The 65,202-nt window shown below is 44.4% G+C and overlaps 1 protein-coding gene across 1 annotated transcript; it reads left to right on the top strand.

Annotated features, from left to right (window-relative positions):
- Positions 1-28,648: 28,648 nt before the first annotated feature.
- Positions 28,649-54,742, top strand: TNFSF11 (TNF superfamily member 11; the record flags this gene model as incomplete). The annotated part of the gene is made up of 5 exons (XM_082234639.1): positions 28,649-28,864; positions 42,194-42,361; positions 50,434-50,482; positions 50,572-50,670; positions 52,427-54,742. 5 exons carry the CDS (start codon positions 28,649-28,651, stop codon positions 52,846-52,848), a joined length of 954 nt encoding a protein of 317 aa, XP_082090765.1. The 3' UTR covers positions 52,849-54,742.
- Positions 54,743-65,202: the final 10,460 nt, after the last annotated feature.

The raw sequence follows: 65,202 nt of genomic DNA, 5'->3' as shown, positions 1-65,202 counted from the left end.
AAAATACTCTTTGGAGGCGCAGCCTTTGTTACTGGTTGTCCTTAAGGCATAGGCTCCCAAATCTGTATTTGATCCAATGCCTCTGGAGAGATAATTTTCCTGTCCTAGGGGCAAAAGAGATCCATTCTAAAGTAGTGACCTATGGATTGTCTCCATCAGAATTATTGGAATTGGACCTAGCCACAGCAAAAAAAACCCTCACTCAAAAACTTGAGGAGATTGACCTACAACAAAACACCATTTTGGGTAGTGGCACTTGCTCACCATTAAATCTTGGCATAGTGCCCTCAAGGCAGATACCATCTTATTTGACCTCTTTGTCTGTAGCGGCCCACAGATATGCCTTTATTAAGGCAAGATTTAATGCCTTTCCTTCCAATGTCTTGAATAATAGATTTTCCAATGGTCGGATCTCAGCGGTGTGTGTATGCGATAATAGATCTATAGAATCTTTACAACATATACTATTCTGTTGTTCACTACATTCTGTTTCTCGGATCAGATTTTTGTCCCCTTTATTATTGGAAATCTCAAGTGACTCCTTGGAAACACAGCTAATTCATTTATTGCAAGATTCTGATCCGAGTAGGTCCCTTTCTGTTGCCAGATTTTTGATAACAGTATTAGCCTATAAAAGGAAAAATGGATTACTCTATGATTATTGATTTTGCCTAAATAATACTGATAATTTGATATTTTAAGCACTATACTGTTCTTATTTTAATGGAATTTAGAAACTTACAGTCTGAGATGTACTTGATTTAAACGTAATTTAATTAATTAATTTTATCTTGTTATACCTGTGTTGCTGTATGATGTATTGAATATGGGCCTATGGCCGTAATAAACTATCTATCTATCAGCCCCATAGGAAATGAAAAGTGGCTCCCCCAGGCGTGTTTGGGCGAAAGCTGAGTCTAAGCTTCGAAAGCTTTAAGAGAACTGATGCAGTTGAAAGGCAGTAATTCTGAGTTTTCTCCAAAACTTTCAAAAGTGGAACTTGGCTAACTTAGGGAGCACCTCAAACCAAATGCCATCTGCACTGCGGAGGAAGAGGAGTGCGGGGGTAGCACACCGCCCCTGGCAGCGTGATCCAGGTGGGGTGCCATCGTGGCTGCCCCCCGTCTGCGCTGGGTGTTACTGCCCCGCAGGCAGCACATCACGCCCCTGCAGGCGGCGCGCCATGACCCCAGAACGCACGCCATGCCCCTGAGGGTGGCGTGCCACGTCCCCGGGACACATGCCACATACCCCTAGGAATGTTGGGATCTCCGCTCGGCCAAGCTGATAAAGCTCATCTTCCTCTGGAATCACCCTCCCAACGAATAATTAACGACCTGAGCCTTTGATGAGGCTTTCAGGCATGTTCCGATTCAGCAGAGAATCAAAGCAGCACGCGGAAGTGATGAGATGTATGGCTACATCGTTATGCTTTATTTCTTATTACGCAGACAGAAAAATACACCCTCTCTCCGTGAGAGCAGAGAGCAACTGAAAGAAAGGAACAAAGGAAACAGGGAACCACTAACGTCACATCCCGTCTCCCGTCTCCCATGAGACTTCCAACAGTCTGGAAGGTCTCTGGAATGTAAACAGAGTCCAGTGACTCTAAGCAGCTGCTCAGTGGCAAACAGAAACTAACTAGGACATGCGCCAGCCACGCCCCCACCTGATGTCCGCCCCCCAGTGCCAGAGCATGAAGCTCCGCCACTGATCATCTGCTGGGATGAGCAGAGGATGAGCAGAGTTTGGAACACGCAAATTCTGGCGGAGCTACGGCAGGCTACAGCAGCCAAAATCCTCCCTCCTGGCTCTGCTGGGGCTCCCCACCAACCCATAAGAAAGGGAGATGGTTCCTGGTATTTTTAATGCAAAAAGAAAAAAACTAGCCCTTTTGCTGCAGCAGCATTAAAAACAAAAATTAAATTCGCCTTTGCGGGTACAGGAGGCAGGGGAGGTTAAAGGAAGGAAATGAATTAATTCAAGGGACTCCAAATCCCTGGTGGACTTGGAGTGATTCATTTTTCCTTTTTTTTTTTTTTTACTACGGTTTTGTGCAAACGTGGGATATTAGAAAACTTGTACTTCAGTTACAAAAAACAAACAAAAAAAAAACCACCCCTGTTTGCACACAGATAAACAATTTCTTTCAGGCATGCATGTAGCAGAACTCAGATTTGTGGCACTTATGGAACAACAGCAATGCAGCACAAATACATCCCACCGAACACTGCCCAATGGTGGGGAAACACTGAGGTAGATTTTGCAGGCATCAGACTGAAAGCAACATGTACATGGAAACAGCCAGTCATGAACACAGGTCCGCCTTAGTGTGGCTGCAGTTGTACTAGCCCCCATCATCATCATCATCATCATCATCATCATCTTTATTGCACTAGCCAAAGGCCATGGCATCATTCACAAAGGGAACAAAAAGAAAAGCAACAATAACCATAAAAACATCAGGCACTGCAAATACAATAAACCACGGTCACGTCTCCTAGAAATTATTTGTTGCATACGATAGAATAGCAGGAGGTTCTCAGGTAGAATGTGCCAGCTTAAATGTCCAAATCGCCTTTGCAATTGACCGCTATTTTATCTACGTAGTTCTTTTCTCCTGATCTTCTTAGCTGCCAACGCATATAGTGCTACCTCAGGCATGTCCAACAGGTAGATCATGATCTAGAGGTAGATTACTGGACGTCTGCGGTAGATCACTGGTAGATCATTGGCTCCCCCCAAAGAAGCTGAACAACTGTGGCTCCCCTAAAAAAAGCTCAACATTTTACCTGCTCCCTGAAAAAACCCAACAACTTTGACCCGAACCCCCCCAAAATGGGCCTTCCTCCTTCCTAAAAAAAGTTCAACAACTTTGACCTGAAGCCCCCAAAAGGGGTAGATCACTGCCAGTTTTTAACTCTGTGAGTAGATCACAGTCTCTTGGGAGTTGGCCACCCTTGCTACTTTATAAGTTAAGAAGTCATCAGTATCACTCAGCAGCCATCTCACCCTTTCCACCCTGTTCGAGTGTGTTCCATTCGTGAGCAGGGTTTTTTTTAATAAATCGGTTTCTTGGCTCTCTATATAGCAGGCAATGCAATAAATAGTGGTACAGGTCCTCTACGCAAGGTTGTCCACACAGACAGTCTCTCCTTTGCCGTACCGACCATCCACCACCTCCGAGGACATCGATTGGAATCGTAATTCTGTAAAATACTAGCCCCTATTCATACCAACAAGCTCCTAACTGGACTTGTATTTAATTGCACTGAAAACCTGAAGAAAAAAAAAAACAGATTTAATTTAATAATACTGTATACATTAATTATCATAAAAAAGAACCCGAGGGGGATATATGATTTACTTAAGATATATAAAACTAATTACATAATTAATTGTGCATGGAATTCTTTATATTGCAAGGTAATCAACAGTCGGGAGATTAAGTAATTGGAAATCTTATCAGCTCATTAGAAACCTGAATTGTGTGTTAAAAGTCTCCATTAAAAAATGTGCCCACAATTTCAAATTGACATAATTAATTGACTCTCCTGGCATTTCTGCAACCCATAGCAGATTTTTGGGTGGGCTTACATTGTTCAGTGTGTCTTCCTGTAATCCGCAGGACTTGCTGGGTCATTTCAGAGGTGTATGACAATGCATGCTGATCATGCGACTGGAATTACTTTGTTTTAAAATCCTGTTATATACAGGCGCCCCCTCGCCCAGCTTGTCCGGAGTTTTGGGCTGCGTTGCCATCAGTATGCCAATGACACCCAACTCTATCTGTTGATGGATGGCCATCCTGACTCGGCCCCAGACACACTGACCAGATGTCTGGAAACTGTGGCTGGATGGTTACGTGGGAGCCGGTTGAAGTTAAACCCTTCGAAGACAGAGGTCCTCTGGCTGGGGCGGGACAATATGGGATTGAGGGGGCAACTCCCATCTCTTGCGGGGGTGCAATTAGTGCCAGCATCGTCCGTGAAGAGTTTGGGTGTAATCTTCGATACCTCCCTCTCTATGGAGGCGCAGATTACAGCTATAACAAAGGCGGCGTTTTTTCATCTCCGCCAAGCTAAGCAGTTGGCTCCTTATCTCTCTCGCCCTGACCTAGCCACTGTGATCCATGCGACGGTCACCTCCAGACTGGATTATTGTAACTCGCTCTACGTGGGGCTGCCCTTGAGACTGACCCAGAAACTCCAGCGGGTGCAGAATGCCGCAGCGAGACTCCTTACGGGGTCTTCGCTGCGAGATCATATCCATCCGGTGCTGTACCAGCTGCACTGGCTCCCGGTGGAGTACAGGATCAGGTTTAAGGTGCTGGTTTTAACCTTTAAAGCCCTATACGGCCTAGGACCCTCGTACCTACGGGACCGCCTCTCCTGGTATGTCCCACAGAGAAATTTACGGTCTGTAAATAAAAACACACTAAAGATCCCAAGCCTCAGAGAGGTTAGGCTGGCCTCAACTAGAGCCAGGGCCTTCTCGGCCGCGGCTCCAATCTGGTGGAACGCTCTGTCACAAGAGACTAGGGCCCTGCAGGACCTGACATCCTTCCGCAGGGCCTGCAAGACAGAGCTGTTCCACCAGGCCTTTGGTCAGGGCGCAGCCTGACCACCTCCTCTGGCAATCTGCACAAAACTTTGCTTGATGGTTGCCATTAATTTGATTTTAATTTGATTTAATTAATTTTATAATGAATGTTTTACAATGTTGAACCATTTGATTGTTGTTAGCCGCCCTGAGCCCAGCTTCGGCTGGGGAGGGCGGGATATAAATAAAATTTATTATTATTATTATTATTATTCACATGCCTATTTTGACAAGGCGAGGATTGATACGTTCAGGTTGGCCCCTGCCAGTACAGGATGCTGCAGTAGAGCCTATCAATATTTCAGACTGCCCCTTTGCTTTCCTCCGGGCAAAGCTGAGCTGGAACAAATGTTTCTTCCGATTTATCACTCAAGAGCAGGTTTTGGGGGCAAAAGCGGCAGGACAAAGGCGAAACCATCTGGACTTTTGCCTAGAAAGCATGAAGAAAGTGGGAAAGGGCTCAGACCCCAGAAGTGTGTGCTTTTCTTTTGTCTTGTTCCTTGAGGTTTAGCCGTTGATGTTTTAACTTCCCCCCACTGTGGCTATTCTTAAAGGTAAAGGGACCCCTGACCACTAGGTCCAGTCGTGGCCGACTCTGGGGTTGCAGCGCTCATCTCGCTTTCAGGCCGAGGGAGCCGGCATACAGCTTCCAGGTCATGTGGCCAGCATGACTAAGCCGCTTCTGGCGAACCAGAGCAGTGCACAGAAATGCTGTTTACCTTCCTGCTGGAGCGGTACCTATTTATCTACTTGCACTTTGACGTGCTTTTGAACTGCTAGGTTGGCAGGAGCAGGGACCGAGCAACGGGAGCTCACCCCGTAGTGGGGATTCAAACCGCCGACCTTCTGATCGGCAAGTCCTAGGCTCTGTGGTTTAACCCACAGCGCCACCCGTGTCCCGTGGCTATTCTTAAGTTGTCACTTATGTACATTTAACGTTTAATGCTATTATTTTAGCACTGTGCTTTTTAATTGCTGTTCAGAACAGCCTTGACACTGTGAGGGTCATAAATAAATATAAGCATTGAATCAGTTCCAGCCCATCTAACCATCTTCCCCTCCACAATGCCCTGAGCCTGAAATCCTCCCACCGAGCCCCCCCTCCACATCTGTATTTAAAAACGTAGCCCCCGTAGGCATAGACATTAATCTTTCCATCAAAGTAATGAGATAATTACTTGGTCTGTCTTTTCAGACTTACAGAAGATGGATGGAAACTAATGTGTGGGCTGAGTCTTTAGTTTGCAGCTTGTTTTTCCCCACTGAGTCACCCAAAGTTTCCAGTGTCTACCACACCTTTGGTCTTAGCTCATCCAAATTCTCAGTCAGTTCTCTATTAGATCCTGTTTATTTGGGTTAGTGTTTGGTTGAATTTTGCGTAATTGTGTGCACAAAATTGCTTGAGGTATTCAGAATTATCTTATAACAGAGTTGGCTCCCTTTGCCTCTATATTTTGTTGTTTTTAGCAACTGGTGTGATTTATTAATATGTTTTGAAGGAAAGTCTAAATTATCATTGCATTGTGATGCCAAACTCATCCAGTTAGCCGGATTTTGTACACCAGGGCAATTGCCTTGATTTGACATCACATCCTAGGGAGATCTATGGATGTTCTGGCCCCTGAGTTGGTCTTTTTAGTTTATCCACTACAGATCTCCTAAATTGTAGGCTGGAGAACAGTGATAGACAGGGCAATATTCAGCTAAGTTTTACTTAAACTAAAGGTAAAGGTAAAGGTACCCCTGCCCGAACGGGCCAGTCTTGACAGACTGTGGGGTTTGTGCGCCCATCTCACATTTATTGGCCGGGGGCCAGCGCTGTCCGGGGACACTTCCGGGTCACGTGGCCAGCGTGACATCGCTGCTCTGGCGAGCCAGAGCTGCACACGGAACGCCGTTTACCTTCCCGCTGGTAAGCGGTACCTATTTATCTACTTGCACCCGGGGGTGCTTTCGAACTGCTAGGTGGGCAGGCGCTGGGACCGAACAGCGGGAGCGCACCCCGCCGCGGGGATTCGAACCGCCGACCTTTCGATCGGCAAGCCCTAGGCGTTGAGGCTTTAGCCCACAGCGCCACCCGCGTCCCTTACTTAAACTAGACCCGTTGAAATTATTGAGGGTGCCTAAGTTGGGTCCATTAATTTCATGAGGTCTACTTTGAGTAAGATATCACCAAACATTTGGAGAATTGTGGTCCAGGCAGGATGGAGAAGGATTTGGAGACAGCGTTTTCTCCCTCCCCTGCTTCCTGCACTTGCAAGGCCCAGACTTACTGTTTTTTTAATAGAGCTGTTTTGTGCAAGGGCAGCTCTGCACGAAACAGCTGGTGGGTTATTGTTGTTTTTTTAAAAAATAAATTCTGGGAATATGCCTTCAACAACAACCAGCAGAAAGAGGCACACTGCCTCCTTTTCTCATGGAAACAAAATGCCTCGGTTGTGCTCAGGCAATGAGCAAAGGGAAGTGGCGATAGATAGATAGCACCCACATGTGGTGGTGGTGGGGAAACCTGTCTACACAAGGTGCTTCAGTGCATCCACAGCTGGGTATGTTATTCTTGACCGCCCCCCCTCCTTACTGCATCATCTGTGGATCAGGAAAAGCCAAATGAGATGGGGGGGGGACATTGTGTGAACAATGTGAAAAACTTGCACACGTGAGAATTGTGGGAATGTTCAGGGTGGCAGGAGAGGATATATTGTTTATTAATATCTTTCCTAACTTGCACTAGCAAGTTCCTTTACTTAGCAGAGTTTACATTCCCCTTTTACACGCACAGCCGCTAGCTGGTTGCAGGCTCGTGTAAGCCTCTCACTATTAAACAGTTCAATCTGTCTAAGATTGAATTGTACGTTCCTAGTAAGTTCCTTTGAATCCCTCTTGAAAGAATAAACACACCACAATCTTATTCATAAGTCAGTAAAAGAAGTTTACTTACATCAGGCGGAGCACAGTGTGTTCCCTGAAGGCAGACTTAGTTACAAATATATACATGTGGATCTACCCCATAGCGAGGAATGATCTCAGTGCCTCTGCTATCAGGGCAGTCCTAGCTAGAAGCTGGTCGAATGAAGAAGGAAGTGAAAAAGAGAGAGAGTGATGCGAGACTCATCCTTTCGTTACCTGGACAGGTTAGGTCATGCCCACCTTCTATCACATGCAACAGGAAGGATGCTCCAGCCCAGGAGGAAATAGGAAGTTTTGACTGGCTGCACCAAACATCCCCTTGCATGTCCACTCTAGGAAAACAAGGAATGTTGTACTTGACTGCTCCCAGTGGGTTACATCCCACAAGAACGATGCACCAAATCCACTTTAAAATGCTCTGTGTGTGCACTTTCTCTTACCCGCTAGCAATCAGCACTTTTCATAATAGTTTCTGCTTTGCGTTCTTGAGCAGAAAGAAAGTATCAGGTGTGCCCTGTTTCCCAACAAAAAAGAAATAAGATGAGATCAAGGTCATAGTGGGAGAATGGGTGGCCACTTTAGCGAAAGATGTGCATTTAGAGATTCCTTATCTGAATGTGATGGCGGGTTTAGCTTGTTGGGGTGTGTGTATGTGTGTTGGGGTGTTGGGGTGTGTGTGTGTACTAGTTCCTGTAACAGATCCTCCATCAGTTGTAGCTGTGGCACAAATTTCGGGAACCAGACTGACCACTGCTGCTTAAGTGGTTTGACAAAGACCTCGGGGCAGCCAGTATTCTGAATAAGTTGAACAAACAAATGTGTGTGTGTGTATTTGTGCGTGTGTGTATACTTTACCCCACGGCAGGCTTGTCAGCTGGGCCTCCAGCAGCCGAGGGAGGACACTCTATTTAATGAAATGGTGTGGCAATGGCAGCTGTGCACTTCCTGCTAGACTCGATGCCTGAATCACATCATGTACGAATTTCCACAGGCTGAGAGGTGCAAGGAAAACAGTGTCTTGTCGGCTGTGGTCACTTCAGAAATTCCATGACTGCTGAAAGGAAGATGATGGGAACCTGGAGCAGAAAGAAGGTTGTGACTGAGGGTAAGAGCTAAATCGGAAGCTGGGAGGACAGGGAAGGGTGCGAAACACACCAAAGAAACACCTTCATGGCAGAGGGGAATTTTGCATGGCTTAAAAAACCGCCTGGGGAACAGCCAGGAAAAAAACATGCAACCTAACAAAGCAACTGCAGAGCAGCCTGTTTCATTACCGCTGAAATCAGCGGGAATACTCTTGACTTTTCTGTCTATTCAGCCCTTCCCTGTGATTTCATTGTGGTTGAGTCCCCACCTGGGCATTACCAATTCATCATAAACAATCATCTGAGCTTTCATAATTTGAAATTCTAATAATTTAGATACCGCGCTTTCTGTACCATCTGCTGATGTTCCCTCTTTCCATGCCAGCCCCATCTCACATTGCCTTGAGACATTTGTGTGGAAGGTGACTGTGGCGTTTGTACAGAGCCCCCAGTCGTTTCATGGACTACAGTGGATGCTCGGGTTGCGAACGTGATCCGTGTGGGATGCACGTTCACAACCCGCAGTGTTTGCAACCCGCGTCTGCGCATGCGTGGGTTGTGATTTGGCATTTCTGCGCATGCACAAAGCGTGATTTAGTGCTTCTGCGCATGTGTGACTGCCGAAACCCGGAAGTAATCCATTCCGGTACTTCTGGGTTTCGTCAGTCCACAACCCGAAAAATAAGCAGCTTGAAGCGTCTGTAACCTGAGATACGACTGTATTGACCTGTACACCACTACTTTATCCTTCCGCTGCCACCAATTTTGTGGAAAAAACCCCAGGGTTCCCCAGTGAAGTATTGAGTCTCAGTCAGGTAGAGTTAACAATGAAGATTACAGTTTATTTCAAACACAAACAAGTTTTAAAATATATTCGAAACGCTGTCACTCTATTCCCTCTCAGTCTTGTCCATGTCTCTAACTCACACAGACTCATCTATCTCCCCCCCCCAAAAGAACCAACCAAACTAACTAACTGTCAAAACCTCTGGGCGGAGCCTCAAAATCAGGTAGGCTCCGCCCCCGGGCTTTCTTATTGGTCAACCTATTAACCCTTTCTCTCTCCCAATACTAACCTATCCCCAAAGAATGGGCGAATGCCACAGTGACAGATAACTAAACAAATGGGGAAAAAACCACAGAATACCACAACATGTCGTTTCTGGTATCTTTTTTGGGGGTGGGGAAGGACCCTATTTTGGAAACTGCACCAGGGTCCCGCCCCCCCATGTACCTTAATCCAGTTTTGCTAATCAGAACCGCCAGCCAGATTCCCACCTGAGGTAACAACAAAAGGGCACCTCTGCTGTTGGGACATGGGCTCAGGAGGATGACAACCATTTGGTTATGCACTTCTTAAGAATATGACTCTCAAAATGCATATTCTTATTTGAAATTTTCAGCTAATTCATTCTGATGGTGAGCAAAATACCCGGGCTCCTATTGAATTTCTGTCTCTGTGCTACACACAGCTTTTGTGTCATAGAGTCTCGAATATTATTTTGGGAACTTCACATATGTAATGTATCCATCCCACTTCCTGGAGAATCTCCAGATGAAGAAAATGTGTGTGCAAGCAAAAATAATAGCAAAATGGAACAAGAGCCTGCAATGCAATCAGTTGCCATAATCCTGCCTTGTTTGTTTAATTATGGTTTCCCTGCATTGTGGTCTGTGTGATTTCCTTGCTGGACCGTCTCCAAGATAAAGAAATGCTTTCTACAATGCAGTCACTCCCACATCTGACTATTCTGTATGGAGGTTTTATACATCACCCGCAGTTAAGTCATCGCCGCAGCTTTACATAAATAAATAATAATTATTATGATCCAATATTGTAACTTTCCAGAAACCCCAGTATTTCATCAGATTGCTTTATCTAAACTGATGGGGTTACTGGGCCCATTTTCCTCTCCAAATATCACACTTTTCTATATAAAAGAATTGGAGGGCCATAGAAGAGAAGAAGAAGAGTTTGGATTTGATATCCTGCTTTATCACTCCCCTTCAGGAGTCTCAAAGCGGCTAACATTCTCCTTTTCCCTTCCTCCCCCACAACAAACACTCTGTGAGGTGAGTGGGGCTGAGAGACTTCAAAGAAGTGTGACTGGCCCAAGGTCACCCAGCAGCTGCATGTGGAGGAGCGGGGAATCGAACCCGGTTCACCAGATTACGAGTCCACCACTCTTAACCACTACACCACACTGGCTGTTTTCCTGCCATCAGGCAGAGTAAGGCCAGCTAAGGCAGCCACCCCAGGCGGCAGATCACTCTCAGGGGTAATAAATATTTGTTCTTCTGCCCTGTGTTGCCACCTGAACCTTCTTCTCCCATTGAAATAAATTGACACCTGGATGATGCAACAAACTGGTTTTCATCTGCAGCTGGAGTTGAACCATTGGCTTGAAGCTACAAAAAAGGAGATTCAGACAGACCAAACACCAGGAAAAACTTTCTGGCACTAAGAGCTGTTCAACAGTGGAACAGACAACCTTAGTCGGTGGTGGACTCTCCTTCCTTGGAGGTTTTCAAGCAGAGGTTGGGCGGTCATCTGTCATGGATGCTTTAGCTGAGATTCCTGCATTGCAGGGAATCGGACAAGGTGACACTCAGGATCCCTTCCAAGTCTGCGATTCTATGACTTAAAATCTCTACGTTTAGCAAGATTAGTAAAGTTAAAGGGACCCCTGACCATTAGGTCCAGTCGTAAAGTAAGACCCCGAGGTGGTTATCACCAGTGGAGGCTAAGGCCAGAAAAAACCCCAATATGGAGGCCGGTTGGCTGAAATATGGGGAAATAGTAGAAAAAATTGGAGATAATTGGAGGTTACAGAGCTACGAAAGACTAAAGAATAAGGTGCAAGATTGGTTTCATTATGCTCAAATTCAGGAGGTTTTTAAGTTGGATAAAAAAACAGGATTCCAGGTGGAAAAATTGAAACTAGAGACAGAACTGTTAGAGCCAAAGACCAAGCTATTATCAAGAATGTATAACTTGCTGCTTAAATGGAACACCCAGGATGAGACAGTTAAATCGGCCATGATAAAATGGGCTCAAGACATTGGGTACAACATTATGTTTGAAGAATGGGAAAAGTTATGGACCACCGGTATGAAATTTACGGCATGTAATGCCTTGAAAGAAAATATTATGAAAATGATATACAGGTGGTACATGACCCCAGTCAAGCTTGCTAAGATATATCACTTGTCTGACAATAAATGTTGGAAATGTAAGGAGGCTGAAGGGACATTCTTTCACCTATGGTGGACTTGTCCTAAAGTGAAGGCCTTCTGGGAAATGATTTATAATGAGTTAAAAAAGGTGTTTAAGTACACCTTCCCTAAGAAACCAGAGGCCTTCCTTTTGGGCATAGTCGGCCAAAAGGTGTTAAAGAAGGATAGAACGTTTTTTATGTATGCCACTACAGCAGCAAGAATTCTCATCGCAAAACATTGGAAGACTCAAGATTTGCCCACACTGGAAGAGTGGCAAACGCAATTGATGGACTATATGGAATTGGCCGAGATGACTGCCAGGATCCGAGATTTGGGAGAAGAAGCAATGGAGGAGGACTGGAAAAAATTTAAGGACTATTTGCAAAAACTTTATAAGTTATATGAATTATAAGAATTCGCAGGATTTGGAAAGGTTAGCTCCAGCAATGAGAGTGGATGATATATGAAACTAAGTAATACCAATGAAAGGACTAATGTTTAAATGTTTAAAATGATATTATATTTGTTCTTAGAGTAAATTGATAATAAGTAATTTAAACTTAAAATGCAATGATCTGAAAGTACAAAAGAAACGTACGAAACAAGGGTATAATTTGCTGATAACTTTATTGTTAAGAATGCATTGTGTGGGAGATGTGGGGAAGTCCGGTAGAAGACTGAAATTAGCTCTGAAATGATCCATCTCTTTTTTTCTTCTTTTCTTGTTGTTTTTGTTTCTTTGTATATCTGACTCTATATCTTTATCTGGAAAAAATGCAATAAAATATTATTAAAAAAAGACCATTAGGTCCAGTCGTGGACAACTCTGGGGATGTGGCACTCATCTTGCTTTACTGGCCGAGGGAGCCGGCGTACAGCTTCCGGGTCATGTGGCCAGCATGACTAAGCCACTTCTGGCGAACCAGAGCAGCGCATGGAAACACTGTTTACCTTCCCGCTGGAGCGGTACCTATTTATCTACTTGCACTGGCATGCTTTCAAACTGCTAGGTTGGCAGGAGCAGGGACCAAGCAATGGGAGCTCACCCCGTCGCGGGGATTTGAACCTTCTGATCGGCAAGTCCTAGGCACTGTGGTTTAACTAGCAAGATTAGTAGGCGTTCACAAGTAAGAATATATCTGAATCACTAAATGAACTTTTACTAAAATATAAGTATGCAGAATTTAGCATTATTTTTTAACATGACTGCATAGTCTGTTACATGAGCAGTTACTGATCTTTGGAACATTTTACAAATTGCAATAATCACACCTTAAAATGCAAATTCACATTTCAGATTAAAAAGACGATTTAAGGTTTCGTATTGGATCTTCAGTTCTCCCTGTCTCTACCTCACAACATATTAGGCCATGTATTAGAAGTGGTCAGGGAACATCTGTCTACTTCCCTCATCCATTTTTTCCCCTTTATCCTGCATTAACAATATATAAAAATGCTGTTTGGTGGTGTTGAATTTTTTCTTATCACTAGATCTACATCATCTTGTTTCCACCAATACAGTCAAGTCATTTACAATTTAGATTAATGGCTTAACAAGGGCCAGATGTGGCTGATAGCATAGAAAAAGATAGAAGAATTGGGGGGGGGGGAGAGATTCAATACGTTCTTACATAATATTATAAACACCCTTGAAGCAAACAGCCTTGAAAACTAAGCCCACCTCAAATAAAGCATTAACGAAAGGAGCGAAATTCTCCTAGGTTTCAGAGGTGTGCAAAAACCTTTCTAGATCTCCTCTTAGTTGCTTGACACGCAGTCTGCAAAGTAATAATGTTATTATCTATATAGACATCTATGTTGACTTGTTTCAGTACAGTTTCTCACAGTTCTAAAGAAAACAGAAAAATAGTGGAGGCATCCTGAGTTTTTCCACCTACAGACAAGCCTGAGAAGATGCTATTTCTCAGACTTGTTCATTTTTGAGTCTGGGAACGTTTTGATTCCCTTGGAAGATAAACTATATGAAACAGTCTTGAACAACTTTTTTTTTAAAAAATGAAAACAAATCTTGATTTCCCCTTGCTAGAAATGTTTTATCTCGGCAGCAAGATACTCTCTCTCTCTCTCTCTCTCTCTCTCTCTCTCTCTCTCTCACACACACACACACACACACACACACACACACTTTTAGTAAATCAAATAATGGTTATTTTACCTTCACAAGGGAGTGAAAACCAACTGCATTCAATAGCTGAGCAGAAGGAGTGGGGGGGGGTATTCCTTAAAAGCAAATGTTCAAGAATTTTCCTTTTTAACAGTGCAATAATATTTATTAATTCTTGCAACAACAATAGCCTCCTCTGAGTTGCACACAGTATGGTGGAGGGGGCACAGAATATTTTGTGTTCTGCCCTGCACGTTGCTGCCCTTCATTTCAGAATACATGGCCTGAGAAGTCACAATCCTGTGGGAAGTTTTCCCGTGCAATCCTCATGGAAATGAGAAGTGCTCTTGCACAGGAGAACTTCCAGGTGGGTTATGACCATGGCCATTTGATTCATGGCTTGCAACTCTACCTCTTTTTTCTCACTATTGCTTGGAGTTGTGCTGTTCAGCTGCAGCAACACAGCCCACTGAAAAGCAATTTTCTTTCCCTCTTCAAGCCCCCTGGGCTAACTTTGAGGGCTGGCAAACATAGTCTCACTCAGACTCTAAAACCCACATCCTCTTCTTCGCGGTGAAACTTTGAGTCATGCAGAATTATGTAAAAGAAAATAGAACTAGCTCTTTAACTTCTATAGAGACTAGAAGTGACAGAAGAAGACAAATCTTTTTGGAAATCTTGTGTGTCTCTTTCAGTAATATATCCGAAGTTGTCCCAATCATACTGGGAAGGAGTGTGTAGAGAGAGGTCATTTCACATGTAGCGTTTTTTCTTCTCTGGTTTTCGTCCAAGACCTTTTACCATGTTTCTTGCTGGGACAGCCTGGGCTATCTGACCACTTCCCCTTTGCAATTAAGGAGTGAAACCACTTGCTTACGCACAATGAGACCATCATACCTCTAACCCCAAAGCAGGACAGAAAATCCAAGAACACTGTTATTCCTAGTCCAGGACAGAAGGAACGCAAGTCCAGGATATTGGACACAGAATGTGGTTGATAGGAAATGTGTGCAGGGTTTAAATTAAGCTTACTTGTCTATGTATTTAAAACGTTTTGATGCTTTCTATCTATTTAAAAACAAACAAACCCAGAGGACTTCAGCTGTTAGTGCTTCAGTGCAAAATCTTACATCTAGAAATTAGAGGCAATTATATTCATTTATTGCATTTAAATATCAAGTCAGCACCACCTTTAAATGTGAATAAGGGTTCTCGGATTTTGTACTTGAAGAGTACGGTCTGCATTTGAGACACATGATGCAGAAGACTGGAGCTTACAAAAGATGGGTGCTTGGAGTGTAGAGCACATCCCCCTTTTCTACACTCCAGACCCCTGTCCCAAACATCTCATTCAGAATAGCAAAAAATCCTGGATTTTCATTAATGTTTTAAATGGCAGTTTGAAAGGAGGCACAGTTTGGAGGCTGGAGGGGGGGGCAACAGAGGCAAAAAGCGGGGGGGGGGGAGAGAAAACTTGAAGCTAAAATTTATTGTGCACTGGAGACATTTTATTTTATGTTCCATTTTGGTTTATTTGTCTTGGTTCTTCTCTGTATTGAAAGACTGACCCGCACAGACATAAAAAAGGCCATCCTCTAGCTGCAACTGTCTGACCATCATTTGTGGTCCAAACATTTGTGGGAAGGGCACTTCCCCAGTCTGGAGGATGCTGCCAAGAGCAGTGTTGGGATGTTGTGCTTTTGAAAAACAGGGCTTATTTAAGATAAGCTCACGTGACAGCATAAAAAAGAGAAAAGTTGTGTAGGCATTACTGTCTCTGTGTGCCTGTTTTTGTGTGTGCATGATTCCAAAGTGAATAGCAGATACCTATCTGGAATAGACTGCGGATCTGAAAAATCTGGCACAATATACTTGGAAAATCTGCCTGCCCTGAGACTGTGGTAAATAGTGTGGAGACAAGCCAGCCAACCTTGTTTTCCTAAGCTATTGACTAATCACTGAGTTTGTGTTCAGGATAACTGTGGCAAGCTAGTTCATGACCTCCGTGAACTCTTTGCATCCCATCGCCGGATGGTACGCAATGCTTAAGCAATGCGTTTAGACTGCGCATATACACAGACATACAAGGGAGTGCGTCCCACTGAACTTACTGCACTGAACAGTGCAATTCTACATGTGTCTGTTCAGAAAAGACACATGCAGAATTGCACCGTTGGACAATGAGTGAATAAATGGAAGCACATCTCTGTTGCCTTCCCAAATGGTTTGCCAACTCAGAAGCATCCCAAACGCTGAGTTTGCAGGCCCAAACATGAGACCCTCTGGTGATGTCCCTCAGCGTGATACATTAAGTCTTGCATGCCCCCCAAGTGTACCAATTTTCCAGCGACAGTCCTGGAGTTACAGAAGCCATCCAGCTTTCTGATTTGATCCCAGAATGTCCCACTTTTCCTTTTTCCTCCCCTCCACATCTCAGAGAAGAATGGCATGTGGTCTATGTTATGTACTGAAGTTCTCACCCTGGGCCAGCAGGGGGATACTGTAGATAGTTATGCAAATGAAGGATCGAAAGTGACGTTCAGTGATTGGATAATTTTAGAAAGTTGCTACAGTAATGTACTGGAGCTCTATATATATATATATTTTAAAAATTTATTGGTTTTTCACAATTTTTATAGACACAAAACAATACACAATACAAACATACAAACACATAAACAAACATGTATAATTTCAAATCCTTTTTTCTTTAACCTTACTTCACCGACTTCCCCATACCTCCCCTTTCTGCATCCCAGTTTCCAAATTTGTTTCAGCAAATCCTACCCCTTAGTTTTATCAAATTTTCCCCTTATACTTTTCTTTTACTTAATCTTTTACAGCTGTAATCCCCTTTTTTCTAAAACCTCCACATTTTAACATTCATTAATTTTGCAATATTTCTTAAGATAAATTTTAAATTTCTTCCAATCTTCATCCGCCGTCTCTTTCCCCTGGTCACGGATTCTGCCAGTCAATTCAGCCAGTCCCATGTAGTCAATCACCTTCATCTGCTATTCTTCCAGAGTGGGTAGATCTTGTGTCTTCCAATACTTTGCGATGAGTATTCTTGCTGCTGTTGTAGCATACATAAAAAAAGTTCTGTCTTTCTTCGACACCAACTGGCTGACAATGCCCAAGAGAAAGGCCTCTGGTTTCTTAGGGAAAGTACATTTAAGTACCTTTTTCATTTCGTACTGGAGCTCTATATAAGCAGTCTGACTGAGCCCTTCAGTTCAGTTCTGTTCTGGCCTGTGAATAAAGAAGAGCTGTTTGAAGAATCACTGTGTTGTCTGATATGTTCACCCACAACTTAACACTCTATTTCACAGGATGACCACATTGGCTGTGCTCAGCTGCCCTCCCTCCCTGCAGCTTACAGGCAGCCCCCCTCCCCGCAGCTGGCACACAGCTGAAACTCCACCAGGCAGCAAAAGGGCTTTGGAGAGGCAGCCTAGGGGTCCTGGCTGTGCCCCCAGGACCTCTCTGGTGGCCAAACAGTCCTGCCCAGCCCATTTCCCTTCTCCTTTTCTTTTCTGGGAAAAGATATATAACGAATTGAAAGAAATGTTGAAATATACATTTATAAAGAAACCAGAGGCCTTTCTTCTTCGAATAACAGGTTTGGAATTGCCCAAGAAAGATGTAAATTTATTTTTGTATGCCACAACTGCGGCTCGTATTTTGTTAGCTAAAAAGTGGAAAACCCAAGAATTACCAATGATAGAAGAACGGCAGATGAAGATGATGGATTTTTCGAAGCTAGCTGACCTAACCGGAAGAGTCTGCGACCAGAAGGAGGAGGAGTATCAGGAAGAATGGATCAAATTTAACGATTACTTAGTTAAACATGTTAAGTGTAACTAACTGAAAACAGCTTGCAGATACTTAATTGGCTTAGGATTTTATTTAAGTTAAGTGATTAATTAATAGGTTTAATTTCATAATGTGAAGATCTAAGGATGTTAATGTTTAAGTTAAATTATTTTAAGATTTGAAAAACCGTTAAAAGGACATGCAATGAAATTTAACCAAGGGGAAGCAGGGAAGTCACTTAATAATGTTAATAAGTTTAATTTTTAATAAGGTTATGATTTATGTTTGTTTTTTTATGTGTTTGTTTGTTTATAATGTTGTGAAAATCAATAAAAAAAATTGAGGGGGGGGGGAAGAGTCCTGCCCAGCCCAAAGTCCACGAGCTGCCACTGCCCAGTCTTCTGCTAACATTCAGAACTGCCTCCTACTGAGTCACGCCACGATCTGCTAAGCCCAAGATTGTCTAACGGGCAGCAGCTCTCCAAGGGCAAAGCCCCCAAGGCAAAAAGCCTTCCACAGCCTTGTTGCCAAATCGTATTGAGTCAGAGAAAGCTGAACCCAAGATGGCTTGCATGCCAAGCAGGGGTTCTGCAACTGAGATATTGCCTGTGCCCTACAGCCCTTCCCTTCGCCCAAAGGTGAATTCCCTCAGCCCTCCTGACAGAAGTGAAACCTTTGTAGCTGGCACTGAGCAGCAAGAGAGGGGTCATGCCATGATTTTATCTGTCCCTCTTTTGCATTTAAGCACAAGTTTATTTGCACGATGGCACCGTGCCAGCACCGTACTTTCACTTTTGCCGTTTCAGTGCTCAGGCTGTGATTGCTGCGCTAAACGTTGTGGGGGGGGGGAATGACATCAACAGGAAGTACGTGGGAGTAGCTACATCACAAAAGAAGTGACTTCCGTTAGACACCTTGCCATGGTGCCCTAGTGTATCAAAGGCGGTAGCAAAAACAATCAAACAAACTTAAAAAAGAGGAACATTTCTGGTGGCAAAAGTTTCTGGATATTTGCTAGAAGCTACAGACCACACACAAGGGATGCGGGTGGTGCTGTGGGTTAAACCACAGAGCCTAGGACTTGCCGATCAGAAGGTCGGCGGTTTGAATCCCTGTGACGGGGTGAGCTCCCGTTGCTCGGTCCCTGCTCCTGCCAACCTAGCAGTTTGAAAGCACATCAAAGTGAGAGTACCTTCTCTGGCGGGAAGGTAAACGGCGTTTCCGTGTGCTGCTCTGATTCGGCTTAGTCATGCTGGCCACATGACCCGAAAGCTGTCTGTGGACAAATGCCGGCTCCCTCGGCCTATAGAGCGAGATGAGAGCACAACCCCAGAGTCGGTCATGACTGGACCTAATGGTCAGGGGTCCCTTTACCTATACCTTTTACAGACCACACATGAATGACTACTTCAGACATGTGACCATCCCAAACATTTTGAGAGTGAAAATCCACTAGAATGCAGGAATGGGTGTGGACATCCCCCCATACTATTAAGAATACAAAACAAACTATCCTGAATGCACAAGAAAAAGGTGTCTGGAGGGCCTCAAAGAGTCAGTTTGGTTCCACCATGGAACTTGCAAATTGGCCTGGCACTCAGCCTTATCACGTTTGTTGTGGGGAACAAATGGGATGAATGCATGGGCATTAGCAGAGCGCTGGGGGGTTAATCAGAATATTTGAAACTGAAATGCTCGCTGATGTCACATGGATAATGTTGTGGCGCATTCTAGCGATGTAACTGGCAACCTGACTGAGCAGTAGACAGCCAGACAGAAGATGAAGGCAGGTGGGTGTTCTGCCCCCCCCAAAACCCCCATCAACATAGATCCTGGCTACACCCATAGATGAATGCCAGACATCCTCAGAGTGCAAAGACACAGATCCCCATTCAAAACAATGGAGTTAACTTTAGTTATGATTAACTTGTTCCACTGATTTCACTATCAACTTTATTTGCACCAGGGACAATATATTAAAAAACACAAGTTAAGATAACATTTTAAATGGCTTAACTAACACCCCCCCCCAAGTCCCTGCCCCTCTAGCAATGCTGATGTCTGATGCATTTACATACCCTCCAGGGTTTGTAAATGTAACATATTTTCCAGGTATCTGAAGAAGTGTGCATGCACACACAAGCTTATACTAAGAACAAACTTAGTTGGTCTCTAGCGCCTAAGGCCTAGGGCTTGCTGAACAGAAGGTCGGCGGTTTGAATCCCCGCAAAGGAGTGAGCTCCTGTTGCTCGGTCCCAGCTCCTGCCAGCCTAGCAGTCTGAAAGCATGCCAGTGTGAGTAGATAAATAGGTACCGCTCCGGCGGGAAGGTAAACGGCGTTTCCGTGCGCTGCTCTGGTTCGCCAGAAGTGGCTTAGTCATGTTGGCCACATGACTCGGAAGCTGTACGCCGGCTCCCTCGGCCAGTAAAGCAAGATGAGCGCCGCAACCCCAGAGTCGTCTGCGACTTGGACTTAACAGTCAGGGGTCCCTTTACCTTTAACGTGCTCCTGGACAATTTTTTTAAAAAAATATTTTGACAGCTTCAGACCAACACGACTATCTACCTGAACCTAGAACCATATTTTCCAGGGACAGTCCTGGAATTATGAAAGCTACCCTGGCTTCTGATTTGACCCTGGAATGTCCTTATTTCCCCTGCCAGTGTCACCACTGCTGAGCTCGGGGAAGAGGATGATCCAGTGTTTGTCCTGAGCAGTTGAAATGGTGGCTGCAAGGAAGAATCCCGTTGCCTCTCCATGGCTGCCACTGCCATCCTCCCTCGTAGCAGCAGGGCTACGTTGGGTAGGAAGAAAGGAGGAGCAGAGCACAAGGAGTCTTGATTTTAAAATAATAATAATAATAATAATAATAATAATAATAATAATACTTTGTGCATCCGCATCGAATCTTACCCCTTTCTAAGATCTATTTATTGGTGTGTGTTTTTCTTTTTGTAAATCCAGCAAAGAATAAAATCAAATCAGGATTAAGGGTTTAAGTGGAGGATGTGTGTGATGTGTCCCGTTGGTGTGGTGGTGAAGAAGATGCTCTGTGCAGTTGGGGGGACCAAAAATGGGGGGTCAAGGGAGGGGAGTGAGAAACATCCCTTTTTTCATCTGAGGAATGTTGGAGGGTGTGCATTTACTGGTGGAGTTTGGCTTGGTTTCTGGGAAGAAACTACCTTTTCAGAAATGGCTGCTTTCTGATCATGCTAACGCCCTCAGAACAGACCTCTTCCTTGCGGGCTTAAATTCAAGGTTTTCTGTAGACACATATAAATGTGCTAGATTCTCTCTCCCCTTTTCTTTGGCACAGACCCAGTGAAGAATGTCAAAAGGAGCAAGTTGGGACATGTAGGCGGCAAAGAAAGAGGTTTACATATTTTTCTGTGACTACCATAATGTTATATGTGTACTCTAAACTTAGAGATAAACTGGGTTCAATGTTTTGCTGTGAATCCATCTCTCTTTCTACTGCCTGCTTGTAATCTTTTTATTATCTTTCCGTGTCCAAACAACAAACCATGATCTGTTCTTTCCAGTCCTATATATCCTTTTGCCATTTTCAGTGATACATCATCACTAATTTCTGTTTGGTGGAGTGGAACTATGAGAAACGTGATTTTGGAAGTTTTAAGGATATTGTTTTATAGCGTGATCCTCTACAGTGGTGCCTCACAAGACGAAAATAATTCGTTCCACGAGTCTCTTTGTCTAGCGGTTTTTTTGTCTTGCGAAGCAACCCTATTAGCGGATTAGCGGATTAGCGCTATTAGCGGTTTAGCGGCTATTAAAGGCTTAGCGGCTTAGCGGCTATTAGCGGCTTAGAAAAAGGGGGGGGGAAGCGAAAAAAATCGCAAGACTCGCAAGACGTTTTCGTCTTGCGAAGCAAGCCCATAGGGAAATTCGTCTTGCGAAGCGCATCGAAAAACGGAAAACCCTTTTGTCTAGCGGGTTTTTCGTCTTGCGAGGCATTCGTTTTGCGGGGCACCCCTGTATTCAGAAGTAAGTTCCATGGCTGTGAGTAGTCCTTACTTCTAGGCATCTGGAAACAAGATTATAGCTTTACAGTAGGATTATTATTTAAGTCCTTTGTTGGGGCATAGATTTGTTCACTTTACTCTGCTCTTAGGTACTATATGTCTGCCTGGTTACTAATACTATTTATCTTGGTATTAAATAAGAAGATAAGAGCTCAGAAGTCACATCTGACCAGACTCTGGCTCACACAAAGACTTCATTCCTTTTAACTTTGTCACATGTAGGTTTCCTTTCAATGGACTGTCATTACAACCTACAGTAAATATCTTTAGGAACCCAAACATCATCCAATGAGTCAGTCGTTAATCTTCATGGTATTGAGCTGACTCAGCATCCTTTCATTTGACACGGGTGCGGTGGTGTCCAAACTTTATTCAAAGAGGGCCAGATTTGATGAAGTGAAGGGCCGTGGGGACCAGAGGGCCAGCCAAGATTTGTTGACCTTTTTTTTAACATTGAGGTTGTTGAGGGTTTTTTTAGGATTTGACCCCAGGGAATAAACTGCCTCAGGGGCCGGATTAAACCAACCAGTGGACCGGATTAGGCCCCCAAAACAGACTTTGGACATGCCTGGAGGGTCAGTTGTTGCTATTATTATTAAATTTGTATACCACCCTTCATCCGAAGATCATAGTGTGGTTCACAAAATAAAAATACAAAATGAAAACATATAACACAATAAGAAGAAAGAAAAACAAATAACCCTCTTTCCGCAAACACAAGGCCATAGTTGTTTTTTTAATCAGCCAAAAGCTCGGGAGCAGAGGAATGTTTTTGCCTGATGCCTAAAGATATGTAATGAAGGAGCCAGGTGAGCCTTTGTGGGGAGAGCATCCCACAAACGGGAGCCACTGCAGAAAAGGCCCTTTCTTCTTCTGCTGCCCTCCAGACCTCTCAGGAGTAGGCAACCTAAGGTCCGGGGGCCGGATGCAGCCCAATTGCGTTCTCAATCCAGCCCACGGATGGTCCAGGAATCACCGTGTTTTTACATGAGTAGAATGTGCCCTTTTATTTAAAATGCATCTCTGGGTTATTTGTGGGGCATAGGAATTTGTTCATTATTCCCCCCCCCCCAAATATAGTCCAGCCCACCACGTGGTCTGAGGGACAGTGGGACATGGTCTGAGGGACAGATGAAAAAAGTTTCTGACCCCTGCCTCAGATGATGATCACATGTCAGAAGATGATCACATATCAGGAGCGAGCCAACAAAAGATCACATGGAGTAAGTGAAGTTAACTCTTTATTAGACTGCCAGACCCAATGAGCACAGCAACTCTTGGTAGGTCGTGTCCCTACGAGGCACTTGCTAAGCCTGAAGGACCCTGCCTTCCTACAGCTGCCTAAGTCTTCTCCTCTCGTGGGCGCTTCCCAAGTAATCTGAGACGACACCAATGCACCTGCTTTGCTCTTCCCACATGCAGCATACCTGCTCCTTCAGAGGGAGTGTAACCCCAGCAATCCGGTCTAGGGACATGCCCACTAACAGTGCCTCAGCCTTATCTGGACTGAGCTTCAGTTTGTTGGTTCCCATCCAGCTGGTTTTTATCAGCCAAGATGGTCCAGGGTCCAGAGACAAGTGGTCGTCCTGACTGATCCATGCACAATTTTCACACCCTGTGCTGTGTGCCCCTAACCTGGCCTGCCCCACTCCTGACACCATAGCTCCCCTTGCCCAGAACCAGTGCAATTGGCCATCACTGCTCTCCCTGGCTCATCTCCTTGCAGGCACATCTGACGTCCCTTAATTTATACAACAACAAAGCCAATTTGAAATCACACAGCTTAAAGAGCAGTTTAAAATAATTAGGACAATAATAACAGCCACAGAACCTCCCTACAAAACCCCCTAACTAATATTCCAACCCAAGTATCTGTTCAGTCGCTCCAGCTTTTGTAGCTGGAGTCAGTCCAGGTCCTGCCCACCAGGCCAGGTATTCCAGGACTCACAGGACTCACTACATAGTGTGGTGTAGTGGTTCAGAGCGGTAGTCTCGTAATCTGGGGAACCGGGTTCGCGTCTCCGCTCCTCCACATGCAGCTGCTGGGTGACCTTGGGCCAGTCACACTTCTCTGAAGTCTCTCAGCCCCACTCACCTCACAGAGTGTTTGTTGTGGGGGAGGAAGGGAAAGGAGAATGTTAGCCGCTTTGAGACTCCTTAGAGGGGGTGAAAGGCGGGATATCAAATCCAAACTCTTCTTCTCTTCTTCACAGCCAAGCTAAAATATCATGAAAAGTTCTGCCATAAAAGCAGCAGCAGTGTTACACCATTAATTCCTGATTGTAGGTAGACATTCATGCTAATATATTAGGGCTGCCATACATAAATAATTTCCCTGACATACCCAGGATTTGGCCCTTGTAAACAGCATCTAGGTGAAAATTGCTTAAATGTGCATGAAAATCCGGACATGAAGATGTCGGAAGTGAATATTTTGGCAAATTTACTTAGAAGTAGCTCAAAACCTCTTTTTTATGATTTTGCAAAAAAAACAAAAAAAACCCGACTCAACAACTTTGGCCCAAAATTTATAAAACTTGACAACTTTTGTGTCTACCCTATAATATATAAAAGAACAAAGGTGTTTTGAAGCATTTTGGTCCCTTAGACAGAACATCCAGAGGACTCTGACCCACTGCCTCTGATGAACATGAAATACTGTCCACCGAGAAGTTCTCCTGCACAATCTTCGTGAAATGAACATGAGCCGGTGAAACAGCACTGCTCAGCTCTCGCAGAGCTCCTTCTGTTTCAGTGGTGCTTATGTAGGAGAACTTCCTAGCAGATCATCCCTCCCGGCTCAAGTCTTTGTTTCCACCCTTCTCCCCATAATGGAATCCCAAATCCCTGTTTGTGGCAGATTCATCTTTGAAAACATGTGTTACAGGATCACTACAGCAAATAATGAGTCCCAGAGCTCCCCGTGGCTCAGCTCTAAGCCTGTTTTGGACGTCAGTGATCAGATGTGAGGCATGCTGAATAATTTTCACTTTGGTCAAAAACTAAACAAAACCAACAGCAACATTCTTTTTATGTCGAGGAAGGGAAAGGTCAGACATGTGTGTATAAAGATACCAGATAAAAACTTCAGAAACAACACTTATTAATTCCTTGTTTTGGCCTTGTACATAGCATTTCAATGCCAGGTACAGTGGTACCTCGGGTTAAGAACTTAATTTGTTCTGGAGGTCCGTTCTTAACCTGAAACTGTTCTTAACCTGAGGTACCACTTTAGCTGATGGGGTCTCCTGCTGCCGCCGCGCTGCCAGAACACAATTTCTGTTCTCATCCTGTAGCAAAGTTCTTAACCCAAGGTACTATTTCTGGGTTAGCGGAGTCTGTAACCTGAAGCATCTGTAACCTGAAGCGTCTGTAACCCAAGGTACCACTGTACTAAGGAAGAGTTTATTTCATGTATTTTTTAAAAAGTGATTTCTGAGCCTTAATTCACCAAGAATGGCAACAAAATAAGGCAATATAAAACACAAGAAGCAGAAACATTAAAATCACATACTTAGCCACACATTAAACCTCGCTTTGCAGCCCTCACGCAATAAGACAAAGCCATTGCGAAGTATGGAACTAAGTGTGAGTTTGCAGAATTAAAGACCTACATGGAGGTTGCTTTCCTCATTTGTACCCCATGTGGGACTTTGAATGTTTGTGCTGAGCTCCATGTGGGGAAAATAAACTGTTGTCTTGAAAGTCTTCTCACAGGGTTATGCCTTTGAGGCTTCCTGTGTGGTTGCTGGTTTGTGTATCAGAAGTGCAGCCCAGTCCCACAGAACTGGAAAGGGTTTTCCCTACCTACAATGGAGAAGGCAGGCCTGGGCGCTTTCCGTGGCGCTTGGCTTGTTTCTTCAAATGGATGGTGCTTTGTCAGATGTTCTGCTGATCCCACAGACAGCACCATAAGCACCGTGGAAAGGGAGAGATTTCAAGCAACACGGCATGTTGCCAAAACAGAGAAGAGCAGAGATGCCGTTTGATTCCCGCCATGTTTACCTGGGTGTAAGTCCTGCCAACTTTAATGATAAATATATATGTGCAAATTTTGCAAACTTGTCCAAGGCTCTTTCGCTTGCCCATGAGACACACCCACCGCAGGCAACCTTGCCAGAAATAAGATGTGGTCTTTCTCCCAATTTCACCAGGTACCCAGGACAACCTTTGGCTAATTAATCCATCTATGGTCTTTTATTCCCCCCCCAAAAAAATATTTATTAAAGTTTTTAAAATATAACAATAAAAAAGAAACAAAATACAACATAAAAACAGTTTAAAAACAAATAATTTTCCATAACATATCTTCCTTACGCTTATTTCCCCAGACCTCCTCATACCTCCCTTCTTTGTATTCCACTTCAATTTGTTAGTTCAGCAAATCCTTACCATTAAGCTTTTACCCATTTGTAAACCTTTTTTTTCGTATCTCTTAAAGCATTACAGCTGGAAACCCCTTAGTTTCTATCCAACATCCTTCTAACATTCATTAATTTTACAATATTTCTGTAAATAGTCTTTAAATTTCTTCCAGTCTTCTTTCACCAACTCTTCTCCCTGGTCTCGTATTCTGCCAGTCATTTCTGCCAATTCCATGTAGTCGATCACCTTCATCTGCCATTCTTCCAGAGTGGGTAAATCTTGTGTCTTCCAATACTTTGCAATGAGTATTCTTGCTGCTGTTGTAGCATACATAAAAAAGTTCTGTCCTTCTTTGGCCATCTATGGTCTTTTAAGCTCTCTCTCTCTCTCTCTCTCTGTGCGCACAGTAGGGGTTTATTTTATGTTTTTGGTTTTTATGTTACATACTTCTGCATTTTTATGTCATCCTTGAATGAAGGGTGGTGTATAAATTAATAAATAGTAATAATAATGTAGAGCAGCAGCGTGGTCTTTTACCTTTTATTTGGAAGAAATTGTTTCATTTAACTGGGATGCGGGTGGTGCTGTGGGTTAAACCACAGAGCCTAGGACTTGCCGATCAGAAGGTCGGCGGTTCGAATCCCCATGACAGGGTGAGCTCCCGTTGCTCGGTCCCTGCTCCTGCCAACCTAGCAGTTCGAAAGCACCTCAAAGTGCAAGTAGATCAATAGGTACCACTCCAGCGGGAAGATAAACGGCATTTCCGTGCGCTGCTCTGGTTCGCCAGAAGCGGCTTAGTCATGCTGGCCACATGACCCGGAAGCTGTACGCTGGCTCCCTCAGCCAATAAAGCGAGATGAGTGCCGCAACCCCAGGGTCGGTCACGACTGGACCTAATGGTCAGGGGTCCCTTTGCCTTTAATTGTTTCATTTAGAAATGGTGGCATCCCATACATTTTATAGCGTCCTAGGGTGTAAAAACAGGACACCGGAATGTGACCATTGCTAACAATAAAGGTTCTGTAACATTCCCAAGACCCTCCTCCCCTTCGGTTGGTGGTCCTCTGAGGTGCGGTAGGGGGGCCAACACACAGCCAGGTTCTACGGAAGTTTCTTTGGACGTGGTTCCTAACTGAGTGCAATGGGATTTAAATTTAGGATTATTGCTTCGAACCATCCACGCGGATGCCAGGAAGGAAGAGCGAAAGAGCATAGTCTAATCCAAACAGAAATAGGAGTGCAATGGCTTTATCAAGACCCAGGTGAAAGAGCCAGTGTGGTGTAGTGGTTAAGAGCGGTAGTCACGTAATCTGGGTAACCGGGTTCGCGTCTCCGCTCCTCCACATGCAGCTGCTGGGTGACCTTGGGCCAGTCACACTTCTGTGAAGTCTCTCAGCCCCACTCACCTCACAGAGTGTTTGTTGTGGGGGAGGAAGGGAAAGGAGATTGTTAGCCGCTTTGAGACTCCTGAAGGGGAGTGAAAGGCGGGATATCAAATCCAAACTCTTCTTCTTCTTCTTCTTCTTCTTCTTCTTCTTCTTCTGGGAAAAGATTTATAATGAATTGAAAAAAATGTTGAAATATAAGCTGTTCGTATTTTGTTAGCTAAAAAGTGGAAAACCCAAAAATTACCAATGACAGAAGAATGGCAGATGAAGATGACGGATTTTTCAGAGCTAGCCAACTTGACTGGAAGAGTCGGAGACCAGAAGGAGGAGGAGTATCAGGAAGAGTGGATCAAATTTAATGATTACTTAGTTAAATATGTTAAGTTAAATTAACTGAAAACAGCTTGCAGATACTGAATTGTCTTAGGATTTTATTTAAGTGATGAATTAATAGGTTTAATTTATAATGTGAAGATCTAAGGATGTTAATGTTTAAGTTATTTTTTTTTTTTAAGAACTGTGATTTGGAAAACCGTTAAAAGGACATGCAATGAAATTCAACCAAGGGGAAGCGAGGAAGTCACTTAACAATGTTAATAAGTGTCATTTTTAATAAGGCTATGATTTATGTTTGTTTGTCTTATGTGTTTGCTTATAATGTTGTGAAAACCAATAATTTTTTTTGGGGGGAAAAACTGGATTTCGGCTTCCACACCCCTCTCCAAGTGAAAGGAGAAAAGTGAAAGCGGGGGAGAGAAAAGGGGAGTCGATGTCCGAAGCAGCAGCAGGGAACCCTTCTCTCCCCCCCCCCCAAGGCGATTCTGAAGTTCTCCAGCCGGGCGCAGGAGCGGATGATCCGCCACAGCGTTGCTGCCGCAGCTGCTGCTCCTCGACGGCTCTCCACCGGGGTTGCGCAGCGTCCACGACAAGCAGCCGTCGGCTTTTCCGCCTCCTGGCAAGGCTTCGTCGGCGCGCTGCCCTCCCTGCCCGTCGGGGCGGAGCCGATCCCGGCTGGGCGTCGCCGTCGGGCGAGCCTATAAAGGGCCCGTCGGGCGGCGCTGCGCTCCGGGCGGCAGTTTGGGCGCGAGCGCGCGGAGATGCGGCGCGCCAGCCGAGACTACGCCAAGTACTTGCGCGGCGCCGAGGAGCCGGAGGGCGCCCCGCCGCTGCCTTCCCTGCCCGCGCCGTCTCCGCCGCCCAGCGCGCAGCCCTCCGCCGCGCCCGCCTCGCGCTCGCTGCTGGCCGCGCTGGCGCTGCTGGGTCTCGGCCAGGTGGTCTGCAGCATCGCCCTCTTCCTCTACTTCCGAGCGCAGGTAAGCGGGGCTCCCCGGCCAGGGATGCGCGCGGGCGCACCGACGGCGCGCGGCTCCCGGTGCGCGGGGCGGGCGCGGCTGGGGGGCTTGAGCGCAGGTCCCAGGGGAAGGCTGACCATCAGGGCTATGGCTTCTTCTTGTTGTTGTTTAGTCGTGTCCGCCTCTTCGTGACCCCCTGGACCAGAGCACGCCAGGCACTCCTGTCATAGCTGTCAATATTTCCCCCTTTTTAAGGGAAAGTCCCTTATTCCGAATAGGATTCCTCGCAAGAAAAGGGAAAAATCGACAGCTATGACTCCTGTCTTCCACTGCCTCCCGCAGTTTGGTCAAACTCATGTTGGTAGCTTCGAGAACACTGTCCCGCCATCTCGTCCTCTGTCGTCCCCTTCTCCTTGTGCCCTCAATCTTTCCCAACATCAGGGTCTTTTCCAAGGAGTTTTCTCTTCTCATGAGCGGCCAAAGTATTGGAGCCTCAGCTTCAGGATCTGTCCTTCCAGTGAGCACTCAGGGCTGAGTTCCTTCAGAATGGAGAGGTTTGATATTCTTGCAGTCCATGGGACTCTCAAGAGTCTCCTCCAGCACCATAATTCAAAAGCATCAATTCTTCGGCGATCAGCCTTCTTTATGGTCCAGCTCTCACTTCCATACATCACTACTGGGAAAACCATAGCTTGAACTATACGGACCTTTGTTGGCAAGGTGATGTCTCTGCTTTTTAAGATGCTGTCTAGGTTTGCCATCGCCTTTCTCCCAAAAAGCAGGCAAGGTCAATGGCTAGCTTGGGCCAAAAGGGGGTGATGCGCCGTCGGGTGTGTTTATAAACCCTCCGAAAAGCACATGTAGCTTTTTATTTTTAACAAGATGTTTAAATTCACTGCTTGTTGAGTAGCGCCTGTTTAACTGGAACGAGGATGAGGTTGGTTTCAGGCAACGTTACTCCGTGGTTGTGGCTGCCGTTGAACTTGAAGCTTAATATTTCATAGAATTGTAGAATTGGAAAGGACCAGAAGATCGTCTAGTCAATGGGTGGGCAAACTAAGGCCCGGGGGCCGGATCCAGCCCAATCGCCTTCTCAATCCGGCCCGTGGACGGTCCAGGAATCAGCATGTTTTTACATGAGTAGAACGTGCCTTTTATTTAAAATGCATCTCTGGATTATGTGTGGGGCCTGCCTGGTGTTTTTACATGGTAGAATGTGTGCTTTTATTTAAAATGCATCTCTGGGTTATTTGTGGGGCATAGCAATTCTTCCCACCCCCCTCAAAATATAGTCCGGCCCCCCACAAGGTGTGAGGGACAGTGGACCGGTTCCCTGCTGAAAAAGTTTGCTGACCCCTGATCTAGTCCAGTCCCCAGCAATGCAGGAATATGCAGCTGTCCCGTCAGGGGATCAAACTTGCAGCCTTGGCGTTACCAGCATCGCGCTCTAACCAACGGAGCTTAAAAAGCTGCATCCAACCTACAAGCTTTACAGCTTTCCATTAAGTCGGGAAAGGGCAGAGGGAAGAAGGAACTGCTTTGTATCATTCTGCGACTGAGAGCTTTAGGATGCCCCGTGCATGGAACTTCGGCTTTGATTTTTGCTGATCAGCTTGGTAACTCATGATTAGAAACTTGAAGGGCATCATGGCTGCCACACAGTTGGAAGCGAGTTGCTTAGATGTTTTGGAAACTGGAAAGACAGAGAGGTAAATGTCTCATGGAAAAATAATAACCTGGTGATTGCTGGTGAACCTTAGCTCTGAAACCGTGTGGCTGTCAACTCAAGCTCAAGGTAGCAATCCACTTTAATACAATTGTGATTGGTTACTGAGGGGCTGGGATTGTGCCCAGACATGGATCTAGTCACTTTCTTAATGCAGAGAGAAAGCCAGCTGAAACTGATTCTAATTGCATTTACTTTGGGAAAGAGCTGGATTTTTATGACTGGTGTCTGTTTAATTTTTTTTTATTTCTTAATCCTGGGAAAAGAATTGATACTTCTGAATAGATTCAAGAAGACGAGTTCCAGAAATGCCTTCTTTCATCTCCGAAAGAGAGAACCTCATGCCACAGAAATCTAGAAAATAAAGAGGGGTTTGTTGTGGTCAGCACAAATATATCTGCATTGCCGGAGTAGATGAGGCTGCTTGTAGCGTCGGCTTTCTGGTGGTTTATGCTGTGGTGCTGAAAAGATTTTTCTTTCTTTCTTGGAAATTACCCTGTGCATTGGTTGAGTTCGCTTTTTTTGTTGTTTTGGCTTAGCGTTCTGAAATTTCTCAGAGGAAGTTAGAGGCTGATGTTTGCTCTTATCTCCCCAGAGGTAGAAGCAAATTCTGGTTTTGGGTTTCTCTTGTCTTCCTGATGAACAAAACGTTTCTTAGTAGCGCAAGGCAGTAATGCTGCACTGTAGAAACGTTTGTACAGATGTTATAGAATAAATGCAAGGGAGATTTCCCCCTTGGGATATTAAACAGCTTGCCTTACAATAAGACAAAAAGCGTAAATATTGGGATTCCACCCAGGTGGCTCCTTTTAAGCTTCAAATAATCACTCCAATCCAGGATGCGACCATTCTGCTGAAGCTAGGTAGTCTGGGTCTGGTCAGTACCTGGATATTTCAAGGAAAGCACCTTGAGCTTCATGATGGAAGGAGCGCAAGAGGGTACATGGCTCTTCTCCTCCCCATTTCACCCTCACAACAAGCCTGTGAGGTAGCTTAGGCTTAGGGATGGTGCCTGGCCCTAGATTGCCCAGTGAGCTTCATGGCTGAGTGGGGATTCGAACCCTGCTTTCCCAGGTCCTATTCCAACACTTTAACCATTATGCCAGGCTGGCTCTTGTATATCTTGGGTATTCATCTGTTAGCTCATGTAAATCACTTCACTGAAACTTGCGGTCTTCACAGATGCATCAGTATCTTAAATGAAAGGTTTTCCCCCTGCAGTATTGGATTTCTGAGGATGATAATGTTGACTGCCTGTGCAACTGCATAGAACAGACCAGTGAGATGTATGAAGGAAGTAACGTGATGCCCCATGCAACTCAGTGGGGTTTACTTTCGAGTAAGGCTTCCCTTTATCTGCCATGCTTCGGATTAGGCTGCAAGTATTTCTTCATCCGCTACAGCTTCCATTCACAAAACCCCTTTTAAGTCGCCAAGTATGCAATTACACCAATGTCAGCTGTGCCACATACCGTATTTTTCGCTCTGTAAGACGCACCAGACCACAAGGCTCACCTAGTTTTTGGAGGAGGAAAACAAGAAAAGAAATATTCTGAATCTCAGAAGCCAGAACAGCAAGAGGGATCGCTGCGCAGTGAAAGCAGCAATCCCTCTTGCTCTTCTGGCTTCTGGGATAGCTGCGCAGCCTGCATTCGCTCCATAAGAGGTACACACATTTCCCCTTACTTTTTAGGAGGGAAAAAGTGAGTCTTATAGAGCAAAAATTACTGTACATTGCATCTAGATTAACTGGCGGCCACAAACCCAGGGAGTCAACATCTGGGTCCTGGAAAGGCAGTTCAGTTGGGTAAGACAGCCTTGTGAATGTGGAATTGTCAAGTAGATAATATTTTCTCATTGACAAAAAGCATTTGATAACTTAAAGTTGGAGTCTTTTCCTTTGGGCTTTCATTTAGTGCCTCAGAACCCATGCAAACTAAACGCCTGTTGTCACTGCGTTCCTGTAGCCCATGTGGTGCCGGCCAGTCGTTTTGGATGATGGCATTTCTAACTCCAGGCTGGCTGAAGCTGATGGCAGCTTTTGTCCAAAATATCTGCAGGGCATCATGTGGCCTCCCTCTTCTGCAGCCCATTGGTTTTAATCCACAACTCTGCACATCGGGACGCGGGTGGCGCTGTGGGTTAAACCACAGAGCCTAGGGCTTGCCGATCAGAAGGTCAGTGATTGGAATCCCCGCAACCGGGTGAGCTCCCGTTGCTTGGTCCCTGCTCCTGCTAACCTAGCAGTTCGAAAGCACGTCAAAGTGCAAGTAGATAAATAGGTACCACTCTGGCGGGAAGGTAAATGGCGTTTCCGTGCGCTGCTCTGGTTCTCCAGAAGTGGTTTAGTCATGCTGCCCACATGACCCGGAAGCTGTATGCTGGCTCTTTCAGCCAATAAAGCAAGATGAGCACCGCAACCCCAGAGTCGGTCACGACTGGACCTAATGGTCAGGGGTCCCTTTACCTGCACATCAACATTCTCCAGCTTTGTGCCCACAGACATTTGGGCCGCAACTTCCATCCTTGCTGATCCTTGGCCACACTCACTGGGGTGAAGGGAGCTGCAGTCTAATAAATATCCGGAGTGTTTGCAGAGCTCGGGGCAAATCACTCGCTGTTGCTTTTGTTCCCCCCTCCTCCCTCCTCCTCTTCTTGGGGATGGTGGCAGCACCCTCACCTTCCTTCCAGACTTCTTTGGGCTGTTGCAACAGTGAAGCCCCACAGTTTCCCATTTTTTTCTTTTGCAGGAGCACTGCCTCCAGGGTTCTCCCTTTCCTCCTCCTTCCTTACCTTGCTTTATGAAGAAAGGGGGTGGAAATCCTGTCTGGGTGGCCAGGAAGTGTCCTGGCTGTCCTGGCAGTGCCCCCCCCCCACATGCAAGGCTTGGGATGCTTGTCCTGATTTTCTAAGTGCCCTCGTGACAGCCCTGGGTACCAGTGGCATAGCGTGGGGGGCGGCCGCACCGGGCGCAACATCTGGGGGTTAGGGTTAGGGGGCGCAGATCCACGGGTTAGGGGGCACAAATTATTTGCCTTGCCCCGGGTGCTGACAACCCACGCTACGCCACTGCTGGGTACCAGTGTTTGGGTAAGGATGAGGTTCCGAGGTTCATATCTGATTAAATTAAAAAAAAATCTATTTCTGAGGTGTGACTCTCTTTCCACCGGGACAATAAAATTGCACATTTGGGTTTGACTCTGGTTCAGTTCACCGGTACTTTTTAAAAACTCTGACCTTAAGCGCTAACCTTAAAAAATGGTTTGTTTACTGGTGCATTGGAACAATTTCAGATGGGTTGATACAGGCCTGAACGAGCTACGTAAAGATGAGCCACCAGATGTGAGTCGTGGCCTGGGCCTTGTTTGCAGTGCCTTGTCTGTCTGGGCAGTTCCTGGCAGCTAGCCAAAGCAGACCGCTAGTCGAGGGCCTGATGGGCTCAGCAGGTCAAAAGTTGTGCAAACTTGGCTTAATCACAGAGGTCTTGCCATTGGAATGCAAAGTTCATACAGTGAACAGTATTGTAACTTGGAGAAATGCTATCTGCGTTCCGTAATTTTATAGCTCTATCTGTCATCTTTGTCCACTAGAACACAGAATGAATTTCTTTCTACATGATAGAAAAAGAGGTTGAGCTCAAATCACGTTTTTATTCGTTTTGGCTCTCCCAGCATCAAATAACAGCCAGTGTAGTCCAACAAGCAGGGAACAAACCATTTATGCTAGTCTGTAGCACAGCCACATACAGAACACCTTGTGCTGTTAGGGTCGCCCCATCTAATAAAAATAGGGAACCGAGAAAGGAAGAGAGTGGCTGGTGGGAGAGACCTTTGTTCTGCAGATAAGCAAGAGTCTGAGTCTTTTAAGTTGCCTCCCTAAGCATAATTTAACTTCTGGAAGCCAAAGATGACTAACCAGCTTAGATGGCTTTACAGGAGAATTAGAATCACCTGTGGTAGATTCATGCTCCATTAATGTCAACCGTATTTGAATGAAATATCCATGTTAAATGTATAAACAACAAGAGAAAGAAAGAAAAAGAAATTACTCATGTTAAGAGGCAAATGATGATAATGATTTTATTTTATTACTCACTTTTCATCCTAAGGTCCTGGTGTGGTTTGCAACTGTTTAAAATACAACATCAAAAACAGCTAAAAAATGTCATAGCAGTAATATACACTTTGGATGTTCCTACTTGGAAGAAGTTGAATATGGAACATTTAACTGCCAATACTGATCGCTTTTACCAGACCTCCAGGGGAATGTCAGCACTGGGTTTAACTGGGGCAGAGTCCACAGGTGGCTGTTGGAAATAGTGTGCTAGAATGGAAAGACCCTGGCCTGAACTGGCAAGGCAGTTCTTAGGCTTTTATTTTCACTTTGTCTGAGATGAGGCACACTGATAAAATATAATAATAATAATAATAATAATAATAATAATAATAATAATAATTATTATTATTATTATTATTATTATTATTATTATTATTATTTATTATTATTATTTGTACCCCGCCCATCTGGCTGGGTTTCCCCAGCCACTCTGGGCGGCTTCCACAGAAACCAAAAAACACTAAAATATCATACATTAAAAACTTCCCTGAATAGGGCCGCCTTAAGATGTCTTCTGAATGTCAGGTAGTTGTCCATCACCTTGACATCCGATGGGAGGGCATTCCACAGGGCGGGCGCCACCACCGAAAAGGCCCTCTGCCTGGTTCCCTGTAGCTTCGCTTCTCGCAATGAGGGAACCGCCAGAAGGCCCTCGGCGCTGGACCTCAGTGTCCGGGCAGAACGATGGGGGTGGAGACGCTCCTTCAGGTATACTGGGCCGAAGCCGTTTAGGGCTTTAAAGGTCAACACCAGCACTTTGAATTGTGCTCGGAAACGTACTGGGAGCCAATGTAGGTCTTTCAAGACCGGTGCTATGTGGTCTCGGCGGCCGCCCCCAGTCACCAGTCTAGCTGCCGCATTCTGGATTAGCTGTATCTGGATAAAATATCTAGGTCAGGCGTCCCCAAACTCGGCCCTCCAGCTGTTTTGGGACTACAGTTCCCATCATCCCTGACCACTGGTCCTGTTAGCTAGGAATGATGGGAGTTGTAGTCCCAAAAGAGCTGGAAGGCCAAGTTTGGGGACGCCTGATCTAGGTAGAGACCTGAGTCCTGCCTTTACCACATCTCTCTTGGTTCTTGGAAATTTGCATACTAATTCAAATTCATGGTCTGAACTAGCCAGATGTTTCAAATCAGCTGCAGTCAGTTTCTTCATTTGGAGTAAAATTCTTTAGAAATTTCAGATTGGTCCACAGTGTTGTTAGATTTTAGATTTTAATGATCTCTGTCCTCATCTGAGAGAGGCAGTATGTCCAGGAGATGTGAGAACCAATACTCCAAATCCACTGTCCTTGTCCTCCTGCAAGGATGGAAATTTGTCGTGCTCTTAAACATCCTGCTCATTTTTAGGTCCAAGCTGAAGGACTAGTGGCAAGGACTAGGGGCAGAGGGGATGGGACCGACAATAAGATTCCTGTGTCCAAGTGTCATCCAATGTGTCACTTAAGAATGGAAGGAAAGAAGGGAGTTGTTTTGGCACAGAGATGCTACCCATCAGTTTCTGTCCGTATGTCAATGTTTGTGCGGTTTAATGCTTCCTTCCATGTTAAATACAACTTGCTGGAGTGTCTGTGATTCTTGTATGTGATTCTTGTATCTTTGTCCTCAGTGTCTGGTCCTCAAAAGTATACTGCATCTGAATTTATAAAGCATTTTGTTAACAGCTGCCTATCATTGTGACTTGTGCTGCATCATGTATGTTCCAGAAATCTAGAAAGCAACACAAGCTTGAAAACTCAAGGAGTGTGGCAAATGCAAGGCTACATGTGAACAGCACCTCTTGACTTGCAGCCAAGATAATCCCGCTTCTCCATTTGGCAGCACTTAGATCAGGGGTCAGCAACCTTTTTCAGCCGTGGGCTGGTCCACCGTCCCTCAGACCATGGGGGGATGGACGGACCATACTATATATATATTTTTTTGGGGGGAAATGAACCAATTCCTGTGCCCCATAAATAACCCAGAGGTGCCTTTTAAATAAAAGCACACATTCTACTCATGTAAAAACAAGCTGATTCTCGGACTGTCCACGGGCCGGATTGAGAAGGCGATTGGGCCACATCTGGCCCCTAGGCCTTAGGTTGCCTACCCCTGACTTAGATGCTGGCCCCGAAGCCCATTCAGAAAATGTAGCCTTTTTCTGCCACCTCCACCACAGCTGCCTCAAGTTTAGCAACTTTTATCTGTTCCTTGTGTTTTCTTTCATGTTTGATGCATTTTTCTTAATTTCACCAGTTGCCCAGTCTTTTGCAGGTTCTTACTATGGTTCAAATTCCCGTGACGGGGTGAGCTCCCGTTGTTCGGTCCCTGCTCCTGCCAACATAGCAGTTCAAAAGCACGTCAAAGTGCAAGTAGATAAATAGGTACTGCTCTGGCGGGAAGGTAAACGGCATTTCCGTGCGCTGCTTTGGTTCACCAGAAGCAGCTTAGTCATGCTGGCCACATGACCCGGAAGCTGTATGCCGGCTCCCATAGACAATAGAGTGAGATGAGCGCCGCAACCCCAGAGTCGGCCACAACTGGACCTAATGGTCAGGGGTCCCTTTACCTTTACCTTTACTATGGTTCAAGTACAGAATATAAAATGTATTTGCCACCTGTTAGTCACCAAAACTTTCTGACATGCTTTTAACGACATACAATACTACATCTTTGGCTTTTGCTAATTATAATATTGATTAGGATTGTTCACCTTTGGTTCAACAACTCCCCCCTTTTGCTATTTTCCCTGTTTCCCAGTCTGTGGAAAGTTTACACACGCGACCTTAAACTGGTTGATGAAGTTTGGTAGCTAGGAAGCAACTCGTAAATCTTAATAAAATTCTCATAAACATTCCTTGTCTTGCTGAAGTTGTTAGCTAGATTGTGTAGGCACATTTGCGATGGCATCACTCACACGTCCCTCTGTTGCTGTTGCCTCCTGCCTGCCTGCCCATGCTGGGCTTCCATCCAACACGGCTTCATATGGATCTAGTAGATCTGATTTTAAGAGTTTAAGCCACGACCCTCCCCACTTTTTCCAGCTTGTGGTGGCTAGTTTAAAGCCCTTCCCACAGCCAGCTGCAAAGTGTTTTGAGTGTATTGTTGTTGTTGTTTAGTTGTTTAGTCGTGTCCAACTCTTCGTGACCCCATGGACCAGAGCACGCCAGGCACTCCTGTCTTCCACTGCCTCCCGCAGTTTGGTCAAACTCATGCTGGTAGCTTCGAGAACACTGTCCAACCATCTCGTCCTCTGTCGTCCCCTTCTCCTTGTGCCCTCCATCTTTCCTAACATCAGGGTCTTTTCTAGGGAGTCTTCTCTTCTCATGAGGTGGCCAACGTATTGGAGCCTCAGCTTCAGGATCTGTCCTTCCTGTGAGCACTCAGGGCTGATTTCCTTCAGAATGGATCGGTTTGATCTTCTTGCAGTCCATGGGACTCTCAAGAGTCTCCTCCAGCACCATAATTCAAAAGCATCCATTCTTCGGCGATCAGCCTTCTTTATGGTCCAGCTCTCACTTCCATACATCACTACTGGGAAAACCATGGCTTTTACTATACGGACCTTTTTTTGGCAAGGTGATGTCTCTGCTTTTTAAGATGCTGTCTAGGTTTGTCATTGCTTTTCTCCCAAGAAGCAAGCGTCTTTTAATTTCGTGACTGCTGTCACCATCTGCAGTGATCATGGAGCCCAAGAAAGTAAAATCTCTCCCTCCCTCCATTTCTTCCCCTTCTATTTGCCAGGAGGTGATGGGACCAGCGGCCATGATCTTCGTTTTTTTGATGTTGAATGTATAGTGGCATCAAACTTTTGAAGCCTTACATATGTGGGTCCCCCTCCCAGGATTTTTGAAGCCCAGATTTTGCACTGAATTCACTCTGTGTTAGAGCTTAGCTCCCTTCTTCAGGGCCATCTTGTAGCTTGAGGTCTTGGTTTATGAAAATCTTAACCACATGTGAAACCATACACCAGAGTGAAAAGTGCATGTTGTTATCTCAAACAGGAAACAGAATGGCCCTGTGAATCTCAACCAGGAAGCTGTGGTTGCTTACCTGTTTTTGTATTTTGCATGAGTAAGAGTTTTTACTGTGCTAGAGAAAGTGGAACATGGGTGAAACTCTGAGGACAGGTTCACACAGTTGTTTTCATGGACCCAAAACACTCTACATGGTTAACCTTGTCCGGTGATCCCACAGCAGTAGACGAATGCACTGCTTTCCATTGTTTTGTTTTATTTATGAGTTACTTCCTATGAGACATATAGAAAACAATCGCTTATCTAAAAACAGTCAAAATAATTACATAAAGTACACCAGGTCGAAACTCTGTTCAGCAGTGGATCCTTTTGGGAATTACAGGGACAGAACTACACAAACAGTATAGAAATTTATTCATGTATGCGACTACAGTGGCAAGAAGACGTCCCAGCAAAAGAAGAATGGATACCAGTATTTAATGAATATGCAGAAATGTAAAAATAAGAAATTAAGATAACAAACTTTTGATAAAAGAATGGAAATGGTTTATTGAATATTTACAAACAAACTGTAAACAGATAAGAACATTGGCAGGATTATTGTACAGTGGTACCTTGGTTTACAACCATAATCCGTTCTGGAGGTCCGTTTGAAAACCAAAACAGGTTGTAAGCCAAGGCATGCTTTCGCCAATGGGGCCTCCCCCCCCAAATTTATTCGTAATAAAAAAGGGGGGTGTATACAGTTTTAAAAGAGTATACAGTATATTTAAAGTAGATTAATAAATGAGCAAATTAAGTTAATTTGGATATGCAGAAAATATTAAAAATAAATTTAAGGAACTGCAAAAAGAGGGGGAAGGAAGTCAAGTTTTGAAATGTTAAAATGATTGTAAAATTCTTGAAATGTATAAAATTGAGAAACATAAGTAAAACAACAACAGCTCTTCTTCAACAGAGGGGCAGCTGCTGGGAATTCAAGCCTTTAATCTTTTTAGTTACACCAGCTTTTGCCAGCGTAACTTTTACTGAGTTGCCAGGTCATGTGGCCAAGCAGAAGGGACTTAGGATCAATCCTAACTTGCCCCTCTCTGGTCCCACCACACACGTCCAGAACCACGGGTGCATTCTAGAGCTGCCCCATCAGCATGCAAGGTCAGCTTTTCAGCCACCAAGAAGAAGTCTTCTCGCCAGTGCTATTTTTCCTAGAAAAAGAGAGGTGTCGGAACTCACCATGAATGCCTCACTCGTTCTCTTATCATGGCAATGGCGCCCACCTGAGAGGTGCCGCAACTGAGTTCTGACTGCAAAAAAGCCCTGTCTATAAATATTAGTGGATGGATAGATAGATACATAGAGTGGGTGGCCGTGGGTGACCTTCTGCCATGGATGCTTTAGTTGGAATTCCTGCATTGCAGAGGGTTGACTAGATGACTCATGGAGTCCCCCTGCAGTTACATCATAGCAGAAGGTGCTTCGGAAGTCAGGGGCGACCCATTGTGAACAACGGAACATTAAGGAAAACACTACTTGAGTCTGTTGTAAACAAAAATCTGCCCCTTTCCCCCTTATGGGGTATCCAAGAGCCCATATAGAGTCCTTACGTAGGTTCCCTATTGGTAGGAGAAAATAACATAGGTCAACCAGAGAATATTGAGAAGCAAAGCTGCTAGTAAGCCCGATCTTTATTGATCTGTTGCAACAGGGTCCCCACTCACCACACGCAGGAGGGAGGAGGAACTCAGAACAATGATGCGCAAGGCCTTATATAGACATTTTAAATTCCCTGCCCTGGAGCTCAAGACCACCCCTCCATACATCATACATACATCACGGAAGGGGTGTAACCTAAGACACCCCCCCCCCCAGATACATTATACCAACATCACAGAAAAGGCGGTCTACAGCAGAAATCTGAGTGACTTGTTTATCTCGTCTGACAGGTTACCTGTTTAGTGGTGACTTGATTGGATTGCCTGGGGAGCCTGGCCAGTCTTTTGTAATGACTACAGTATTTTTCGCTCCATACGACGCACCAGACCACAAGACGCACCTAGTTTTTGGAGGAGGAAAACAAGAAAAAAAAAATTCTGAGTCTCAGAATCCAGAACAGCAAGAGGGATCGCTGCGCAGTGAAAGCAGCAATCCCTCTTGCTGTTCTGGCTTCTGGGATAGCTGCGCAGCCTGCATTCGCTCCATAAGACGCACACACATTTCCCCTTACTTTTTAGGAGGGAAAAAAATGAGTCTTATAGAGCAAAAAATACGGTAGTTCCTGAGCCAGGCTCTCACTCTATTCATATCTTAAATGTGCCCTTAAGACAGGATTTGTGAAGGAAAAAGACAATGGGGAGGTTTCCCACTTTGACCTTGCAGAGAAATAGAGGTCAGTTTGTTCAGGACTTTTTTTCTGTGGGGTTTTCAGACATGTGGTTTATATATTTATGTACGTGTTTGCTTGGTACATTTATGAACATCTATTACATATCTAAGACCTTAAAATTCTTATCACAAGTCCCTCCAAATGAAGGCGTTGGAGCCCTCCAAATCATTTGGGCATGTTATTTGCACAGCAGATATTGGCTCTGCCTGAAAGTCAAGACATATAGATCTGCGGTGTTATAGATGGGATCTTGGTGGGTGAAGAAAATGTTTCTGTGAACAGCCCCTGAGACACGCAGAATTGTAGACGGCATCCAGCTTGCATCTCCCTGGGATCTCTGCCCCTGGGCTTTCCTTTTTCCAGACCTCTTCTCCTACTTTGCCTCTCAGCCTTCAATTCCCTCACCACCCCAAACGCTGCTTTTCCTTTTTTCTGGCAGCTGCCAGTAGCCCTTTCTGATGTGAGGTTTTCCCAGCAAAATTGATGTTCAAAACCCCGCGCATCCTGCATTTATAACTGATTTTCTAGCTTAAGTCTGATTTACATACCCAATGAAAAAGAAACATGTGCGCTGTGCTTCACACATATCCTTGTGTATACGGTGGTACCTCGGGTTACATACGCTTCAGGTTACATACGCTTCAGGTTACAGACTCCGCTAACCCAGAAATAATACCTCAGGTTAAGAACTTTGCTTCAGGATGAGAACAGAAATTGTGCTCCGGCGGCGCGGCGGTAGCAGGAGGCCCCATTAGCTAAAGTGGTGCTTCAGGTTAAGAACAGTTTCAGGTTAAGAATGGACCTCCAGAATGAATCAAGTACTTAACCTGAGGTACCACTGTATTCTCTTTCCTGAAAGGGCTCTCTAGATTTGGTTATCTCTTCGAAGTGTGGCTGCCATCAAGTTAACGGCCAGGACTCCCTTCCTGTGTGGGTCTGATCACGATAAAGTTTCCGTTTTTAGTTTGCATGCTCAATACCTTCTGACAAACCTTCCCACCATGACTTTAGCTGCTCCTTTTAAGAACATAGCAATGGCCTTGCTGGACCAGGGCAATTATGTTTTTTGACATTTGATATCTCTGGGATGGCCTCCGTTCTGCTTTTGGGTGCATGAACAATCTGTGAAATAAAAGCAGTGAGATGTCTTTGAATATTTTCTTTCAGATGGACCCTAACAGAATTTCGGAAGAAGATACGCATTGTCTGAGAACCTTTCTGCGACTCCAGGGGAATATAGACCTGCAGGAAACAACCTTGGCAAACCAAGAAACAAGGCTGCTGTCTGAATCGTGCAGAAGGATGAAGCAGGCATTTCAAGGAGCGATGCAGAAGGTCAGTGCAGCCCATCTAGCCCAAAGCTTACAGCTAGCCTGCACATTAACCCCAGTGCAAAGTGAGTTCCTGTCACCCACAGATCCAAAACGGTCAGTCAGTAGCTGGCTTGCCCTGTTTAGCCGAGAAGCCAATTTCTTCTTGGTGTGACTCCCAATAATAATAATATATAATAATAATAATTTATTCCCTGCCCATCTGGCTGAGTTTCCCAGCCACTCTGGGCGGCTCCCAATCAAGTATTAAAAACAATACAGTGTTAAATATTAAAAACTTCCCTGAACAGGGCTGCCTTCAGATGTCTTTTAAAAATAGGATAGCTACTTATTTCCTTCACATCTGAAGGGAGGGTGTTCCACAGGGTGGCCAGCATGACTAAGCCGCTTCTGGTGAACCAGAGCAGCACACGGAAACGCCTTTTACCTTGCCGCCGGAGTGGTACCTATTTATCTACTTGCACTTTGGCATGCTTTCGAACTGCTAGGTTGGCAGGAGCAGGGACCAAACAACGGGAGCTCATCCCGTCACGGGGATTCGAACTGCCGACCTTCTGATTGGCAAGTCCTAGGCTCTGTGGTTTAACCCACAGCGCCACCCGTGATCCATAAACTGAAAGGAAAAAATATAAGCCTAGTTTGGATGACCATTCCATAAATCATAAAGGTTGATGAAACTGGGAAGGAGGCCAAGAACTCCGCATTCGCCTTCCCTTCCTCTCCTTGTGTGTTTGCTTTGGCACAAAGATCTTGCCCAGGGTACAGAACAAGCATCAGATGCAAGGAGATTTTGACATGGGCCTTGTGTTCAAAGAAGAGAAGTCAGAGGACGTACAGCCCCATTTGAATACTGTGTGTCTCAGTGATCACTGGCTCTCAATTTTCCTTTTGCCTGGCTTGAAGACTTAGCAAGTCCTCGAAAACTGAGCACAATACGCTTGCTTCACATGGAAGTGTCTGGCAGAAAGTGCCAGGCAAATTGTCTAAGGGTTGGGTAGAAGCAAATACTAGAGGGTCTTTAGAGTGTTTGATCTCTTACACATCACTGCGTATTTAGCTCTATTTAAATGTAATTACAATCTAATCTAGAGCCGTTTAAAAGCTGACAGAGTGCTGGCACTTGATATGTTCCGTCTTTTGTAATTGCCCCTTGCGTAGGAAGTAGAAAACTCTTGGTTCGTTTCCTCTTTATTGCCTTTGAGGGATTCTAATGTCCCAACAGTTCTGTTAATAAAAATTACTGCAATAGGTTTTAATTGCCCTAGTTCAAAGTTTAAAGAAAAGCTTTGTCTGAGTTGTACAGAAGAAAGTGGGCTTAATAGAGCCCTGTATAATGTTGTACAGTGGTACCTCGGGTTACAGACGCTTCAGGTTACAGACGCTTCAGGTTACAGACTCCGCTAACCCAGAAATAGTACCTCAGGTTAAGAGCTTTGCTTCAGGATGAGAACAGAAATTGCACGGTGGCAGTGGGAGGCCCCATTAGTTAAAGTGGTACCTTAGGTTAAGAACAGTTTCAGGTTAAGAACGGACCTCCAGAAGGAATTAACCCAAGGTTAAATTATAAAATTTTGCATGGGTAGGGTAGGCCCTGGTTTTCACATTTTAAAAGGTGCACATAATATACACAACTGAAATAATGTGCTGAAGTTGTCTAACTGTTTTCTCACAGTGGCATTTGGAGAAGGAATCAATTTAGCCTCAGTGTCCTAGTGAAATGCTGTCTCCGTGCTTCCACATTTTGAAATACAGGTTTTTCAGTTTTCTGAATACAGGTGATTCACAACTTAGGTGCATTTTGCTTGAGCACATTCAGCTTTACATACTTGACCCCCCCCCCCCCAAAGCAAAAATTTAAAGAGGGAGGCAGAAAGGGCACGGGTGCGTGGGGAGAAGAAGATTTTGACAGTCCCACCTGCCATTGAACCCAATGTGCTTCGACAATACAGTGGTACCTTGGTTTACGAACTTAATCCGTTCCGGAAGTCCGTTCTTAAACCAAAGCGTTCTTAAACCAAGGCATGCTTTCCCATAGCAGCGGGGGACTCAATTTACAAATGGAACATACTCAACGTGTTCTGCTTCCAAGGCAAAGTTCACAAACCAAAACACCTACTTTGGGTTTGCAGTGTTCTTAATCCAAGTTGTTCATAAACTAAGCTGTTCTTAAACCAAGGTACCACTGTACATGATTTTCTCTTTTCCCTGGAACGTAACCCCCATTTTAGTTGAATATATCTCATGCCTTTTCCTTTCCCCCCAAAATTCAAATAATTATGTGTACCTTCAAAGGTAGGAAAACAGGTCAACAACAGTTGCAATCTTAGGCTATGGTTTTTTTTCTGTACAACAACATTTTTTTTAAAAAAAAACATCCTATGTGGCAGGATATTGGTATAGATCTGTAGGTGCCAGGGGCCTTGCCCCCCCAAAAAAAGTTTCCAAGAAGGGAGCTGCCCCCCCATATCCCATGGTGATGTAAATGCCACACAAGCAAGTGCGGCATGCACAGATGATGTCAGCACATTGCTCCTGTAGAATCAACAAGTGTAAAAGCGAATTTACTCAGGTAACTTCCTTTTGAGACCGCCTGGAAATAAGCCATTTAGGTGCTACAGGGGGATGAAAGGGCAAAGCTCATTTGCAGATTTGTGGGCTTCCTCCCTCTCTCAAGGGCTAAGTGTGAATAGGTGTGGAAAGCTAATCCCCTTTGGGGTAATGAGCTTTAGTACATCAAAAGAGGGACCCTCCCTGGACCAGAATTTAGGTCAGGGGACAGGAAATCAGCTGGAGTTAAGAGTAAACGAAGCAGACAGGAGACATTATGCTGGGTTGTGCTCTGCAGTGCAAGTTAGGCAGCAGGAGAAAGATGGCGTTAGGCTTATTGTTGCTATGTAATCAGCTGGTTTTTGGGGGATGCTGCTGCGAGCCTCAGTGTTCTGCCTAATTCCTGAAGGAAACACTAACCCTGGATAGCGTACCTGCAGCCCCTGGAATCTTGGAGGAGATTGGGGTGGCGTGTAACACTGGTGTCAGAAGTGGGATCTGTGTTTCCGAGCAGAAAAGGCCTGTGAGCATTTGTGAAGTCAAAATGGAGGGAGGAATTGAGGCACTCCTTGAAGAGTTCAGGTTGATGGAGCAGCATTGTGAGCAATTAGCAGTGGTGGCACAGAGGAAGCTGTGGCAGGGCTGGCGGTGGCGCAGTGGAACTGGCAGCAGTGGGGACTTGCTTCACCTCGCCTCATGGAAGCCTTGCTAAGGGGGAAGCTTAGTAAATAAAAAATGTCCTGGCCTCTTCCTGGTCAACTGCGACAGAGCATTGTCCAAAGTCTTGGCTGCCTCTGAACTGGACCCTCCCGGCTTGTTCGGATAGTGACTAAACTCGGAACGCCGTCTCCAGCCTTTTCGATTCTCTGCTGAAATCTGCGGCTCCAGCTTCCATTTAGACGCGTGCAATGTTAGGGTGCCACTTTTCTCACTTGGATCTTGGCCATTGTCCCTGAATTCCCCAGCTCCATTCAAACCAAGTAGCAAAATTACCGTATTTTTTGCACCATAACACTCACTTTTTTCCTCCTAGAAAGTAAGGGGAAATGTCTGTGCGTGTTATGGAGCGAATGCCTACGGGTGGCATGCCTACGGATTTTCCTCCTCTAAAAACTACGTGCGTGTTATGGTTGGGTGCGTGTTATAGAGCGAAAAATACGGTACATTTTTTGTTCTTGTGGTCTGTTTGTTGATTTCCTGCTTGAGGCCTTTGCCACTCCAGAGCGGCAGAACCCACTCTTTAAAAAGCGGGAGGGCAGGACGGGCAAACAGAAAACTGCGAGACAGTTTGTGGAGTGACACTTTTCTCTGTCCCCGTCCCCTTGGCTGGGCTCCAGACCTCGTCACCTTTGGGAAGACTCAGGTCTGGACTCGTCTTGCGCATGGCAACAAAGCACTCCATCGGCTGGACCTCCAGGGTGGCCTTTCATGAGGAAACGTTGGCGTCTGAGAGAGTGCTTGAGGAGAGTCTGGCCTCGCAGTCCTGGGGCGGAAGGGGAGAAGTTGAGGCAGGGAGCTGAGAGTCAGGGAAGCCCTATGGTTCAAATGCTGCCTCTGCCATGAACTCTGGAGGTGACCGTAAGCAAACCACGTTCTCTTCAGCCCACCCTTCTCTGCAACAAGGGGGTAAACATAGTATCTCACAGAGGCTGTTTTCGTTTTGTTTAGCATTACACAATGTTGTGTAGCATTTGGAAGACTGCAAAGCCATCTTCTTCTAAAATGAATTTTATTAGTATTTCCCACACAACAACAACACGAAAGATATAAAAAAATAATAATACACAACACACAAAAATCAACATTCAAAAACTAAAACAAACAACAAAAACAAATCCATATCTTACAAGTTAATATTATAAACACTAAAACAACAACAAGAAGACATTGACTTCCACCAATCCCACAGCACCTCCTTTATCTCTCATTGTGTCTTTATCATCTCTATCCTAACATCTAGCTATAAATCCTTCTTTCATATCCTTTCACTTCACAAGGTTATTCCAGACTCAGCCAGATTTCTGCCCTCAAACATTGACTTTTGAGGTATTCATTTAGGCACTCTGCAAAGCCATCTTCAATGTCGCTGCTGTTTTTGAGTTGGCAAAGGGCTTTTCGTAGGGTTAGAATTAAAAACTGTTTGGCATCAGGACAAATGTGACTTGTGTGAATATTCTTCAGTGTGCCCATTGCTAGGGCCCACCTAAACTGCAACCTGCAACAGGGACCCCTTGAAATGTTGTAACTATACGTGGAGTGCGTGGCTTCTCATAATTGTAGAATACAGGTGGTGCCCCGCAAGACGAATGCCTCGCAAGACGGAAAACTCGCTAGACGAAAGAGTTTTCCGTTTTGGAGGTGCTTCGCAAAACGAATTTCCTATGGGCTTGCTTCACAAGACGACATTGTCTTGTGAGTTCCTGCTGGTTTTTCTCCCCTTTCCCCCCTTTTTCTAAGCCGCTAAGCTGCTGATCAGCTGATCCGATCAGCAGATAAGCCGCTAATAGCGCTAATCCGTCAATGGGCTTGCTTCGCAAGATGAAAAAACCGCTAGACGAAGAGAATCACAGAACGGATTCTTTTCATCTTGCGAGGCACCACTGTAGAGGGGACTTTGATAGATGCAACTTGTGCAGGAGTGACAGAATCTGGCCTTCTGGAATTCACTCTTTGACCCAGTTGTGGATGATGTGACCAGGGGGGTGGGGGCAGACTTCTGTGTTGGATGAAGCCTGTAGGGCTGCCCCATCTGGCCCACATTCTTCATTCCTCATCTGCCCCCTGTCCCCGTTCAACCTGGCAAATATTGCAAGCCAGTCAGGTATTGGGATATTTTGCTTTCAGTGGACGGCCCCCTTTCCCATGTTGTGCTATTTGTTGTTATAAAGATTCACTGGACCAATTTCTGTGGCTTCAGCATTCTGAACCAGTTTGCTTTCTCTGCAGTTTACTTCCTGAGCTGCAGAGATAGAAACCAGTGAATTTCCTGGAAGATAATGATTGTGATCTTTTCTCTTTCTCGGTGCCTGTCACACAGTCACTTCTAGGCAGCCTATCTGGGTTATGCTCAGATTGTGCTACTGACACTTTCCTTGAAATTAAAACAATGTCCAAACACTTCTTAAAATATTCAAAAGCTTTTCCTTTCAGAACCTATAGCTAAAGAAGAATATGTGCAAAGTACTTATTCACAAAGCAGGGGCTTAGTTTTACTTAGTTGAAGATGACAGCTTCTTTCTTAAACATTCAAACAAACTCTCTCTCTCTCTCTCTCTCTCTCTCTCTCTCTCTCTCTCTCTCTCTCTTTCTTTCTGTATTTCTGTATTTCTACTCACCCTCTGTCCATGACCCAACCAGGCCATGCAGTTCCTTCTGAGAGGTTTCCACTTTCTCCTTTCAACAGATTTCTCCTCCTTGCTTCTTTCTATCACATGCATTCACACAGAAATATGAGCACTTCTCTCTATTGTGTTGGGGGGGGGGAGAGAGTTATTGAACACTGTCTCTTCTTCAGTGTTCATGGGAATGTAGCCCTTTAGATACAGTCATACCTCAGGTTAAAGTAGCTTCAGGTTGAGCGTTTTCTGGTTGCGCTCCGCGGCGACCCGGAAGTAACGGAATGCGTTACTTCTGGGTTTTGCCATCCGCAGATGCTCAAAATGATGTCATGTGCATGCGCAGAAGCTGCGAATCGCGACCCGCGCATGTGGAGATGCGGGTTGCGTTCGCTTCAGGATGCCAACGGGGCTCTGGAACGGATCCCGTTCGCATCCAGAGATACCACTGTATTTGAAGATGGCTATCATAGCCTTCTGTTCTCCAGGCTAAACATATCCAGCTCCTTCAGCGGATGCTCATAAGGCCTAGTTTCCAGACCCTTGTTCGTTTTGGGATGTTCCAGCTTGTCAACACCCTTCTTCAATTGTGGTGCCCAGAACTAGACGCAACATTCCAGGTCTGACCAAGGCAGACTAGAGTGGGACTATTACTTTCCTTGATCAGACGCTATACTTCTGTTGATGCAGCCTAGAATAGCATTAGCTTTTTTGCTGCTGCATCACCCTGTGGACTCATGTTAGGCTTGTGGTCTACGAAGACCTCTAGATCTTTTTCACATGTGCTACTGGCAAGCCAGTGTCCCCAATCTTAAATTGTGCAGCTGGTTCTTCCTGTGTAGAACCTTTTATTTTTCCCTATTGAAATTCGTTAACTTTTTCTGCTGCTGCAGTGTGTTAATGTTTGGATCGTCCTACTCGCGTGTAGGACCCTGGCAGAGACACATTCAAAAGCTTTCTCCAGCTCAAACATCACAGTGACTGATACCAAAGGGCATCACCACACTCAGGATCCTGCAGAGTATTTGCAGTTTGTGAACAGACTCAATAGCTCAGCATTTTGGCTAATCTACTTTTATTTACATATAATATAGTCAGAGCATTCTGACTTAGCTCCTTCCTCTTTCTCATCAGACAGCAAAGAGAAAAAACAAAGGACAATAGTCCCACATCACGGAACACAGTAACATAAACATCCTGTCTCTGTCACTTCCCACACTGTGGAATGAAAACATACACCGTCATGTGATAGACAACAATCCCATGACTGCAAACATGGAGCAAGAATCCTAACAGTTAAGCCATGCAAATCCAGCTTCATGCCTTTAACAAAAACCAAGGTATGAGTCAACATCCCCACAGCAAACATAATTATATGTCCACGTATGAACTGTAAGAGGCAACATGATTGCTTGGCCGAGAGGTGGGTTCAAATGGTCTCCTCCACCCCCATCGCTCAGTCCAGACACTGCGGTCCAGCTCCAAGGGCCTTCTGGCAGTTCCCTCACTGCGAGAAGTGAGGTTACTGGGAACCAGGCAGAGGGCCTTCTTGGTAGTGGCACCAGCCCTGTGGAACACCCTTCCATCAGATGTTGAGGAAATAAACAACTATCGGACTTTTAGAAGACATCTGAAGGCAGCCCAGTTTAGGGATGTTTTTAATGTTTGATGTTTTATTGTGTTTTTAATATTCTGTTGGGAGCCTTCCAGAGTGGCTGGGGAAATGTATGAAGAATTTGATTTGTGGGTGCCATTTTTGCTAAACTCTAGTTCATTTTAACAATGGTTAATTAAAGCAAGCCAGCTTAATAAATGATGGTTTGAATTAGCCCCAAATCTGTCCAATGTCTGTTCCAACTGCAGGCTGCAGTTCATCTAAAATGCTAAGTAGAAAGTTCCAAACTCCTCCTTGCAGCCATGGCAAAGAAGGAGAGGGAACCTTATGAACCTACAGATTTGCTGCAGCTCTTTTTTCAAACACTAAACACGATGGTTTAAACTTACAGCATTACATACAAATTAGCCCATAGTGGGCAAAGCAGTTTGCGATCTTGCTGCCACTTTAACTAGATGGTATGGTTTGCAAACTGTCACAAACTTCAGCATTTCTTAGTTTTTCAGGATTTGTGAGCATGCGACAAATTTAGCTGTAGCTGCACTATGCAAAATTAAGTTTTGTTTCTTCCATTTTTAGGAAGTCCAGCGTATTATTATTGGCAAGGATCAGTCAAGATCAGATAAATGTAAGTATGATAGTGGCTTCATTACTTGATATTATTTAAATCTTATGAGATTTTTCTGTGGTGATTTTAACAAGATCTCTTGCTTTTAGCTACAATGGGAGCGTCATGGCTAGATTTGCCCAAGAAAAACAAGCCTGACAAAGCACCCCTTGCCCATCTCATAATTGATGGCAATAAAATTCCAGCTGGTAAGCTCCTTTTTCATCTTGTTTCTATGAGTATTATGCTGTCTGAATTGGGCCAGTTTACATTATTGTGCAAAACCATGGTTAAGAACACTCAACTATGGTGTGGTGTGATGTCTGAATTGATAAACCATTGTTTGAAGTTGGCTGGCAAAGTAGAATCTGCTTATGATTTGAAGTTGGCTTGAAAACCTTGGTTTGCATTAACTGTAGCTTCATGGGAAATCCAAATTGACAAACCATTTTAATGGCAATTGTCTCCTTTCATTGCCTAGTATGGTGAACTGAGCAGATGGAAAATGAAACGAGACAAGCGGCTCTAACCTGTTGTTTTATCTGTAAATTTGAGAGGCCAAGCCGCAGGTTGAATTGAACTAGGGTTTATGCAAATAATTGGTTCTCTGCAGCTGAAGTTGAGCCAACATATAAACAAGTATGAAAATAGATACTTTAAACTTCTAAATTAAGCTTTCATTAAGTCCAAACTCTTGTGGAGTTTTTGTAAGATGGCAAACTTCTGTGGGGCCTCCTGATTTCAGATCTCCCTCACCCCCAGTAAGGCATGTAATTATTCAACTTTGCATAAAGTTGGAAAAATCTTGCAGTGGAAATTCTGGAAAGCAAGGAAGGATTGGTCAGCAGTGGTCATGACCACAATTCATGAAATATTCCAAGCTAGTATGATAGTTGATCCACAAGCATGTCTCCTAAATTATGTCAATAATTTGTAGGGCTGGAATATAAGGGCATACTTCCCGTTATCTGGGTTATCTTGGCTCTTGGTGTGTTTCCAGAATAGAGGATGAAAAAGGAAATGTTTTAAAATGGTCTTTCCCTTTTAATGCAGGCTTCTGTTGAGTAAATTGTATTGTTAGTTATATGGTGGCTTCTGTTGATTAAATTATAAGTTATGTTACACTTCCTTCAACAACTCCAAAATACATATATGTTCAGTTCAGGTAGTATGAACGTTCACTTAAAAGGTAAGGTAAAAAAGGTAAAGGACCCCTGGACAGTTATGTCCAGTCAAAGGCGACTATGAGGTTGCGGCGCTCATCTCACTTCAGGCCGAGGGAGCCGGCGTTTGTCCACAGACAGCTTTCTGGGTCATGTGGCCAGCATAACTAAACCGCTTCTGGCGCATCGGAACACGGTGACAGAAACCAGAGCGTACAGAATCACTGTTTACTTAAAATGAATTGATGATTAATTGGCTAAAATCAGATGACAGTTATGATTCTGTTCTGACCACTTCTGTCTGTCCAATATTCTTCACTGAATGGATAGTCTAATACTGTGGAAAACCTATAATCTGTATAATCTGCTCTCTGTGCAGATTATTCCATGTTCCCTACCCACATCCCATTTTGAAACAGCTGGGGAACATAGTAAACCTTTGGCTGGGGCCGAGAGATGAGCATCTCTGTTCATGACTAGAGCTATCATGGGTGTCGTTAAATGGCCATCTGAATTTGCTTCCCCAGACATAGCTAGAAGAGTCATTGAATCATAGACTTGTGGAGTTGGAATGAGACCATAAAAAAATGAGGAAATTAAGTTAAGAGAGATTTAAGAGTAAAGTCAAGTTGAAGGCTCTGGACATTACACATTAGAAAGCTTCTCTATGCAGGGCTGCCTTAATAACAGTAAAACCTATTCTAGGTATAGACCAACTCATGGCTGAAAAAACAATATATTATGCACCTGTGACATTAAACTTAAAGTAAGATATACATTTTCTTATCTGTTTCCCTCATAGGTACCAAAAAAGTGAACCTTACATCTTGGCATCACGACAAAGGCTGGGCAAACATACGGAATATGACCTTCAGTGATGGGAAATTGGAAGTCAATCATGATGGCTTTTATTATCTGTACACCAATGTATGTTTTAGACACCATGAAGCTTTGGGAAACCTAACTGGACAAATTCTGCAGTTGATGGTATATGTCATGAAAACAGATGCTAAAAGGAGAAACCCTGTAGTTTTGATGAAAGGAGGAAGTACAAAGAATTGGTCAGGAGACTCAGAATTTCATTTTTATTCTGTAAATGTAGGAGGGTTTTTCAAACTGAAATCTGGTGAAATAATAAGTATCCAGGTATCGTACCCGTCATTACTGGATCGCTCTCCGGAAGGAACTTACTTTGGGGCCTTTAAAATAAGGGATATCGATTGAGTTTTGCTACAGGATTTTTCAGAGGGGAAGTAGCCTATTCATTCAACTGGACCAGATTATGGGAGATGTGATGGAACGGCTTTTCGGATCCAATTGTTCAGGAACAATCATTTCTCCCTAGACCAGGGGTAGTCAGTGTGGTGCTCTCCATCTTTTCTCGGACCACAACTCCCATAACTGCTGGCCATTGGAGAGGCTGACTAGGGGTTGATGGGAGTTGTACCCCGAGAACATCCGTTGAGCACCACATTGGCTATCCTTGTTGCAGACAGTCTTCTCTATAGCCCAATTGCACTTAGGATAGTTCATTTTCCAATGCTCAATTTGAAATTTATTTGTGAAGATCTGGGTTATGGATTTGGGATATGTGGATATAAATTGGCATCAGTCCATAATAAGCATCTAAACTATTTTTTTAGAGACGTACTTGAAAACCCGAGCACACTTTTCGTGATGCTCAAGAAACAAAAGGTGGAATCCGGACAAAGTTAGTTGCATGCAAGTTCCATTGAAATCAATAATGAAAAGTCCCATTTATTTTGGGGGAACTAAATGCAACTAACTTACAAAACCATCCTGTACATATCTACTGAGAAGTAAATCTCAAGGAGTTCAATGGGGTTTACTCCTAGGTAAGTGTGTAAAGGATTCCAGCTTTCATTTTGATGGAAGATTTAGAAGTGTGGATTTTTAACATTTGGTTTGTTTTGCATGTTTGGTCTGCAAAGCAACCTGTGCACTGATGGCACTTTTAAATAAACATTAGTACTATTTTTCCCCCATAACCAAAGCATTTGAAAAGCCAATTTTATTTTGCCCAGTTTAAAAGTCTCTCTAGACCTGGATTCAGGGGAAATGTTAGAACCTTTAATTAAAAATAGAATTGCCACTTCTCCTTGTTTGTTTTCCAGATGATGAAAATATTTGTTCTTCTGCAGGCAGAATTGCATCTTGTGTGTGTTGTATTTTGTACCTATGTGCCTTAATTGGTTTTCTTTTTGTTCCACTCCCCCCAACCCGCTCTGGCCAAGGGATATGCCGCCAAAGGTTCCAGTGTTGTACATTTTGTAACTTCTGTCACTGAAGTTGTTCCTGACTTGCATGTTGCCACATGCGTTTTCTCCTGCAATGTAAGAGTGCTTTTACTGTTGTGATGGAATACCAGCAATGAAAAAGGGAAAGCTTATTGCATATCTAGGTGACACTGGAAGTGTGGGGTGATTGACTATTCGACAATGCAGTGATAATGAGGACTAACTCACATCCCATTTTTTAAAAGGTTACATCTACCAAGAGTTTTAGTGCCTTTCTAAACATACCATATTTTTCCGTCTATAAGACGCCCCCATGTATAAGACACCCCCTATTTTTGGGGACTCAGATTTAAGAAAATGGGGTGGGGGGAGATGTATCCGTGTATAAGACGTCCCATAATTTTTGAAGGGGAAAACCTAGTCTTATACACAGAAAAATACGGTAGTTGAGTTGGATCCAGACTAAAGTTAGTTGAACTTTGACTCCATTGAAATCAGTGGAAAACGTTAATCCTAACTTCAGTCCCATTGATTCTGGTAGGAATTAAATTCAGCTAATTTAATCTTGATGTAACCTGTAATGTCTAGAGACACATTTAACATACAGGTCCTCCCATCAAAGATCCAGGGTTGTCAATGTGTCACAAGCTGTGTTTGCTGCCTTGAAATGCGTACTGCGGAGCAACTTGGGGTTAGCAAACGAGCTGTTCAATGATGTAACGGCAGACCCAAGAAATGTCCCCACTTGGCGTGTTAAGAGGTGCTAATAAAATATAGTTAGGGGTGGGAAGGTGTTGATTGTTCCTTACAAGAGGTAATCTTTAAAGCAGCGGTTCTCACCCTGTGGGTCCCCAGATGTTGTTGGATCCCATCATCCCTGAGCTCTGGGGTGATGGGAGTTGTAGTTCAACAACATCTGGGGACTCAAGGTTAAGAAATGCTGCTTTGACATGAGTCCATCAAAATTAACTCAGCATGCTTTTTTTTTAAAAAAAAACTTAAATTGCTCAATAGGAGCTAGAGCACAGGTGGGCAACTAGTTTGAATGCTGGGACCATCTCTCCCCGTTTTCTAAGCTTCCAGCCTTCTTTGTATGTCACAACCAACCTCCCTGAAATTTCACATGCTTTCAGTACGAAGCACCTTCCCTTCTGTGTGCCACCGTGTCTCGTGTGAGGCTTGCTACAGAAAGTGTGCAGAATTACTAAGCGCTGGAATTATGCTTGCTTGGTTTATGTGCAACAACCAGGCCTCAGGTTCATACACCCCCCAGCTGCCCTTCACATATAAGAGAAGGAGATTTAAAGCTTCTCTGCTTTGACTAGAAGAACATGGAGTTTGTAAACCTGGTCTTCTTAACCCAGCGCAGAAGCTTTTGATCAGTGTTCCTGGAGATGTATGTCCCTTCTTCCCTGCAGTCATGCCACGAAAAAGGTTCCTGTGGCATGCACAATATACCGTATTTTTCGCTCCATAAGATGTACCTGACCATAAGACGCGCCTAGTTTTTAGAGGAGGAAACAAGAAAAAAAATATTCTGAATGAAACCGTGGATGTATGATTTTTGTGGTTCACACTGTGGCCACAGACATGTGATTTGACAGTGAGTTTCGGGTAGCCCAATGCAAAAATCCTGAGAATCCATGTGGATTTGTGGTTTGTAACCACATTTTTTGCCATTGCGGCCCCACAAAACAGTGGATTGTGTGTTTTGTTTGGTGTAGCCATGGACATGCTATGTGATCTGTGGTGAATTTGGGGTGACCCAATGCAAAAATCCTGAGGATCCATGGGCTTTTACCTCCCCCCTCCCAGGCAGCCTCCTTTATCTCTAACGTCCCTTATCTCCCTCCTGATTGCTTAGCAACCAGCTGCTTCCTTTCAACACTCCCTTCCCTCTTGTTTGCCTTAAGTGTCTTTTCCTTAGCTGGAGCAGTTTTTTGCTCCTCCTTTTCTTCTAATTTCTCTCCTCATTGCTTTAGTCTTCCTGTCTCCTCTCCTTGCAAGTTTGCTGTCTTTACTTCCCTAACAAAGGCAGCCTCCTTTATTGCTAGCGTCCCTTATCTCCCTCCCAATTGCTTGCTGATCAGCGGCTTTGTTTCAACACCCACTTCCCTCTTTCAAAAAAGAGAGCATGATCTGCTTTTCTCCCCTGGGCAATTCGGCTCCAGGGACCACACATTCGCCCCATAAGATGCACAGACATTTCCCCTTACATTTTAGGAAGAAAAAAGTGCATCTTACGGAGCAAAAAATATGGTAACCGCAGGTCAGAATCAACTTCTTAGTCATTAGCTGATAAAATTATTTGAGGCTGGCCTGATCTGTTAAGCTTCTTGTGATTCTCTGGTTCTGCAGTTGGCTTGCCATTGTACAAGAAAGGATAGGAGTCCCACACATTGAGCCTTTTTAATTTGAAAGAAAGTCCTGCCAATGGATTCTCAGCGTCATGCAGAACTTGCAAATGCATAAATTTCCAAAAAAAAGGCAAAATGGGTATTTTTATATTCTGTAATATCAAGTTATAATTTCAGGTGTATGTTTTGTTTGAAAAAAAATCTGTAATTTATATTTGTCCTAAAGTATTTGATACAAAATATTTAAAAACTTACTGTATGTGTATTTAATGTTTGAAAATTGTACAGATAACTGGTGCACTTTGTTAATCCCGTTGGGGGAAAACTGCAGCTAATATGATCATTTGCAACTAGCAAATGTGATGTTTCTTGGTGTTTTATTAATTTAACAGCTTCTCTTCGATCTGATCAGTGTTACTGAGAAGTCAAGGGCCAAGTGTCATTAGACAACTGTTGATAATTTTAGGTACTTTTCGCATCTCCAAAAAGTCTTCATTCTAGCAAAGTTCTTCCATGTCATGTTGAAATTCTTGAGGGGCAAAAAATTGGGTTCTTTCAGGAAGGACTGAGAAATGGCAGCAATATTTTCAAGATTGTGCCTTTGAATTAGATTAACACCACGCAGCTGGGAATATGGAAAAGTCTACAGCAGACAAAGAGATTTGTTAAGAGTATTTATGTAATTGTTCAACAGACATTTTATCCTATTGCAAATGCTGCAATACTGTAAATGCTGTAACAGATTTTTGCAGTACAAACCTTTTCCAATAAATACATAGAGGCCCATGTTACTATTATTTTATATTGTATAATAAGCATTGCTTTTGAATGCTATGACTTTTTTTATAAACACATTTCTAAGAAAAAGAGTTTGTGGTTTGCATTTCTCTTCTGTCCCCACATCCTTTCTCTGTAGATTTCTTATCTTAGTACTAGCACTATACCATGTTGGAGCAAAGGATTGTAACAAATGTGATTGCTATTAGTTTGAGACATATGGAATGCAAATTCTGTTAACTGTGAGCAGCATAAATTCAAATAATGCCAAACCTACACAACTGGTCCTGCTGTGTTTAGGTCAGTGGCTAGCTGAGCAAATTATGGCAGAGTATCTTCAGCAGAGTTGGGGGTCAGGAACTGAATACTATCTGAGTCAGGAATCCCTCAGCTACAACTGAGATCTGCTGCATCCTAAGTCTGGTGGATCTTGCCATAGGATTGCCCCCTACATGACTGCATTATTAAGTGGGATTATAAAGCAAGGATTTTGTTCTCAAGAAATGCACTTCAGGAATTGAACAGTGTAATGAAAATTCATTTTTTTCAGGTGGTGGGTCTTTCCCATTTGAGATATGTTTATGTGTTTTTGCTCCATTTTTTGTCAGTTACAGCATGTGTACAGTCAATCTCCCTCTCTGCATTTTGGCAACTGGGTCATAGTTTGGGTAATGGCTCAAAGAAGGAAACTAGAGGGTCTAAATTGAAAAACCCCACACAATTTACACATTGTTATCTGCTCGTGAGATTATTCCTTTTTTGGCATTTCAGCAAATTTTGCTACAAAAATAATATGTCAAACTTCGGAAATCAGTAATTAAACCAAATTGAATTATCTTAGATAGACTGTGGCTTGGGTGTGTGTATTGGACCATGCAAAACAAGGGTAATTGAGAATTCAATCTAGCATTTTTTGTTTGTGTCTATATGAGAGACACAGGGTGTTTTTTTTAATAGCTGTAGGTCGTCTTAGGTTAGGAAGGAATGAAATTTGGTCAAGTGTGGGCTGGCTACCAACATGAGACAGTCTGTATCAACAATGGGAACGGGAGAGTTACCAAAAGAGCAGCAAGACCTTCGGGCTCCCATTTTCCTTTCCTGGAGAGGACAAAAAACAAAGGTTTGTAAGCCACTTAAATAAGCAGACTGAAGAATGTGCTATGAAATGTCTTCCATTTGAGCGTAATTGTAATTGTAGCTGCCTGATTGTTGGCAATAATCATTCTGCCACTCTGGCCATCCTTATATTTGAATAGTCTACAGAAGTCTGAAATGGAGTAGCTCTATTTTGCACGTTGGGAAAGTTGAGTCACTTTTCCTAAAATGTATACTGGGCATGCCCCCAGCCCATAGTTAAGCATATTTAGATGTAATTACTTTGAATGGGAGAACAAGGGAGCAATCTTATGCACAAGAAGGTGACGTAAAGCAAGCTAGCATAACTGAAGCTAGCGTAAAGTTACATCGGATCCAAACCCTGTTCAGCAGCGGGGCTCTTGCTCCTGCTTTACCTAAGCCTGGCAGAAGGAAAACAGCCCTTGAAATAGTGTTCTGCATCAGGTTGCCAGGTCATGTGACTGAGCTGAGCATGCTGAGGATCTCACCTAAGTACCACTCCCGAACACCCCTTTCAGACCCTCGGCAAGTGTCCCTATTTTTCAGGGACAGTTCCGGAATTATACAAGGCATCCCAGTTTTTGATTTGTTATCAGAATGTCCTGCTTTTCCTTAAAGGTAAAGGGACCCCTGACCATTAGGTCCAGTCGTGGCTGACTCTGGGGTTGCGGCGCTCATCTCGCTTTATTGGCCGTTGGAGCCGGTGTACAGCTTCCGGGTCATGTGGCCAGCATGACTAAGCCGCTTCTGGCGAACAAGAGCAGCACACGGAAATGCCGTTTACCTTCCCACCGGAGTGGTACCTATTTATCTACTTGCAGATTGACGTGCTTTTGAACTGCTAGGTTGGCAGGAGCTGGGACCGAGCAAGGGGAGCTCACCCTGTCATGGGGATTCGAACCGCCGACCTTCTGATTGGCAAGTCCTAGGCTCTGTGGTTTAACCCACAGCGCCACCCGCGTCGCTTTTCCTTAGGACGTCCCTATTTTAATCAGAGAAATTTTGGAGGGTATGGAGTTATCTAACCCCCCATGCCATCTGAAGGGAAGTTTTTTAAAATGTGCAGTGTTTTTTATGGTTTTATATAGGTTGGAAGCCACCCAGTGGCTGGGGCAACCCCATCAGATGGGAGGGAATAAATAGTAAACTTACGGTTATGGAATAGGACGTCTCTATTTTCATTGCAGAAATGCTGGAGGGTTTGTGGGGTGCTTACACCAGTCTTGGCTCAGCCAGGATGAACAAGTTACGTTGGTGTATCTTCTGTTGATAATAATATTAATTTTTTGTTTATACCCCGCCCTCCCCGGCCAGAGCCGGGCTCAGGGCTGCTAACACCAGTAAAATTACAATAAAAACATAATAGGGGAGGGGGGGAAAAGCAATTTAAAATACAGGTTAAAAATACAATTTAAAATGCAGCCTCATTTTAATAATAGCCCATAGATCAAAACCATAAGGGGAGGGAAACATAAGGTTCAGACTGAGTCCAAACCAAAGGCCAGGCGGAACAGCTGTGTCTTGCAGGCCCTGCGGAAAGATGTCAAGTCCCACAGGGCCTTGGTCTCTTGTGACAGAGTGTTCCACCAAGTCGGGGCCAGTACAGTGGTGCCTCGCAAGACGAAAAGAATCCGTTCTGTGATTCTCTTCGTCGAGCGGTTTTTTCGTCTTGCGTAGCAAGCCCATTGACGGATTAGCGGATTAGCGCTATTAGCGGCTTTTAGCGGCTTATCGGATCAGCTGATAAGCGGCTTAGCGGCTTAGAAAAAGGGGGGGGGAGGAAAAAAAAACCAGCAGGAACTCGCAAGACATTTTCGTCTTGCGAAGCAAGCCCATAGGAGATTCGTTTTGCGAAGCACCTCCAAAACGGAAAACTCTTTCGTCTAGCGAGTTTTCCGTCTTGCGAGGCATTCGTCTTGCGGGGCACCACTGTACTGAAAAAGCCCTGGCCCTAGTGGAGACCAATCTAACCACCTTGCGACTTGGGACCTCCAAAATGTTGTCATTTGTGGACCTTAAGGTCCTCCGCAGGGCATACCAGGAGCCAGGATGTTGAGCCAGGATTGGAGACTTAATGCTGACACACAAAGTATTATTTTGAAATCAAGACTCCTTGCGCTCTGCTCTGCTCCCCCTTTCTTCCTGGCCAGGGTGGCCCTGCAGCTACGAGCTGCCCAAGGGAGGAGGACGGCAGCGGCAGCCATGGAGAGGCAATGGGATGCTCCCTAAGCAGCCATTGCCTCAGTCGCCCAGGACAAGCAGTGGCACTGGCGGAGGAAATAGGGACATTCAGGGATCAAATCAGAAGCCAAGGTTGCTTTCATAATTCTGGGACTATCTTGGCAAATAGGGACACTTGAAGTTATGGGGAATGTCCTCTCCAGTCCTCTGTTGCACTCTATGCAGGAAGGTAGAGATATTTGGGGGGGGGCAGTGTTCACAACACAGTGCTTCTCACACTGATATTTCCTGTTTAGGGCTTCCATTGAAACGGTATCTGCCAATTGCGTGCCCACCTGACTCAAAGCTGTGAGTTCTCGAGCTGAAGAACACAATACCTGAGAAAACTGATGTTTGGGAGAAAACGAGGGAAGATCATGAAAGTTCCCGGAGGCAGTTTTAGGAATGCTGGGGGTGGGGCAGATCCCACTCCAGGGTTATTTGAAGGATGTGGAAATGATGTGGTAATTTAACCAGAGCCAGCCCACCACCAGCAGTCTGAGGTTTTGTGAAGATAAACACATTATTTACCTGTTGTTTGCAATGGTTGAGTTGTCCTGCAGGATTTGAGCTCAATTGTAAATTTAGTTTGAATAAAAATACTTCCCCTCACTATTATCATTTTCTTGCTCTGGCCTTCATGTCCTGAAGAACTTGCTCACCCCTCATTTTGCCTTCAGCAGCTCATCCTGTAAAGTACATTATCTGTAGTGTTACCTCCCCTCCCTCTGCTGGGCTTGCCTCCCAAGCTGAACACCACAAAATTGAGACATATGATTGCTTCTACCCACATCCTTTCAATTAAGACTCTCTACTGGACGGCTCTTTCAAACATATCCCCCCCCCGGCCCCATGTACACTTCAGCTGCAATCGTGTGCACATCGTAAAGGTAAAGGGACCCCTGACCATTAGGTCCTCTGGGGTTGCAGCGCTCATCTCGCTTTACTGGGCGAGGGAGTCGGCGTACAGCTTCCGGGTCATGTGGCCAGCATGACTAAGCTGCTACTGGTGAACCAGAGCAGCGCAAGGAAACGCCGCTTACCTTCCTGCCAGAGCGGTTCCTATTTATCTACTTGCACTTTGTCATGCTTTCGAATTCCTAGGTTGGCAGGAGCAGGGACCGAGCAACGGGAGCTCACCCCATCGTGGGGATTCGAACCGCCGACCTTCTGATCGGCAAGCCATAGGCTCTGTGGTTTAGACCACAGCGCCACCCGCGTCCTGTGCACATCTTGCTTCAGCTCAAACCTTGCAACTCTTGCAGGCTGAACAGAATGACTTCCCTGCAAGGGAATCCTTTGCCCCAAACGTTTCTCATAAGAGCTTGGTCATAGAAGAGGCTGCGTCCCTACAGCTCAAGAGTGTTTCCCTGCTTCTGGGATCCACTGTGGGTTTCAAAGGGTGACAGCACTCCCCTCTCAGCCCCAGGATTGGTGGAACCCAGGAAGAACCTGTCATTAGCGAGTTGCATACGGAGGGAGACAATGTAATTACAGTGGGCAGAGTTGGGGGGGGGTGATTCAGACATCTGTGACCTTTATGGAGAAAAATTTGAATGCAATTTGATTCTTCTGACCTGCTTTTAGTTTATATTGTGGTCAACGTCTTTCTAAAATGAAGTAATAGCTGCCAACACTATCCCCCTGATGATCTAATTGTGCATTTTCCAGGGAAGGCTGTGAATACAGCCTGCCTGCCTGCCTGCAGACTGGTGTGAAGGGCACACTTCAGCAATGCCTGGCACAGGGAGATGGTGACAGTTGTCTTATTTCTGCAACCACTTGGCATAGGAATACAGGGTGCTGCTTTGAGGCAAGTCAGACCACCATGGTCATTCTAGGGCAGTGTTTTCTACCCTGAGTGGCAGAAACTCCCCAGGGGGGTAAGATGGGAGTCTCCCCCAGCCCTCCCTGAAAACATCAGGAACTGAATCCGGGGCCTCTCACATGAAAAAAAAAACCCTTTAAGGGCTGTTGCTACCTAAGTATCTAAAGTCTATGTGGGAAGATGATGGAGGGTCTTCTCTGGTGGGTTTTTTTTTTGGCATTTTAATCTTTATTGATTTTTGGAATACATCACAGTTAACCTTCTCCATCAAAAATATACATAAAAGAATATACTGAGATGTTGGAAATAAAGTAAAGATAAATAATGAAGTATTGAGACTTCCCTTCAGCCCATCACGGGTCCTCTACCTTTCTAAGTTAACTGCATATTAAATAGTATCTAGTTAATATTTATCCATTATTTCCATAAGTTATGTCACATTGCAGGAGTCATTCAATTTCCCCCGTTAATCTTGCCATCTCAGCATACTCAAATAATTTTGTCTGCCATTCCATTTTTGTTGGTATGATGGATAACTTTACCTAATAGCTTTTGTGGTTGTGATGGAGTAAGATTCAGGACCAACAAAATCATCTGCTTTCTCCAAGGAGGCCTTATTTATTTAGGACATTTGCAGTTACTTTAATGATGTAATGATAGCTACTAGTTTAAAGGTAAAGGGACCCCTGACCATTAGGTCTAGTCGTGGCCAACTCTGGGGTTACGGCACTCATCTCGCTTTACTGGCCAAGGGAGCCGGCGTACAGCTTCCCGGTCATGTGGCCAGCATGACTAAGCTGCTTCTGGCAAACCAAAGCAGTGCACGGAAACACCGTTTACCTTCCCACCGGAGTGGTACATATTTATCTACTTGCACTTTGACGTGCTTTTGAACTGCTAGGTTGGCAGGAGCAGGGACCGAACAACGGAAGTTCACCCCGTCACGGGGATTCGAACCGCCGACCTTCTGATCAGCAAGTCCTAGGCTCAGTGGTTTAACCCACAGAGCCACCCGTTTAGGTGGTTTTAAAAAGGAATTAAGACAACTTCATGGGACATGTGTGCAACCAAAGTCATCTGCTGTGCTCACAAGCCTTTTTGTGGCTGCAAATTCTTCCATTCAGAGGGTAGTACCCCAGAGTTGATCGCTGCAGAAAGAATGTCTGCATTTTATATATCTGTATGGAATTTAAGCCTTCTCCAAAAGATGGCACTGTTTGTTTGTACTCTACCTCGAACGCTGTGGGATACTGGAATCACTGTCTAAAGAAAACTCCAATAGGGTCAAAATATTATTTATTGAAAGATACCACAATTCTAGTGCAGTTTCAACACTTGTCTTTGCCATATTACTCATGTACATATTATGAATATATTATGCACATAATATGTACATATTTTGCACATAGAAACAAGAATGGAACTTGCACAAAAGTATTAGCAAGGTTCTGAAACAATGACCCTGTCCTTACATTTAGGTTGACCATTGGTCCATCCAGCCCCCACAATGTCTTTTTAACTGATGGAAGATCTCCTGTGTCTCAAGAGTTTCTCAGCCTTGATCAGCAATGCAAATAAAGAAAGCTCTACTATAGATACAGCAACAGAACTTTCCCAGGAGCTGGTATGCTTCAATAACGCCCCCCCCCCAATCTCCCAAAAGCGACTCGGGTTTGAATGATTGCTTCATACTTACCTCATCTGTTTTTAAGTACAGATAATTATATAAATTATATAATTATATTTATATAGCACCGATTAATTACTGTACTTGTGATCTGAAATTCCAAGCATTAGGAAAATACTCACCAGGGGTATACTTCCTTACCTTCTGTCTGCAGTTCCTCTATTCTATATGCCCTGATTCAAGGTGTGTTTTAACCCAGAAGATGCGTCACTTTTTCAGTCAGTGGAGCTTAGCTCTCTGATGCTAATTATTTCTGCAATCATATCAGCCAGAAAAGCCGTCATAGGCATTTTTAGATGGGAGGCAATGTGGTAAAGTTACCAAAACTTGATATATTCCCCCCTCCCTCTGATATAGTACCTGGATGCTCTGACTTATTTAGACTTATTTTGGCTCAACTTCAATGGTCCCCCCCCCCAGAAGGAGGGGAATCCATGGCCTCAATGTGTTTGTGACACATCAGAATCGATCACACATCACAAAAATATGGATGTACTATTTTATACATTAGGGAATAAAGACGTCTTCTACCAAGTTTGTCTGTTCTGACTATCGTCATCTGTCTAGAAATCAGGTGGGAACTTTCCCCAGCTATTCTGCCCGAGATCCTTATGAGTAATGGTGTCACAGGATGAAACCCGAGGGTTTCTGCATGCAAGATGCTTCATTCGCAACAGCATAGCCCTTTCCCTTGACAATGGGCATCTTGAGACTGTGGATGAAGAGGATATCATGCTGGACCAGTTGTTACACTCCGGTTGTAAATTTATGCACTACTAAGCTGGGGAAATATTCTTGGTTGTCTTACTAGCCCTATGCAAGAATCAGCAAGGTGCAACTCGCTAAGGAACGCAACCACAGCCAAGGGTTTCTTAAGAATGTGAGAACATAAGAGAAGCCAGCTCCTGGATCCAGAACAATAATTATACATACGTTATCAACCTTCTGAGAAAAATACAAAACATTAAACAAAGCCACAAAGACTTGCGAACTACCCAGCCTAAAATGAACATATAATGTCTGGTTTCAATAGAGTTTTCAAATGCTTAACTCAGTCTTTTAGATAGTTCATGAAGATACCAACAGTCTCTTAAGCTTAAGCCAAGAAAGAGTATTCTCTATAAGATTGAATATCAATATACGTATCAAGACTTTGAGATTAGACCACTGAAGAAGCCCGGAAAACTATCTTGGGAGTGTGCTACCTGCAAGTCCCAGTTAAAGGGCCCCATCCGGGGCGAACAGCGGCCTCTTGATTACTTGGACTGCCAGCGCGAAACAGGTGCAAAACGCTGGCACCCTGTCATCTACAACTTCATTGTCTACAACTTTATT

This window comes from Podarcis vaucheri, assembly GCF_965113315.1.
Source record: "Podarcis vaucheri genome assembly, chromosome: 8".
NCBI classification, from domain to species: Eukaryota; Metazoa; Chordata; class Lepidosauria; order Squamata; family Lacertidae; genus Podarcis; species Podarcis vaucheri.
Note: the sequence above shows the minus strand (reverse complement) of the source record. Positions and strands in the feature narration are given on the sequence as shown.